We start from the raw sequence: 72,089 nt of genomic DNA, 5'->3' as shown, positions 1-72,089 counted from the left end.
TTTAGTGTATTTACAGGCTTGCATATGATTGAGGATATCATTTGTCATTAACTAACTTATCCCAAATAGCCTACCCTTTTATGTCACCCTTGTTAGCCACCTTGAGCCTCTTAATCCCCTTTTGTTCTATATCTTGCCACACCACTAGCCTTAAGCAGAAAAATAAATTAAATATCTCCAAATTGAATCTTTGGTTAGCTTAGATAGAGATTGTGTATCATCTAAGTGTGGGGAACCGTGGAAACTTAGATGACAAGATAATTGGAATTTGGGTACATACTCATGTGAACTTAGAAAAATTAAAAATTCATGTGCATTGACAATGTTATGTTTATTTTTATGCTACAAAAAAATAATAAAAAAATAATAATAAAAAATAATAACAAAATAACAAAAAAAGAGAAAAAAAGAAAAAAATTAAAAAAAAATTCAATAATTAAGTAAATAAATAAGGGGACAAAATTACCCCAATATTAAGTTTAATAAAAGATCAATGCATATCTGATAAAAATTAAAAGAAAGTTGATGCATGAGTATGTAATGCAAAAGTGGAAATTATGGGTAGCTAGGCTTGATTCTAGAGCTATATAGAATGTATGTATGTTAAGAGAGAGCTTAGGTTAGTCAAAGATTCAATTTATAGCTCACTTAGCCATATATATACCCTTACCCTTACCTTAGCCCTATTACAACCTTGAAAAGACCTCATGATGTTTGCATTGGTATACTAAATATTTATTGATTGGTTAGATGAAGAACAAAGTTTAGAAAGCATGACTAGAGAAGAGTAGAGAAATTAACCCTAGACACTTGAGAGTTAGAGTGATATACACCATCAGTGAGGGTTCAATGCTTGATTCTATGTTCCTTGCTTTCATGAGCTGTCTTCTTACAAGTTTACCTGTCCTTTATTGTATGATTTGAATTAGTGGAATTTGATTTATATTTGTCTTGGAGAACTTGTTTACTTTTAACTAAGTAGATAGAAACATCTTAGCATATATAGTTGCATTCATATACATAGGTTGCATTTCATACATTTTACCATTCATCTTCACTCCTTTATAGCTTCTCTTGAGCTTAGAATGAGGACATGCTAATGTTTAAGTGTGGGGAGGTTGATAAACCACTATTTTATGGTTTATCTTGTGCTCAATTGAGTGTTTTTTATCAATTCTTTGCACACTTATTCATACTAATCGCATGTTTTACATATTCCTTCCTGATTTTGTGCTATGATTGAAAACATGTTTCTTTGGTCTTAAATTTGCTATGTTATATCCTCTCTTATCACCATTAGATGTCTTGATATGTGTGTTAAGTGATTTCAGAGTTTATAGGGCAAGAATGACTTAGAGGATGGAAAAGAAGCATGCAAAAGTGGAAGGAATACAAGAAGTTGAAGAAGTTGCTAAGCTATCCAGCCTAACTTCTTCGCACTCAAACGGTCATAACATGAGCTACAGAGGTCCAAATGATACGGTTTCAGTTGCGTTGAAAAGCTAACGTCCGGGGCTTCAAAATTATATATAATTTGCTATAGTAACCATAGAGATAGGCGACACGAACGCGTGCTCCACACGGACACGTCGCAGTGACAAAAACCAGCGTGTTTGAATTTGCAACCAGCAAATTCTGGGCTATTTTTGACCCAATTCTCGGCCCAGAAAACACAGATTAGAGGCTATAAGGTGGGGGAATGCATCCATTCATGAACAGATCAATTGATACAACATACATTCATACATAATTTTATGATTAAATGTAGCTTTTGGAGAGAGGCTCTCTCCTCTCTCTTAGGATTAGGATTAGGATTTAGGATTTCTCTTAATTTTAGGATTGCTTCTCAATCCCAGGTTCAATGTTCCTCTACTTTAATTTCTCTTCTACTTTTATTTATTCTATTATTTTATTTTAGTTTGTTAATGTTGGTTTGTGAACTTTTCCATGTTAGAATTGATTTCTTTATTTAATATAAATTGAGGTATTTCAAACTTATGATTGCTTTCTTTTATTTATTATATAAATAATTTGGATTTTTCCCTTTTGGCTTTGGTTGAGTAATTGTTAACACTTGAGTTATCAAACTCAGCTGTTGTTTGAAATTGGAGTCGCTGATTGATTTGGATAGCTCTAAAGCTAGTTTTCCCATAGGAGTTGACTAGGACTTGAGGATAAAATTAATTAGTCCACTTGACTTTCCTTTGCTTTAGTAAGGGTTAACTAAGTGGGAGCAAAATCCAATTCTCATCACACCTGATAAGGATAACTGGGATAGGATTTCCAATTCTCATACCTTGCCAAGAGATTTTCTAATTATTAATTTATTTTTCTTGTCATTTAAATTAATTGTTCCTTATTTTAAAAAACCCAAAAACATATCTTTTTACGTAACCAATAATAAATCATACCTCCCTGCAATTCCTTGAGAAGACGACCCGAGGTTTAAATACTTCAGTTTATTATTTTTATTGGGTTTGCTTAAGTGACAACTGGTGCACGAAATTGTGATGTCACATTCATAATTTGTCACAACTTCGATACAACTAACCAGCAAGTGCACTGGGTCGTCCAAGTAATACCTTACGTGAGTAAGGGTCGAATCCCACGGAGATTGTTGGTATGAAGCAAGCTATGGTCACCTTGTAAATCTCAGTCAGGCAGATATAAAGTGATAATGGTGTTTTCGAATATTATCTAATAAAATAGGGATAGAGATATTTATGTAAATCATTGGTAGGAATTTCAGATAAGCGAATGGAGATGCTTTTCGTTCCTCTGAACCTCTGCTTTCCTGCTATCTTCATCCAATCAGTCTCACTCCTTTCCATGGCTGGCTTTATGTGATACATCACCACTGTCAATGGCTACTTTCGGTCATCTCTCGGGAAAATGATCCAATGCCCTGTCACGGCACGGCTAATCGTCTGGAGGCATCACCCTTGTCAATGGCTTCATCTTATCCTCTCAGTGAATAATATGCTCACGCACCCTGTCACGGCACGGCTATTCATCTGTCGGTTCTCGATCATGCTGGAATAGGATTTACTATCCTTTTGCGTCTGTCACTAACGCCCTGCAATCGCGAGTTAGGAGCTCGTCACAGTCATTCAATCATTGAATCCTACTCGGAATACCACGGACAAGGTTTAGACTTTCCGGATTCTCTTGAATGCCGCCATCATTCTAGCTTACGCCACGAAGATTCTGGTTAGGAGATCTAAGAGATATTCATTCTAGCTTATTTCATGTAGAACGGAAGTGTTTGTCAGGCACGTGTTCATAAGGGAGAAGGATGATGAGCGTCACACATAATCATCACCTTCATCACGTTCTTGGGTGCGAATGGATATCTTAGAAGAGAAATAAGAAGAATTGAATAGAAAACAGTAGTACTTTGCATTAATCTTTGAGGAACAGCAGAGCTCCACACCTTAATCTATGGAGTGTAGAAACTCTACCGTATGAAAATACATAAGTGAAGGTCCAGGCATGGCCGAGATGGCCAGCCCCCTAAACGAGATCAATAGTCTCCTAAGATGAACAATGGAATAAAACTGAGACCAAAGATGCCTAATACAATAGTAAAAGGTCCTATTTATAATAAACTAGTCACTAGGGTTTACATGAGTAAGTAATTGATGCATAAATCCACTTCCGGGGCCCACTTGGTGTGTGTTTGGGCTGAGCTTAAGTGTAGCACGTGCAGAGGCCATTTGTGGAGTTGAACGCCAGTTTCTGTGCCAGTTTGGGCGTTCAACTCTGGTTTTGGATCCTTTTCTGGCGCTGGACGCCAGATTTGGGCAGAAGGCTGGCGTTGAACGCCAGTTTACGTCATCAATTCTTGGCTAAAGTATGGACTATTATATATTGCCGGAAATACCTGAATGTCTACTTTCCAACGCAATTGGAAGCGCGCCATTTCGAGTTCCGTAGCTCCAGAAAATCCACTTTGAGTGCAGGGAGGTCAGAATCCAACAGCATCAGCAGTCCTTCTTCAACCTCTGAATCTGATTTCTGCTCAAGTCCCTCAATTTCAGCCAGAAAATACCTGAAATCACAGAAAAACACACGAACTCATAGTAAAGTCCAGAAATGTGAATTTAACATAAAAACTAATGAAAACATCCCTAAAAGTAACTAGATCCTACTAAAAACATACTAAAAACAATGCCAAAAGTTTGAGCTAAAGTTTGAGGCAAACTTTGGCTCAAACTTTTTGTTCTCTCTTGCTCCTAGCCATTCCTTCTTCCTTCAACCTTCTTCAAAACTCTTTTCACCTATCATCAATCAACCAAACACATCAAAGCTATGCTCAAAATCATGAGTTTGTTATTCTTTCATAATATATGACAATTATAGCATAAAATCTCATGAAATTGCATTAATTCATCCATGGTTGATTGAATCAAAGGAAACATGGAAATCTACCCAATTGGCTTGCTTATGGCTCAAGAAAGTGCATAAAACCTATTGAAAACAAAGGAAAAAACATAGAAAAATATGACATGGTGACATGTCATCAGAGTAATTAGTGACGCTTGAGTTATCTAATCCCTTTGTTGATGGATAATTAGAAGTTGCTAATTAATTTGGATACCACTAAAGCTAATCTTTCCCTTGGGAGTTGGCTAGGACTTGTGGAATCAAGTAGATTCATCCACTTGACTTTCCTCCATGGTTAGAGGTTAACTAAGTAGTAGTAATGGACAATTTGTGGTCACAATTGAGGAGGATGACTAGGATAGGACTTCTAGTTCTCATATCTTGTCAAGAGCTTTCTTAGTTGTTAGTTTATTTTCTTTGCTATTTACATTTCTTGTCTAAAATCTTAAAAACCCCAAACATACCTCATAACCAATAACAAGACACTTTATCGCAATTCTTAGGGAGAACGACCCGAGGTTCAATACTTCGGTTTATAAATTTAGGGGTTTGTTATAGTGACAAACAATCTTTTGCATGAAAGGATTATTTGTTGGCTTAGAAACTATACTTGCAACGATATTTCAATTGTGAAATTCTAAACCATCAAAAATCTAATCATCACTCAACCCCACCATCCTTGATGTGGTGAAGAAAGAGGTCACTAGGCTACTTGATGCGGGTACCATATATCCGATTTCTGACAGTGAGTGGGTGAACCCGGTCCAGGTTGTTCCCAAGAAATCGGGCATCACTGCAGTTAAGAAGGAAGATGGTGAAGTGCTCACCAAGAGAGTGCAAAACGCTTGGTGGGTGTGCATCGATTATAGAAGGTTGAATGCCGCTACAAGGAAGGACCACTACCCTTTGCCCTTTATTAACCAGATGTTGGACCGACTGGCGGGTAAATCCTATTATTGCTTTCTTGATGGTCTCACTGGTTACTTCTAGATTCACATTGCTCTTGAGGATCAGGAAAAGACCACATTCACTTGTCCCTTTGGCACCTTTGCTTACAAAAGGATGCCATTCGGGCTATGCAATGCACCTGCTACTTTTCAGCGGTGTATGACCAGTGTCTTTTCCGATCTGATGGAGAGTTGTCTGTAAGTCTTTATAGATGACTTCAGTGTTTATGGAACCCCATTTGATATTTGCTAAGAGAACCTGGTCAAAGTCTTAGCTTGATGTGTTGACACTAACCTTGTCATAAATTTTGAAAAATGTCACTTCATGGTGAGACAAGGTATAGTGTTAGGACATGTAGTATCTAATGAAGGCATTTCTGTAGACCCAGCCAAGGTCGATATTATCACCAATTTACCTCACCCCTCATCTGTGAGGGAGGTCCATTCCTTTCTGGGGCATGCAGGATTTTACAAGCGCTTTATCAAGGATTTCAGCAAGATTGCATCGCCATTGTCGCGCCTACTCCAGAAAGATGTGGACTTTGAGTTTGACAGTGCATGTGTTAGTGGTTTGAGCAGTTAAGGAAAGTGTAAATCATGTTGCTTGTATGCGACGTTTGTATTCGTAGGTTTTGATGAATGACATACCAACAAACGACATGAAAGACAAACCAACAAACAACTTGAATGAACAAGCATGTTGAAAAATCAACCAACATTCAACATTGAGGAATGAAGAGTTGAAAGCAACACAACAACAACAAGAAACTCAAGTCCACAACATTTGAAGACAAGTATAGTGTCTTAGGACTTAGGTAACTTCTTGTTAAGAACCAATTGCTAAATCTCTCAACACACACTCACAAAATGTTTTGATGCACATCTTGCAATTCGATGCTAGCCAAATGGTTTAAAAACTTGTTTTCAAAGGTACAAAGGCATAGGAATTAACTCCAACAAGTTTGAGATCAATCCTAAGTATTTTGAAGTGATTTTAAGCCATTCTTTAAGGTTTGCATCGATGCACACTCATCTTGCATCGATGCAAAGCATGCGACGACTTGTTGCATCGATGCAAAGATGTTTGCATCGATGCAACCTAGCTGAAAATTCAAATTTCAGCTTCAAAGACACATTTGCATCGATGCAAAGTGTTATGCATCGATGCAAATGATTCAAAAACATAAAAAATGGCTAGTTTTGACAAAACGGCTCCATCCCATTAACTCCCCAACGTTTCTAAGGTTTGGGAAGCTTATAAATAGATGGATTGAAGCCTTATTTCATATATGTGAGTATTTGCAAACTATCTTGTTCATATTCTTTCATTCTACACATTTTTAAGGTGTTATAATACATAATTTGAGAGAGCAATATCAATTGGTTCAATAGTGCTAAACTTGTAATCATACACTCTTCTAGAGAGTACTCATTTCATCTTAACAATTCTTTGAGAATTGTTTTCTTGTAACACTTTGTAAATTGGAGTGTGATCTCCAAGGTTGAGTCAAGAGTTATAAACACTATAGTCGGTGAGGATACCAAAGAAGTATACTAAGTACTCAAGGCAAATCTTAGAGAAGGAATCTCTAAGTGGAGTGGGTTAGTATACGAGTGGTGATCATATACCGTGAGGTGTTAGAAACTAAGGACTCGGATTGTAAAAGGTTTTGCGCGAGCACCTTGAAGCTTGGCAATAGTGGAACTTCTCAATAGCGATTGAGAAAGAAAGTGGACGTAGGACAAGGATTGTGCCGAACCACTCTAAATAGCGTTTGCATCTCTCCAAAGTCATCTCTTCTATATTATTGTCTTTTACCTTTGAGTAAATAAATTGTGATCGAAAAGTAGCTTCGTAAGTACTTAAGGAATAGCTTAAGTCCGATTGGTGAAAAGCTTGATCAATTTATTTGAGTTGGTGTCTATTGGAAAGTAAAAGCTCCTTATAAATGCTTAGCAATTGAGTTAAGCTCTTGGAAAAATACTAGTACAATAACACTTTTGTATATTGTCTTTAACTTTCACAAAAAGATTCATTGTTGTTGCAATACTCAATTCACCCCCCCTCTTGAGTAATTGTGCATAGGTTCTACAGAAAGTTCTTACCACGGCGCCGATTGTGTGAGGATCCAACTGGACGCAGCCATTCGAGATAATGTGCGATGCGTCAAACCATGCTGTAGGTGCCGCACTTGTACAGCGCGATGGTAAACTCCCTTATATCATTGCTTATTCTTCAAAAACATTGGACGCGGTACAATCCAACTATACCACTATAGAGAAAGAACTCCTAGCTATTGTTCATGCTTTAGATAAATTCAGATCTTATCTGCTAGGGTCCAAGATAGTGGTATACACGGATCATGCAGCTTTATAGTATTTATTGACAAAGAATGAGTTGAAAGCTAGGCTCATACGTTGGATCTTGCTCTTGCAAGAGTTCGACATTGAGATTAGGGATCGAAGTGGGTCTCAAAATTCGGTTGCGGATCATTTGAGCTGCCTTGAGAATCTTAAATATGACCCATTTCCGATTGATGACTCATTTCCCTTGGATAGTTTGCATGCTGTGTCGGATAGCTTTCATTGGTTTGCACCAATAGTGAACTACTTGGTTGCTAAGATCTTCCCTCCTAACTTTTCTAAACATCAAAGGGACAAGTTGATGAGTGATTCCAAATACTACATTTGGGATGCCCCTCACTTGTGGAAGAGGGGAGCAGACCAAGTAATTCGAAGATGTGTCCCGGAATCTAAAATCCAACCTATTCTTGAAGCTTGCCATTCATCCGAGTGTGGCGGCCATTTTGGCCCACAACGGACAGCTAAAAAGGTGTTGGATTGTGGATTCTAGTGGCCAACCTTATTCAAGGATGCTAACCGATTCTGTGTGTCGTGCCACCAATGTCAGAAGCTGGGAAATGCATCCCAAAGGGATGAAATGCCTCAACAACCGATGTTGTTCTGTGAGATCTTTGATGTATGGGGCATAGACTTCGTGGGGCCATTTCCCAACTCAAGTGGGTATCTTTACATTCTGTTGGCGGTTAACTACGTATCAAAGTGGGTAGAAGCGATACCTACCCGCCTTGATGACGCTAATACCGTGATTTCTTTCATTAGAAATAACATTGTATGCCGCTATGGGTTGCCACGAGCAATCGTGAGCAACCAAGGTTCCCACTTTTGCAACAAGAAAGTAGAGGCACTGCTCAAGCTCTATGGGGTATTGCACAAGGTTGCAACTGCTTATCACCCCCAACCCAACGGACAAGCGGAAGTGTCCAACCGGGAGATTAAGTGGATTTTGGAGAAAGTGGTGAATCCACAAAGGAAGGATTGGAGCTCTCAGTTGAAAGATGCACTATGGGCGTATAGGACGGCCTACAAGACCCCGTTGGGGATGAGTCCCTTCCGGATTGTCTATGGTAAGGCATGCCACCTTCCGGTGGAGATTGAGCATAGAGCCTATTAGCCAGAAAATTGCAACTAGAGGAGCGTGAGTGTCTTAGGAACGAGGCATATGAGAATGCTCGAATCTACATGGAAAAGACTAAGGCATTTCATGACCACTGTATCCGAAAGAAGGATTTTTATGAAGGTGACAAAGTTCTCTTCTACAACTCGAGGCTTAAATTCATGCCTGGCAAGCTCCGTACAAGATGGAAAGGACCCTTCAAGGTGACGAAGGTAAAGCCTTATGGAGTGGTGGAATTGTTTGACCCTAGAAGCGATGCAACTTTCAAAGTGAATGGACATAGAGTGAAGAAGTACCATGGCTACAAGTCTCCAAAGGAGCTAGAGGTGTTCCTGCTTGCAGATGCACCTAGACGTGGACAAGCTTAAGCGCTTGACTGTCCAACTTAAGGACGTTAAAGAAAAGTGCTTGGTGGGAGACACCCCACTGTGGTAAGATCTTCCCTGTGTATACCTTCTTGCTTCTAGCTTTAAATTCTTCTAAATTTTGTGATCTCTTGGTGTTGTTGAGTTGCTTAAGTATTCTAGCTTTTGTTGATTTTGTTGAATTGTTAGGATATTCATATAGATTTCATTACTATTGGTATGGATGAATTGATAAGGTTAGAGGAAATGCTTTATTTTGAGTAGTGCATGAATTTATGAGTGTTTTCTTGACTATCTAGCTTAAACACAAGCCAGGAATGTGTTAAAATACCTTTCTCTATGTTGTATGAAAAAAAAGGGAGGGGGGATGCATGCGTAAGCGTGAAGGACGCGTGCGCGTCGCTGGCATTTTTACAACTCTGGGTACATTTACCCGAGAGTTGTGCGAACAGTGCGCAAACAAAGCGCGAAACACGCATTGCCTACCCGCGCGTATGCGTGAGACCCGCCCACACGTCCCCTCTCTTATTTCCTTGTCCACTCGTATGCGTACAGGATGCGTACGCGTCGGTTGTTCTGCGTGCCATTCTTGGTACATTCGACCCGAGAGTTGCGTGAGCATTGCACAAGCATTGTTCCCATCGCGCAACTCCTCGTCACGTGTGCGCGCACTAGACGCTCACGCGTCGTTTTGTCTTCGTGCCTAGTCACACGTGTGCGCACATGACACGTACGCGTGGGTCGCCTTACATGCCTTCCCCCAGTACTTGGCACCAGAGACTTGCGCAAGCATTGCGCAAAACGCGAAGTTATTCCACGCTTGCGCGCGTTGTGACACATAAGCGTGCTTCGAGTGTTTCCCTACCCATGCGTACGCATGGGTGGCGCTCGCGCGTCTCTCTCTCCTTCTTCATTCCACGCGTACGCATGGCGTGCGCACGCGCATCGATCCTGGGACGCAAGTAATGAACTAGCGCGCTCTATTTCAAACTTTCCTTCTCTCCTTTCTTCTTCTTCCGCTTCCCCTCTCTTTTTCCCCTTTCCTCTTCTCCATCTCTCTCTCCCACCACCACCGGTGTTTTCAACCACTGGCGACCACCACCTCCGATGGTCTCATGTTCTCTCTCCTCTTTCTTTTCCTTTTTCTTACTTGCACCTTATCTTCTCTACTCCTCCCAAGGTCATATTCTTTTCCATTCTCTTTGTTTTTACTTTATGCCTTTCTTTCTTTCTTCATTGAATGTCTTTACTTTCTTTTAATTCTCTTAGTTGCACTTTGTTAAATTCTCTCTTGTTTATTTGCTTTTTCCTTTCTCTTTACCATTTTCTATAGATGTTGAATTTTGCTATTACCTCTTACTTTGATGGGTTGATTTGTTATCTTTTGAATCCTTTGTGATTATGTGATGTTGTTCTGATGTTGGGTATATCATTTTAAGGTATTGCACCTTTGCATTTCTTCAATGTGCTTATGGTTTGCATGTTGCACGCCAAGTGTTTGTTGAATTGCACCTATCACATTTTTAGCCAATTTTGACACTATGCTTTCAAATTGGTGCTCTTTTATCAATACACTCGCCTTCTCATTGCACATTGCACTCTTTGCACTTCATTTTTTACCACTCATAGGTGCATACCCATGACTTGCTTCCTTAGATCATATTGCAAGAATTGAATTTCACTCCTCTCCAACTCCACTTTATTCCTTTGGTGTGCCTTAATGTCTAGGAGCTAGATTGCGTATTTGAATTCTTCGCGCTTTTATCTTTCTTGCGTATGTTATTTGGGATTGTTAGCGATACATGAGTTTATTCTTCTCATGCCTTATTTGCATGCCTTTTTCACTCTTGCATCCCATGCTAGTGCATTGCTCTGTTCCAATGGCGATCTTGCTTACATGTTACAGCTGTCATGTTTGCATGATACCTTTTCTTTTGTGGCACTTTTTCTCGCTATCATGTTATAATATGGGTGTGGTCTCTTTGAGTTTAATATCTTTTTTTCCTCACCTTTTTCAGATGGCCATAAAAAAGGACAGGAAAAAGGCATAGAAGAAACCGCCTTCCAAAAGGGCACCTCAAAAAGCCACCGCCAAAGCGCAACATACGCTAAAGGCCAAGCCTCTCCCCAATAAGGTGTGAGGCATCATTAAGATTGATGAGCAGGAGAAGGACAACCCAGCGAGAGATCCCACTAGGTTTCCCAATCGCTATTGAGAGTCGATGTTCCCCATCGTGATTGCACGGAATTACCATGCTGAACCCCTTCTTAACCCTCCGGGTCATGTAGTTCAGTTTTTCATACCTCGCATTGAGCGACAGGGATGGGGCTTTCTCATGAGGAGACCACAAGAAGCCAATCTCGCATGGGTGGTAGAGTTCTACACCAATTACTTCTCATCTTCTCTTCAGACTGTCTTCATGCGCCAGAAGCAAGTTCTAGTTTCCAAGAAAGCTATTCAAAAGGTACTCTGAGTCCCACCCGTACCGGATGAGATAGATGGTTACCAAGAGGCCCTCTGACAGCGCGATGACTTCAATTATGTTTTTTATTGGGATGCTGTCCGCGGGGTTATTGCCAAACCGGATACATTTTGGACCCGAAGAAGGCTCAGGCCCCGACCCAAGGGCATTCTTGAGCGCTTTCTGACCATCGAGGCTCGAGCATAGACCCAGATCTTGTCTCATTACGTGTTTCCCAGCACTTATGAGACCGTGATCACTGCGGACCTTGCCTTGCTAGTTTGGTGTATACTCACAGAGCGGCCGGTTAACATTTCTTGCCTCATCCACCAACCCATAGGTCATGTTCATGCCAAGGGTAACCTACCCTTCCTAGCCTTGGTGACGGAGCTAGTTGCTAATGCTGGTGTTTCCCGGGAGGCTAAGGATCGAAAAGCGATGATTCCGGTAGAGGGCGACGTGGTCCCAACTGGAAAGTATCTCAAACCTCTGGCGGAACACAAGACCCTTGATATAGCTGCTCCCTCGATTATTCCTACCACTTCTTCTACATCACAAGGATCTTCTCGCCAACGGCTTGAAGACCTCCACAAGAAGATAGATAGATAGATATGAACGGCGGAACCAATGCCGGTATGCTTACATAAAGAAGCTTTTGAGTTGTGTGACTCTTTCTGTGGAGGAACCGGAGATCTCCACATCCACCTCTTACTTAAGTGAAAAAGACACTCGCGAACGAAATAGTGGAAGTTCCAAACCCGACCACCACTTGCATCTTGCTAGTAGCACGGAGGATCGTGCTAATTCTTAAGTGTGGGGAGGTCGTTCGACCGATCTTCGTGTGTAATAATCTCCTCTTTTCAACATTCATAGAATTTATTTCTCTTTTGTTTTGTTAATTAGGACACCTTGCATGTTTAGTTAATTTTTCTAGTTAGGACTATGATGAGCGGATAATTTATACGCTTTTTGGCATTATTTTTACATAGTTTTCAGTATGATTTAGTTAGTTTTTAGTATATTTTTATTAGTTTTTAAATAAAAATCACATTTCTGGACTTTACTATGAGTTTTTGTGTTTTTATATGATTTCAGATAATTTCTGGCTGAAATTAAGGGACCTGAGCAAATTCTGATGCAGAGGCTGAAAGAGGACTGCAGATGTTTTTGGATTCTGACCTCCCTACACTCGAAATGGATTTTCTGGAGCTACAGAAGTCCAAATGGCGCGGTCTCAATTGCATTGGAAAGTAGACATCCAGCGCTTTCCAGTAATATGTAATAGTCCATACTTTGCCCGAGTTTAGATGACACAAACTGGCGTTCAACGCCAGTTCTCTGCCCTTAACGCCAGAAACAGGTTACAAGTTGGAGTTAAACGCCCAAAACAGGTTACAACCTAGCGTTTAACTCTAGAAACAGCCTAGGCACGTGTAAAGCTAAAGTCTCAGGCCCAGCACACACCAAGTGGGCCCCAGAAGTGGATTTCTGCACTATCTATCATAGTTTACTCATTTTCTGTAAACCTATGTTCCTAGTTTAGTATTTAAACAACTTTTAGAGATTTATTTTTGAACCTCATGACATTTTTAGATCTGAACTTTGTACTCTTTGATGGCATGAGTCTCTAAACTCGATTGTTGGGGGTGAGGAGCTCCGCTGTGTCTCAATGAATTAATGCAATTATTTCTGTTTTCTATTCAAACACGCTTGTTTCTATCTAAGATGTTCATTCGTACTTCAATATGATGGATGTGATGATCCGTGACATTCATCACCATTCTCAACCTATGAACGCGTTCCTGACAACCACCTCCGTTCTACCTTCGATTGAATGATTATCTCTTGGATTCCTTAACCAGAATCTTCGTGGTATAAGCTAGAATCCATTGGCAGCATTCTTGAGAATCCGGAAAGTCTAAACCTTATCTATGGTATTCTGAGTTGGATTCAGGGATTGAATGACTGTGACGAGCTTCAAACTCACAAGGGTTGGGCGTAGTGACAGACGCAAAAGGATCAATGGATCCTATTCCAGCATGAGTGAGAACCGACAGATGATTAGCCGTGCGGTGATAGTGCACATGGACCATTTTCACTGAGAGGACGGATGGTAGCCATTGACAATGGTGATCCACCAACACACAGCTTGCCATAGGAGGAACCTTGCGTGCGTGAAGAAGAAGACAGTGGGAAAGCCGAGATTCAGAAGACAAAGCATCTCCAAAACTCCAACACATTCTCCATTACTGCATACAAGTACTATTTAATTTATGCTTTTTACTCTTCATAAATATAATCACTCTTATTACTGATCTCCTGACTAAGAATTACAAAATAACCATAGCTTGCTTCAAGCCGACAATCTCCGTGGGATCGACTCTCACTCACGTAAGGTATTACTTGGATGACCCAGTGCACTTGCTGGTTAGTTGTGCGGAATTGCAAGAGTGTGATTGTGATTTCGTGCACCAAATTTTTGGCGCCGTTGCCGGGGATTGTTCGAGTTTGGACAACTGACGGTTTATTTTGTTGCTTAGATTAGGAAAAATTTTTCTTTTTGGTTTAGAGTCTTCTATTATTATTTTTGGTTGAATTTTTTTTTTAAATCCTTATTTTCTCTTTTTAAATTTTTCGAAAATTTTATAAACTGATAATTGAGTTTTTCTGTTTGAATTTAGTTTCATATTTTAAGTTTGGTGTCAATTGCATGTTTTTTTATTTTCTTTTAAATTTTCGAATTTGTGTTCATTGTTCTTTCTTAATCTTCAAGTTGTTCTTGTTTATTTTCCTTGTTTGATCTTTAGTTTTTCTTGTTTTGTGATTTTTCTTATTTTTCTTGTGTATTTTCGAATTATTTGTATCCAAAAATAACCTTTATTAAAACACTTTAAATTTATAACTCAATTGGCTAGAGCGTTGTGTTTATGTTCTTGGTAACTGGGAATTTTCCTTTTAAAACTTTTTCAAAAAAAATAATTTTTCTTTGATTAAATCTCATGTCAAACTTTTAAGTTTGGTGTTCTCTTATTATTTTTTTTATTATTTTCGAAAACTTATTTTTATTTCTCTAAAAGTTTTAAGTTTGGTGTTCTTTTTATGTTCTTGTGAGTCTTCAAAGTGTTCTTGAGGCTTCTTTGTGTTTTGATCTTAAAATTTTTATGTTTGGTGTTCCTTGGTGTTTCTCCTCCAAATTTTCGAAAATAAGGAGCATTAGATCTAAAATTTTAAGTTCTGTGTCTTTTTATTGTTTTTCTCTTTCCTCATTAAATTCAAAAATATCTTTTTCCTTTATTTTAATTGATTTTTCGAAAAATACCTTTAAAAATTCAGATTTTTATTTTAAAAATAAAATCTTTTCAAAATTCAAAATCTTTTTCAAAATTCATATCCAAAGTTTTTCCAATCTTCTTAATTAAGCAATTACTTTCATTTTTAAATTTATTTTTCTCTTGGTTTTCAAAATTTACATTCTAATTTCTAATTATTTTATTTTATCTTATTATTTTTAATTATCTTAATAATTTGGTTTATTCTACTTAAATAAAATAAAAAAATAAAAATATATTTTTTCTTTGCAATTCATATCAATTCCATTTTATTCATCATGGATCTAAGTGGAAATGAACAGTCCAGAAGGACTCTGGGGTCATATGCTAATCCCACTGCTGCTGCATATGGGAGTAGTATCTGTATACCTCCCATCAAAGCAGGCAGTTTTGAGCTAAATTCTCAGCTCATTGTCATGGTGCAGCAAAACTGCCAGTATTCTGGTCTTCCACAAGAAGAACCTACTAAGTTTCTGGCACAATTCTTGCAAATTGCTGACACAGTACGTGACAAGGAGGTAGATCAGGATGTATACATACTGTTACTATTTCCATTTGCTGTAAAAGATCAAGCTAAAAGGTGGTTAAATAACCAACCCACAGCAAGCATAAGGACATGGAAACAGTTATCAGACAAATTCCTGAATCAATATTTCCCTCCAAAAAGGATGACACAGCTAAGGCTGAACATCCAAGGCTTTAAACAAGAGGATGATGAATCCCTTTTAATGCCTGGGAGAGATACAGAGGGATGCTAAGGAAAGGCCCCTCTGAAATGTTTTCAGAATGGGTGCAATTAGACATCTTCTACTATGGGATTACAGAAGGAGCTCAGATGTCCCTAGACCACTCAACTAGTGGATCTATACACATGAGGAAAACTATTGAAGAGGCTCAAGAGCTTATTGATATAGTTGCTAGAAACCAGCATCTGTACATAAGTAATGGGTCCTCCGTAAAAGAAGAAGCCAAAGCAGTGTGTGCTGAACTTGGTCCTCTAGAACAAGTTGCTGAACTCAATCAACAATTGTGCTTTCTAACAAAACAGCTAGCAAAATTCAAGGAGATGCTACAAGACACTAAAAACGCTAATAAAAATATGGAGGCATAATTGAATCAGACAAAACAGCAGTTATCAAAGCAGATAACAGAAGAGTGCCAGGCAGTTCAATTAAGAAGTGGGAAAACATTAAATACCTCACTTCAGAGCAGCAGAAAGCTAAGGAAAGAACAACTGACAGAGGATGAGCAAAATATTATCCAAAATCCCTCTGAGGATTGTAAAAGCCCAGAGAGGAACAATTCTGGCGTTCAAATGCCAGAAACAGGCAAGGAGCAGGCGTCAAACGCCCAATGGAAGCTCAGTTCTGGCGTTCAAACACCAGAAACAGGTAAGAAGCTGGCGTCCAACGCCAATCAAGCTTCTAACCCTGGCATCTAAATGCCAGTGAGGGATCAGATACACCCAAGTGCTGATAGCAATCCCTCTAAAAGGGCTTCTCCAACCACCTCTGTAGGAAATAAACCTGCAGCAACTAAGGTTGAGGAATACAAAGCCAAGATGCCTTATCCTCAAAAACTCTGCCAAGAGGAGCAGGAAAAGCAATTTGCCCACTTTGCAGACTATCTCAGGACTCTGAAATAAAGATTTCGTTTGCAGAGGTACTTGAGCAAATACCCTCTTATGCCAAGTTCATGAAAGAGATCTTGAGTCATAAGAAGGATTGGAGAGAAACTGAAAGAGTTCTCCTTACTGAAGAATGCAGTGCAGTCATTCTGAAAAGCTTCCCAGAAAAGCTTAAAGATCGCAGGAGCTTTATGATACCATGCATATTAGAGGATAATTGCACCAAGACAGATTTATGTGATCTTGGGGCAAGCATCAACCTAATACCTGCATCCACTATCAGAAAGCTTGGTTTAACTCAAGAAGTCAAACCAACCCGGATATGTCTCCAACTTGCTGATGGCTCCATTAAATACCCATCAGGCGTGATTGAAGACATGATTGTCAGGGTTAGGCCATTCGCCTTCCCCACTGACTTTGTAGTGCTGGAAATGGAGGAGCACAAGAGTGCTACTCTCATTCTAGGAAGACCTTTCCTAGCAACTGGACGAACTCTCAATGATGTCCAAAAGGGGGAAGTAACCCTGAATGTCAATGAGGATGAGTTTAAGTTGAATGCTGTCAAAGCCATGCAGCATCCAGACACACCAAAAGACTGCATGAAAGTTGATCTTATTGACTCTTTAGTATAGGAGATCAACATGACTGAGAGTCTCGAATCTGAGCTGAAAGACATCTTTAAAGATGTTCAGCCTGATCTGGAGGATTCAGAGGAATTGAAAGAGCCCCTGAAATTTCCTCAGGAAGAGGAAAAACCTACTAAACCTGAGCTCAAACCATTACCACCATCCCTGAAATATGCATTTCTGGGAGAAGGTGACACTTTTTCGGTGATCATAAGCTCTGCTTTAAATCCCCCGGAAGAGAAAGCGCTACTTCAAGTGCTAAGGACACACAAGACAGATCTTGGGTGGTCCATAAGTGATCTTAAGAGCATCAACCCAGCAAGATGCATGCAAAAGATCCTATTGGAGGACGATGCTAAGCCAGTGGTTCAACCACAGAGGCGGCTAAATCCAGCCATGAAGGAAGTGGTGCAGAAAGAAGTTACCAAGTTACTGGAGGTTGGGATTATTTATCCTATTTCTGATAGTCCCTGGGTGAGCCCTGTCCAAGTTGTCCCTAAAAAGGGAGGCATGACAGTGGTTCATAATGAAAAAAATGAACTGGTCCCTACAAGAACAGTTACAGGGTGGCGCATGTGTATTGACTATAGAAGGCTCAATACAGCCACCAGAAGGAATCATTTTCCTTTACCATTCATATACCAGATGCTAGAAAGACTAGCAGATCATGATTATTACTACTTTTTGGATGGCTATTCAGGCTACAACTAAATTGTAGTAGATCCCAGGATCAAGAGAAAACAACATTCACATGTCCATCTGGAGTATTTGCCTATAGAAGGATGCCATTTGGGCTATGTAATGCACCTGCAACCTTTCAGAGATGCATGCTCTCTATTTTCTCTGATATGGTGGAAAAATTTCTGGAAGTATTCATGGATGACCTCTCAGTATATGGAGACTCATCCAGCTCCTGTCTTGATCACCTGACACTGGTTCTGAAAAGATGCCAAGAGACTAACCTGGTTTTAAACTGGAAAAAATGTCACTTTATGGTGACTGAAGGGATTATCCTTGGGCACAAGATTTCGAATAAGGGAATAGAGGTGGATCAAGCTAAGGTAGAGATAATTGAAAAATTACCACCACCTGCCAATGTTAAGGCAATCAGAAGCTTTCTGGGGCATGCAGGATTCTATAGGAGGTTTATAAAGGATTTTTTTCAAAAATTGCAAAACCTTTGAGCAACCTGCTGGCTGCTGACACGCCATTTGTGTTTGACACAGAGTATCTACAGGCATTTAAAACTCTGAAAGCTAGGCTGGTCACAACACCAGTTATTTCTGCACCAGACTGGACATTACCATTCAAATTAATGTGTGATGCCAGTGACCATGCCATTGGTGCAGTATTGAGGCAGAGGCATGACAATCTTCTGCATGTCATTTATTATGCTAGCCGTGTTTTAAATGATACCCAGAAAAATTACACAACCACAGAAAAAGAATTTCTTGCAGTGGTTTATGCTATTGACAAGTTTAGATCATACTTAGTAGGATCAAAAGTGATTGTGTACACTGACCATGCTGCTCTTAAATATCTACTTACAAAGCAGGATTCAAAACCCAGGCTCATAAGATGGGTGTTACTTCTGCAAGAGTTTGATATTAAAATAAGAGACAGAAAAGGGACAGAAAACCAAGTGGCTGATCATCTGTCCCGGATAGAACCAGTAGAAGGGGCATCCTTTCCTTCTATTGAGATCTCTGAAACCTTTCCGGATGAGCATTTGTTTGCCATTCAGGAAACACTATAGTTTGCAGACATTGCAAACTATAAAGCTGCAAGGTTCATACCCAGGGAGTACAGCAGGCAACAAAAGAAAAAATTAATTACTGATGCAAAGTACTACTTGTGGGGTGAACCCTATCTCTTTAAGAGATGTGCAGACGGAATAATCAGTAGGTGTGTGCCTAGAAAAGAAGCACAGAAGATCTTATGTCATTGCCATGGATCACAATATGGAGGCCACTTCGGAGGTGAGCGAACAGCCACTAAGGTCCTCCAATGTGGCTTCTACTGGCCTACCCTCTATAGAGATTCCCGAGAGTTTGTACGTAATTGTGACAGTTGCCAGAGAGCTGGTAATCTGCCTCATGCTTACGCCATGCCTCAACAAGGAATCTTGGAGATTGAGTTGTTTGATGTATGGGGTATTGATTTCATGGGGCCTTTCCCACCATCATACTCAAACACTTATATTCTGGTGGCAGTCGACTATGTATCCAAATGGGTTGAGGCCATTGCCACACCCACTAATGATACTAGGACAATGCTGAAGTTCCTTCAAAAACATATCTTCAGTAGGTTTGGTGTCCCTAGAGCACTAATCAGTGATGGGAGCACTCACTTCTGCAATAAACAGCTTTACTCTGCTATGGTCCAGTACGAAATTAGCCACAAGGTGGCAACTCCATATCATCCATAGACAAACGGGCAAGCTGAAGTCTCTAATAGAGAACTAAAAAGAATCTTGGAATGGACTGTAAGTACCCGTAGACAGGATTGGGCGAGAAGCTTGGATGTTGCTCTGTGGGCTTACAGAACAGCATTCAAGACACCTATAGGGACCTCTCCATACCAGCTTGTGTATGGTAAGGCCTGTCATCTGCCCGTAGAACTGGAACATAAGGCCTACTGGGCAACCAGATTCCTAAACTTTGATGCCAAATTAGCTGGAGAAAAAAGATTACTCCAGCTAAATGAGCTAGAGGAATTCAGACTCACTACTTTCGAAAATGCCAAGCTTTACAAAGAGAAAGCAAAAAGGTGGCATGATAGAAAGCTGTCATCTAGAGTCTTTGAACCAGGACAGAAGGTTCTGCTGTTTAACTCTAGGCTCAGGCTATTCCCCGAGAAACTAAAATCCCGGTGGAGGGGACCATATGTGATTACAAGTGTGTCACCATATGGATATGTGGAGCTTCAAGACATTGATTCTAATAAGAAGTTCATTGTTAATGGACAGCGAATCAAGCATTATCTTGAAGGCAATGTTGAGCAAGAATGCTCAAGGTTGAAGCTAGATTAAAAGCTCAGCAAGGTCCAGCTAAAGACAATAAAGAAGCGCTTGCTGGGAGGCAACCAAGCCATTAGCAAAACTTTTTCTGTTATTTTATTTTATTCCATTCTTCATTTTATTTATTTTTTAAATTATACAAGTTCAATATTAATAATCTTCAAGGTAAAAAATCAATTGCATAAGTTCACAAGGTTACAGAAGGATTCAGAGCACAAAACAGGGAAAAGGAGCTCACTGGCAAGAAAACGCTAGTAAAAGGTACAATTGGGCGTTAAACGCCCAAAAGAAGCATCTACTGGGCGTTTAACGCCAGTAATGATACCTTTCTGGGCGTTAAACGCCAGAATGGGTACCAATCTGGGTGTTTAATGCCATACTTGCAGCGTCCTGGGCGTTCAGGAAAAACGCCCAGTGACAAAGGGATTCTGGCGTTTAACGCCAGCCAGAAGCAACAACTGGGCGTTAAACGCCCAAAAGAAGCTACAGAGGGGCGTTAAATGGCCAAAACATGCAGCAGTTGGGCGTTTAACGCCAGGATTGTGGAGGGCAGAAAGTTTTTGTTCCCAACATGATTTTTTTTTAAATTTTCATATTTCAAACCATTTTTCTTGCATAAACATGTTCCATACTTTCTTTTTTCAAACTTTTTTTTCAAAAATTTTTTAAAAAATATCTTACTCCTAAAATTAAATTTTTCTCAATTCTTCTCCAACCTCTTCTCAAATCTTTTTCAAAACAAATCCATCTTTTTGAAATTTTTTTTTTCAAACTCATCAAAATCTTTTCAAATCTTCACAAAATTTTTAGAACAAATCTATCTTTTTCAAATATCTTTCATATATTTTCAATTTCAAATTACATCTTTTCCTATCTTACTTATCTTTTCCAAATCACATTTTCTATCATATCTTTTTAAAAGATTTTCGAAAACCCATCCCCCTTCCCTTTAAATCCTCGTTCGGCCTCCCCCTCTCTTCCACAATTCAAACTTGGCTCTCACTCTATCCCTCTCCTTTCTTTTCTTTTACTTGAGGACAAGCAAACCTCTAAGTTTGGTGTGTCTATCCGTGATCACTAAGCCAATACCCACCAAGATCATGGCTTCTAAGGGAAAATAAACTAACTCAAGAGGCAAGAAAGAGAATATTCCAAAACCACTTTGGAATCAAGGGAAGTTCTTAACCAAAGAATATTTAGACCATTACTACAAAATAATGGGTCTAAGGTCAGTGATCCCGAAAGTTAAATTCGATCTGAAAGAAGACGAATATCTGGAGATCCAAGAGCAAATTCGAAACAGGAGCTGGGAGGTCCTAGCTAATCCTGAAATAAAGGTGGGAAGAAACATGGTTCAGGAATTCTACTCTAATCTGTGGCAAACAGACAGGCAGAGAATAGCTGGAACCGCATTCTATGACTATCGAACTCTGGTCAGAGGGAAGATTGTTCGCACCCATCCTGACAAAATAAGGGAGATCTTCAAGCTGCCTCAACTGCAAGATGACCCAGACTCCTTTAATAGGAGAATGATGAGACCAAATCAGAGCTTGGACAAAATCCTAGAGGACATATGCCTCCCTGGAGCCAAATGGATAACCAACACAAAGGGTGTCCCAAACCAACTCAAAAGAGGAGATCTCAAACCAGTCGCCAGAGGCTGGCTGGACTTTATTAGGCACTCTATACTGCCCACTAGCAACCGCTCTGAAGTCACCATCAAAAGAGCAGTGATGATCCATTGCATTATGCTGGAAAAAGAAGTGGAAGTTCATCAGCTGATTTCTTGTGAGCTTTACAAAATTACAAACAAGAACTCCAAAGATGCCAAATTGGCTTATCCAAGCTTGATCTCCCTGTTATGTAAAGATGCTGGAGTAAAGATGGGAGTAGATGAGTATATTTCAGTTGAGCAACCAATCACCAAAAATTCAATTGAAGGACAAGTGCAGGACGATCCCATCAAGAGGAGAGCACACAGGAGTTCCTCCCGAAAATTCCTCAATTTGAATACTGGGGGCGCCTAGAAGCATCTATCACCAAGTTGCAAGAAGCTATGGATCAACTGAAGGAAGAACAGCAAAATCAAAACAGCATGCTCTGCAAGCTGCTTAGGGAACAAGAAGAGCAAGGGCGTGAACTGAAAGAACTGAAGCGCCAGAAGCTATCTCTTGAAGGGCCAAGCACTCCACAGACTAAAGAGGCATCTACCTCCCAATGCAAAGGTTGTTGAGTCCTAACTCTGTGATAACCTTTTATCTATTTTAAGAGTATATGAGTATTAGAATTAGAGTCATTTGTCTTTATGTCTTTAATTTCTTTTCTTTTATTGCTAAGTGTCTGATTTTATGCCTAATTTATATTATCTCCATTAAATAATAAATAAAGATTAGAGTCTATGCCTTAAAGTTATGAACATCCTATGAATCCATCACCTTTCGTAAATGAAAAAATCTTTTAATTACAAAAGGACAAGAAGTACAGGGTTTCGAATTCATCCTTGAAACTAGTTTAATTATTTTGATGTGTGACAATACTTTTTGTTTTCTGAATGAATGCTTGAACAATGCATATGTCTTTTGATATTGTGGTTTATGAATGTTAAATATGTTGGCTCTTGAAAGAATGATGAAAAGGAGAAATGTTATTGATAATATGAAAAATCATAAAATTGATTCTTGAAGCAAGAAAAAGTAGTGAATACAAAAGCTTGCGAAAAAAATATGTGCAAAAAAAAACAAAAGGAAAGAAAAAAAAAGCAAGCAGAAAAAGCCAAAAGCTCTTTAAACCAAAAGGCAAGAGCAAAAAGCCAAGAGCCCTTAAAACCAAAAGGCAAGGGTAATAAAAAGGATCCAATGCTTTGAGTATCAGCGGATAGGAGGGCCTAAAGGAATAAAATCCTGGCCTAAGCGGCTAAACCAAGCTGTCCCTAACCATGTGCTTGTGGCGTGAAGGTGTCAAGTGAAAACTTGAGACTGAGCGGTTAAAGTCGAGGTCCAAAGCAAAGACAGAGTGTGCTTAAGAACCCTGGACACCTCTAATTGGGGACTCTAGCAAAGCTGAGTCACAATCTGAAAAGGTTCACCCAGTTATGTGTCTCTGGCATTTATGTATCCGGTGGTAATACTGGAAAACAAAGTGCTTAGGGCCACGGCCAAGACTCATAAAGTAGCTGTGTTCAAGAATCAACATACGGAACTAGGAGAATCAATAACACTATCTGAATTCTATGTTCCTATAGATGCCAATCATTCTGAACTTCAAAGGATAAAGTGAGATGCCAAAACTATTCAAGAGGCAAAAAGCTACAAGTCCCGCTCATCTGATTGGAGCTAAGTTTCATTGATATTTTGGAATTCATAGTATATTCTCTTATTTTTATCCTATTTGATTTTCAGTTGCTTGGGGACAAGCAACTGTTTAAGTTTGGTGTTGTGATGAGCGGATAATTTATGCGCTTTTTAGCATTGTTTATACATAGTTTTCAGTATGATTTAGTTAGTTTTTAGTATATTTTTATTAGTTTTTAAATAAAAATCACATTTCTAGACTTTACTATGAGTTTTTGTGTTTTTCTACGATTTCAAGTAATTTCTGGCTGAAATTAAGGGACCTGAGCAAATTCTGATTCAGAGGCTGAAAGAGGACTGCAGATGCTGTTGGATTCTGACCTCCCTGCACTCGAAATAGATTTTCTGGAGCTACAAGAGTCGAAATGGCGCGATCTCAATTGCATTAGAAATTAGACATCTAGGGCTTTCCATCAATATATAATAGTCCATACTTTATCCGAGTTTAGAGGACAAAAACTGGCGTTCAACGCTAGTTCTCTGCCCTATTCTGGCGTTAAACGCTAGAAACAGGTTACAAGTTGGAGTTAAATGCCCAAAACAGGTTACAACCTGGCTTTTAATTCCAGAAACAGCCTAGGCATGTGTAAAGCTCAAGTCTCAGCCCCATCACATACCAAGTGGGCCCCAGAAGTGGATTTCTGCACTATCTATCATAGATGACTCATTTTCTGTAAACCTAGGTTACTAGTTTAGTATTTAAACAACTTTTAGAGATTTAATTTTGAACTTCATGACATTTTTAGATCTGAACTTTGTACTCTTTGACGGCATGAGTCTCTAAACTCCATTGTTGGGGGTGAGGAGCTCTGCTGTGTCTCGATGAATTAATGCATTTATTTCTGTTTTCTATTCAAACACGCTTGTTTCTATCTAAGATGTTCATTCCCACTTTAGTATGATGGATGTGATGATCCGTGACATTCATCACCATTCTCAACCTATGAACGTGTGCCTGACAACCACCTCCGTTCTACCTTCGATTGAATGAGTATCTCTTGGATTCCTCAACCAGAATCTTCGTGGTATAAGCTAGAATCCATTGGTAGCATTCTTGAGAATCCAGAAAGTCTAAACCTTGTCTGTGGTATTCCGAGTAGGATTCAGGGATTGAATGACTGTGACGAGCTTCAAACTCACTAGGGTTGGGCGTAGTGACAGACGCAAAAGGATCAATGGATCCTATTCCAGCATGAGTGAGAATCGACAGATGATTAGCCGTGCGGTGACAGTGCACCTGGACCATTTTTACTGAGAGGACAGATGGTAGCCATTGACAACGGTGATCCACCAACACACAACTTGCCATAGGAGGAACCTTGCGTGCGTGAAGAAGAAGACAGTGGGAAGCAGAGATTCAGAAGACAAAGCATCTCCAACACTCCAACACATTCTCCATTACTGCATACAAGTACTATTTAATTTATGCTTTTTACTCTTCATAAATATAATCACTCTTATTATTGATCTTCTGACTAAGAATTACAAAATAACCATAGCTTGCTTCAAGCCGACAATCTCCGTGGGATCGATCCTTACTCACGTAAGGTATTACTTGGACGACCCAGTGCACTTGCTGGTTAGTTGTGCGAAATTGCAAGAGTGTGATTGTGATTTCGTGCACCAGACTACTTGGTTAGGGTGGTGACTTCTTTTCAAAGAAAATGTATTTTCAGGGTACCCTACCAATTTTGAAATGAAAATTTTTGCGATAAACTTGCTTGAAGAGTGTATTTTGGAACATAGTGATTGAGCTAAGAACACAAGCATGTGAGTTTTGAGCCTTATTGTGTGGTTATATCTTCTAACCACTTATCCCCATTCTTGTGTGCATTATTCTCTCTCTATGATTGCAATCCTTGCTTTGTCTGATTCTATATATCCATTACTTTGTGTATGAATGCATCTACATGATTGAGGCCATCATTTCAATAGTCACTTTTCCCAAACGGCAGTAACCATTTTATCTACCATTGCTAACCAATTTTGAGCCCATGTTAAACCCTTTTTGTTCTTAAATGGAGCACATCAACACCCCTAAGTGAAAAACAATGAATGTCCCTGGATTTGGATCCTTGATTAGCTTAGGTGAGTAAGGGTGTTTATTATTCAATTGGGAGGGTGTACTTGGGAACTCAGGTAGATGTAAAGGTGTGTCTTTGTATTTGTAATTGAAAATTTTGGGAATTGGGAACATACTCATGTATTGAATGATTGAACCCAATGCATTAACACTTTTGTACATGAAACCCCAAAAAGGGGACAACCAAAGAAAAAAAAATAAATAATAGAAAAAATAGTATGTGAGAATAAAGAAAAAGAAATAGAAAAATAAAAGAAACAAAAATATGGAAAAAGAAAGTAATAAAAAGGGGACGGAAATGCCCCAAGGTAAAGTAACAATAACAATGCATATGGAATGTGAACTAAAGAGAACGCATGAGTATATGAACAGTGAAACCCATGGGTAGCTACACATTTTATTAGAATTGTATAGGTTGTTTTATGTGTTTGGTGAGGTCTTAGGTTAATCAAGGATTCAAATTTCAAGCTCACTTGACCATATAACATCCCTACCTTTACCCTAGCTCCATTATAACCTATGAACAAGACCTTATGATACTTGTATGAATGCATTGAGTAATTATTGATTGTTAGATGAAAAATAAATCTTGGAAAGCATGATTAGGAGAGGATTGAGTGACAAACCCTATACACTCTAGCGAATAGAGCGGATACACTTCCGGTGAGGGTTCGATGCTCAACCCCTTGTTCCCAGCTTTCACAAGCGTTCATCTCGCAAGTTATGTGCACTTCATATTGATGTTCAAATTCGTAGGATTCATGGACTACATGTCACTTTAACCCTATAGCCTCATATGTGTTCTTGGAGGATAGATTTACCCTTGACTAAGTAGATAGATGCCTTTACATTAGTTGCATGCATTCATTTAGGTGATTTGCACTTCATGAACCCTTTCTTCCCATGGACTTTGGTCTTTTTATTTTTAGCATGAGGACATGCTTGGTTTAAGTGTGGGGAGGTTTGATAAACCCTAATTTTTTGGTTTATCTTGTGCTTATTTTGAGGGATTTTATCACCTTTTTCCACATTTATTCAATGAAATAGCATGGTTTTGTGTTCTCTTCCTAATATTGCCTCATGATGGAAAACATGCTTCTTTTGCCTTAAAATTGCCATATTTTGGTCCTCTTTTATTTACCATTCGATGCCGTGATATGTTTGTTGAGTCATTTCAGAATCTATAGGGCAAGAATGGCCTAGAAGAGAGAAAGGAAGCATGCACAAGTGGAAGGATGATGAGCGGATATTTTATACGATTTTTGAGGGTAATTTCATGTAGCTTTTAGTATATTTTTATTAGTTTCTAGGAAAAATTCATATTTCTAGACTTTATTATGAGTTTGTGTATTTTTTTGTGATTTCAAGTATTTTCTGGCTGAAATTGAGGGAGCTGAGCAAAAATCTGATTCAGGCTGAAAAAGGACTGCAGATGCTGTTAGATTCTGACCTCCCTACACTCAAAATGGATTTTTTGGAGCTACAGGAGTCCAAATGGCACGCTCTCAATTGCGTTGGAAAGTAGACATCCAGGGCTTTCCAGTAATATATAATAGTCCATACTTTTCTCAAGGATAAATGACGTAAACTGGCATTCAACGCTAGTTCCATGTTGTATTCTGGCGTTAAACGCCAGAAACAGGTTACAAGTTGGAGTTAAACGCCAGAAACAGGTTACAAGTTGGAGTTCCATGTTGCATTCTGGCATTAAATTCCATAAACAAGGGCATCACCATTGTCAATGGCTACTGTTGAGCGGATAATTTATACGCTTTTTGGCATTGTTTTTAGTATGTTTTTAGTAGGATCTAGTTACTTTTAAGGATGTTTTCATTAGTTTTTATGTTAAATTCACATTTCTGGACTTCACTTTGAGTTTGTGTGTTTTTCTGTGATTTCAGGTATTTTCTGGCTGAAATTGAAGGACTTGAGCAAAAATCAGATTCAGAGGTTGAAGAAGGAATGCTGATGCTGTTGGATTCTGACCTCCCTGCACACAAAGTGGATTTTTTGGAGCTACAGAACTCAAAATGGCGCGCTTCCAATTGCGTTGGAAAGTAGACATCCAGGGCTTTCCAGAAATATATAATAGTTTATACTTTCACCACGTTTAGATGACGTAAAAGGGCGTTGAACGTCAGTTCTACGCTGCAGCCTAGAGTTAAACGCCAGAAACACGTTACGAACCAGAGTTGAATGCCAGAAACATGTCACAACCTGGCGTTCAACTCCAGAAAGAGCCTCTACACGTGTAACATTCAAGCTCAGCCCAAGCACACACCAAGTGGGCCCCAGAAGTGGATTTATGCATCAATTACTTACTTCTGTAAACCCTAGTAACTAGTTTAGTATAAATAGGACTTTTTACTATTGTATTAGACATCCTGGATTGTATTTTTGATCCTGTGATCACATTTTGGGGGCTGGCCATTCGGCCATGCCTGGACCTTTCACTTATGTATTTTCAACGGTAGAGTTTCTACACTCCATAGATTAAGGTGTGGAGCTCTGCTGTTCCTCATGAATTAATGCAAAGTACTACTGTTTTTCTATTCAATTCAACTTATTCCGCTTCTAAGATATTCATTCGCACTTCAACATAAATGTGATGAATGTGACAATCATCATCATTCCCCTACGAACGCGTGCCTGACAACCACTTCTGTTCCACCTTAGATTGGATGATTATCTCTTGGATCTCTTAATCAGAATCTTCGTGGTGTAAGCTAGATTGATGGCAGCATTCATGAGAATCCGGAAAGTCTAAACCTTGTCTGTGGTATTCCGAGTAGGATTCTGGGATTAAATGACTGTGACAAACTTCAAACTCGCGAGTGCTGGGCGTAGTGACAGACGCAAAAGGAGGGTGAATCCTATTCCAGTATGATCGAGAACCTCAAATCATTAGCCGTGCTGTGACAGAGCATTTGGACCATTTTCACAAGAGGATAGGATGCAGCCATTGACCACGGTGATGCCTCTAGATGATTAGCCATGCAGTGACAGCGCATCGGACCATTTTCACAGAGAGGATGAAAAGTAGCCATTGACAATGGTGATGTCTTTACATAAAGCCAGCCATGGAAAGGAGTAGGATTGATTGGATAAAGACAGCAGGAAAGCAGAAGCTCAGAGGAACGAACACATCTCCATACACTTATCTGAAATTCTCACCAATGATATACATAAGTATTTCTATCTTTATTTTCTGTCTATTTATCATATATTTTCGAAAACTCCATAATCAATTATTATCCGCCTGACTGAGATTTACAAGATGACCATAGCTTGCTTCATACCAACAATCTCCGTGGGATAGACCCTTACTCACGTAAGGTTTTATTACTTGGACGACCCAGTGCACTTGCTGGTTAGTTGTATCGAAGTTGTGAATGAAAAACGATTTATTAAGACATACGTACAGAGTTTTTGGTGCCGTTGCCAGAGATTGTTCGAGTTTGGACAACTGACGGTTCATCTTGTTGCTGAGATTAGGTAATTTTCTTTTTGTTTTATTTTCAAAAAAAAAAAATTTTCAAAAAAAAAAAATTTTTCAAAAATCTTTCAAAAATTCTCATCTGTTTTCGAAAATTATTCTAAAATTCCTTAAGAATGAATTCTAGAGTTTCATGAAGCATGTGAAGCCTGGCTGGCTGTAAAGCCATGTCTAAATTTATCTGGATAGGGGCTTCCAACCATCATCACAAGAGCAAGCTAGCTGTTGCTAATCCACATGCTGCTGTTCCAGATCCAAAAGATTTACATGCTAAAGCTTGACTGGCTATTAAGCCATGTCTAACCCTCAGATTGGAGCTTTAGAATAAGAGTGCAAGATTCCTGGAATTCATATTAAAAATTTTGGAATCCTTATTTTTCTTTTTCACATTAATTTTCGAAAAATATAAAATAAAAATACAAAAAAATCACAAAATCATAAAAAATCAAAAATATTTTATGTTTTTTGTTTGAGTCTTGAGTCAATTTTTAAGTTTCAAAAATCACAAAATCATAAAAAATCAAAAATATCTTGCATTTTTCGAAAAATTCATGCATTCATAGTGTTCTTCATGATCTTCAAGTTGTTCTTGGTAAATCTTCTTGTTTGATCTTGATGTTTTCTTGTTTTGTGTATTTTATTGTTTCTCATGTGCATTTTTGCATCCATAGAGTCTAAGCATCAAAGATTTCTAAGTTTGGTATCTTGCATGTTTTCTTTGCATCAAAAATTTTTCAAAAATATGTTCTTGATGTTCATCATGATCTTCAAAGTGTTCTTAGTGTTCATCTTGACATTCATAGCATTCTTGCATGCATTCATCATTTTGATCTAAAAATTTTCATGCATTGAGTCTTTTTCATGTTTTTCTCTTTCATCATTGAAAATTAAAAAATAAAAAAAAATATCTTCCCCTTTTTCACTCATAAATTTCGAAAATTTGGATTGACTTTTTCAAAAATTTTTTAAAAAATCTAGTTTTTTTTATGAGTCAAATCAAATTTTCAATTTAAAAATCTTATCTTTTTCAAAATCTTTTTCAAAAATCAAATCTTTTTCATTTTTCTTAGTTATTTTCGAAAATTTTAAAAATATTTTTCAAAAATCTTTTTCTTATCTTTATCACATAATTTTCGAAAATAACATCATCAATTAATGTTTTGATTCAAAAATTTCAAGCTTGTTACTTGCCTGTTAAAAAAGATTCAAACTTTAAGTTCTAGAATCATATCTTGTGATTTCTTGTGAATCAAGTCATTAATTGTGATTTTAAAAATCAAATCTTTTTCAAAACTAATTTCAATCATATCTTTTCAAAAATATCTTTTTATCTTATCTATTTCAAAATGATATCTTTTTCAAAAAATTGATTTTAAAATATCTTATCTAACTTCTTATCTTCTTATCTTTTCAAAATTGATTTTCAAATTTGTTTCAACTAACAAACTAACTTTTTGTTTGTTTCTTATCTTTTTCAAAACTACCTAACTAACCCTCTCTCTCTAATTTTCGAAAATATCTCCCTCTTTTTCAAAAATTCTTTTTAATTAAATAGTTGTTTCAATTTTTAATTTTAATTTTAATTTTTTTCTAATTTTCGAAAATCACTAACCACTTTTCAAAATTTTATTTTCGAAAATCCTCTTTCTCTCTCATCTCCTTCTATTTATTTATTCATCTACTAACACTTCATCTCACCCAAATTCGAACCCCCTCTTCCATCTATGTTCGAATTTTCTCTTCTTCCTTTCTTTACATTACATTCTTTTCTTCTTCTACTTACATAAGGGAACCTCTATACTTGGGCAAAAAGGATCCCTATTATTATTATTTTTCTGTTCCCTCTTTTTCATATGAACAGGAGCAAGGACAAGAATATTCTTGCTGAAGCAGATCCAGAACCTAAAAGGACTCTGAAGAGGAAACTAAGAGAAGCTAAATTACAACAATCCAGCAAGCACCTTTCAGAAATTGTCGAACAAGAAGAGGAGATGGCAGCCGAAAATAATAATAATGCAAGGAGGATGCTTGGTGACTTTACTGCACCTAATTCCAATTTACATGGAAGAAGCATCTCCATCCTTACCATTGGAGCAAACAACTTTGAGCTGAAACCTCAATTAGTTTCTCTGATGCAGCAGAACTGCAAGTTTCATGGACTTCCATCTGAAGATCCTTTTTAGAGTGGATGTTCAAACCTTCAGACAGAAAGAAGGTGAATCCCTCTATGAAGCTTGGGAGAGATACAAGCAACTGACCAAAAAGTGTCCTTCTGACATGCTTTCAGAATGGACCATCCTGGATATATTCTATGATGGTCTGTCTGAATTAGCTAAGATGTCATTGGATACTTCTGCAGGTGGATCCATTCACCTAAAAAAATGCCCGCAGAAGCTCAAGAACTCATTGACATGGTTACTAATAACCAGTTCATGTACACTTCTGAGAGGAACCCTGTGAGTAATGGGACGCCTCAGAAGAAGGGAGTTCTTGAAATTGATACTCTGAATGCCATATTGGCTCAGAATAAAATATTGACTCAGCAAGTCAATATGATTTTTCAGAGTCTGAATGGAATGCAAGCTGCATCCAACAGTACTCAAGAGGCATCTTCTGAAGAAGAAGCTTATGATCCTGAGAACCCTGCAATAGCAGAGGTGAATTACATGGGTGAACCATATGAAAATACCTATAATCCATCATGGAGAAATCACCCAAATCTCTCATGGAAGGATCAACAAAAGCCTCAACAAGGCTTTAAAAATGGTGGAAGAAACAGGTTTAGCAATAGCAAGCCTTTTCCATCATCCACTCATCAATAGACAGAGAATTCTGAGCAGAATCTATCTAGCTTAGCAAATTTAGTCTCTGATCTATCTAAGGCCACTGTGAGTTTCATAAATGAAACAAGGTCCTCCATTAGAAATCTGGAAGCAAAAGTGGGCCAGCTGAGTAAAAGGATCACTGAAATCCCTCCTAGTACTCTCCCAAGTAATACAGAAGAAAATCCAAAAGGAGAGTGCAAGGCCATTGACATAACCACCATGGCCGAACCTGTAAGGGAGGTTGAGGACGTGAATCCCAGTGAGGAAGACCTCCTGGGACGTCCAGTGATCAACAAGGAGTTTGCTTCATAGGAACCAAAGGAATCTGAGGCTCATCTAGAGACCATAGAGATTCCATTGAACCTCCTTACGCCCTTCATGAGCTCTGATGAATATTCCTCTTCAAAAGAGAATGAGGAGGTTACTGCTAAAATCTCATTAGAGATGGCAGACAATTCCAGAAAATAGGCTTATGGACAAGTAGAGGACATATTAGTAAAGGTTAATAATGCAAGGAAGATGCTTGGTGACTTTACTGCACCTAATTCCAATTTAGATGGAAGAAGCATCTCCATCCCTACCATTGAAGCAAACAACTTTGAGCTAAAACCTCAATTAGCTTCTCTGATGCAGCAGAACTGCAAGTTTCACGGACTTCCATCTGAAGATCCTTTTTAGTTCTTAACTGAATTTTTGCTGATCTGTGATACTGTTAAGACTAATGGAGTAGATCCTGAAGTCTACAGGCTCATGCATTTCCCTTTTGCTGTAAGAGACAGAGCTAGAGTGTGGTTGGACTCTCAACCCAAAGATAATCTGAACTCTTGGAATAAGCCGGTCACGACTTTCTTAGCCAAGTTTTTTCCTCCTCAAAAGCTGAGCAAGCTTAGAGTGGATGTTCAAACCTTCAGACAGAAAGAAGGTGAATCCCTCTATAAAGCTTGGGAGAGATACAAGCAACTGACCAAAAAGTGTCCTTCTAACATGCTTTCAGAATGGACCATCCTGGATATATTCTATGATGGTCTGTCTGAAATAGCTAAGATGTCATTGGATACTTCTGCAGGTGGATCCATTCACCTAAAGAAAACGCCTGCAGAAGCTCAAGAACTCATTGTCATGGTTGCTAATAACCAGTTCATGTACACTTCTGAGAGGAACCCTGTGAGTAATGGGACGCCTCAAAATAAGAGAGTTCTTGAAATTGATACTCTGAATGCCATATTGGCTAAGAATAAAATATTGACTCAGCAAGTCAATATGATTTCTCAGAGTCTGAATGGAATCCAAGCTGCATCCAACAGTACTCAAGAGGCATCTTCTGAAGAAGAAGCTTATGATCCTGAGAACCCTGCAATAGCAGAGGTGAATTACATGGGTGAACCATATGGAAATACCTATAATCCCTCATGGAGAAATCACCCAAATCTCTCATGGAAGGATCAACAAAAGCCTCAACAAGGCTTTAATAATGGTGGAAGAAACAGGTTTAGCAATAGCAAGCCTTTTCCATCATCCACTCATCAACAGACAGAGAATTCTGAGCAGAATCCATCTAGCTTAGCAAATTTAGTCTCTGATCTATCTAAGGCAACTGTGAGTTTCATGAATGAAACAAGGTCCTCCATTAGAAATTTGGAAGCACAAGTGGGCCAGCTGAGTAAAAGGATCACTGAAATCCCTCCTAGTACTCTCCCAAGTAATACAGAAGAAAATCCAAGAGGAGAGTGCAAGGCCATTGATATAACCACCATGGCCGAACCTGTAAGGGAGGTTGAGGACGTGAATCCCAGTGAGGAAGACCTCCTGGGACGTCCAGTGATCAACAAGGAGTTTCCTTCATAGGAACCAAAGGAATCTGAGGCTCATCTAGAGACCATAGAGATTCCATTGAACCTCCTTACGCCCTTCATGAGCTCTGATGAATATTACTCTTCAAAAGAGAATGAGGAGGTTACTGAAGAGCAAGTTGCCAAGTTCCTTGGTGCAATCATGAAGCTGAATGCCAATTTATTTGGTAATGAGACTTGGGAGATGAACCTCCCCTGTTCACCAATGAACTAAATGCATTGGATCAACTGAGATTGCCTCAGAAGAAACAGGATCCTGGAAAATTCCTAATACCTTGTACCATAGGCACCATGACCTTTGAGAAGGCTCTGTGTGACCTTGGGTCAGGAATAAACCTCATGCCACTATCTGTAATGGAGAAACTAGGAATCTTTGAGGTAAAAACTGCTAAAATCTCATTAGAGATGGCAGACAATTCCAGAAAACAGGCTTATGGACAAGTAGAGGACATATTAGTAAAGGTTAATAATGCAAGGAAGATGCTTGGTGACTTTACTGCACCTAATTCCAATTTAGATGGAAGAAGCATCTCCATCCCTACCATTGGAGCAAACAACTTTGAGCTAAAACCTCAATTAGTTTCTCTGATGCAGCAGAACTGCAAGTTTCATTGACTTCCATCTGAAGATCCTTTTTAGTTCTTAACTGAATTTTTGCAGATCTGTGATACTGTTAAGACTAATGGAGTAGATCCTGAAGTCTACAGGCTCATGCATTTCCCTTTTGCTGTAAGAGACAGAGCTAGAGTGTGGTTGGACTCTCAACCCAAAGATAGCCTGAACTCTTGGAATAAGCCGGCCACGACATTCTTAGCCAAGTTTTTTCCTCCTCAAAAGCTGAGCAAGCTTAGAGTGGATGTTCAAACCTTCAGACAGAAAGAAGGTGAATCCCTCTATGAAGCTTGGGAGAGATACAAGCAACTGACCAAAAAGTGTCCTTCTAACATGCTTTCAGAATGGACCATCCTGGATATATTCTATGATGGTCTGTCTGAAATAGCTAAGATGTCATTGGATACTTCTGCAGGTGGATCCATTCACCTAAAGAAAACGCCTGCAGAAGCTCAAGAACTCATTGCCATGGTTGCTAATAATCAGTTCATGTACACTTCTGAGAGGAACCCTGTGAGTAATGGGACGCCTCAAAATAAGAGAGTTCTTGAAATTGATACTCTGAATGCCATATTGGCTAAGAATAAAATATTGACTCAGCAAGTCAATATGATTTCTCAGAGTCTGAATGGAATCCAAGCTGCATCCAACAGTACTCAAGAGGCATCTTCTGAAGAAGAAGCTTATGATCCTGAGAACCCTGCAATAGCAGAGGTGAATTACATGGGTGAACCATATGGAAATACCTATAATCCCTCATGGAGAAATCACCCAAATCTCTCATGGAAGGATCAACAAAAGCCTCAACAAGGCTTTAATAATGGTGGAAGAAACAGGTTTAGCAATAGCAAGCCTTTTCCATCATCCACTCATCAACAGACAGAGAATTCTGAGCAGAATCCATCTAGCTTAGCAAATTTAGTCTCTGATCTATCTAAGGCCACTGTGAGTTTCATGAATGAAACAAGGTCCTCCATTAGAAATCTGGAAGCACAAGTGGGCCAGCTGAGTAAAAGGATCACTGAAATCCCTCCTAGTACTCTCCCAAATAATACAGAAGAAAATCCAAGAGGAGAGTGCAAGGCCATTGATATAACCACCATGGCCGAACCTGTAAGGGAGGTTGAGGACGTGAATCCCAGTAAGGAAGACCTCCTGGGACGTCCAGTGATCAACAAGGAGTTTCCTTCATAGGAACCAAAGGAATCTGAGGCTCATCTAGAGACCATAGAGATTCCATTGAACCTCCTTACGCCCTTCATGAGCTCTGATGAATATTACTCTTCAAAAGAGAATGAGGAGGTTACTGAAGAGCAAGTTGCCAAGTTCCTTGGTGCAATCATGAAGCTGAATGCCAATTTATTTGGTAATGAGACTTGGGAGATGAACCTCCCCTGTTCACCAATGAACTAAATGCATTGGATCAACTGAGATTGCCTCAGAAGAAACAGGATCCTGGAAAATTTCTAATACCTTGTACCATAGGCACCATGACCTTTGAGAAGGCTCTATGTGACCTTGGGTCAGGAATAAACCTCATGCCACTATCTGTAATGGAGAAACTGGGAATCTTTGAGGTAAAAACTGCTAAAATCTCATTTGAGATGGCAGACAATTCCAGAAAACAGGCTTATGGACAAGTAGAGGACATATTAGTAAAGGTTAATAATGCAAGGAAGATGCTTGGTGACTTTACTGCACCTAATTCCAATTTAGATGGAAGAAGCATCTCCATCCCTACCATTGGAGCAAACAACTTTGAGCTAAAACCTCAATTAGTTTCTCTGATGCAGCAGAACTGCAAGTTTCATGGACTTCCATCTGAAGATCCTTTTTAGTTCTTAACTGAATTTTTGCAGATCTGTGATACTGTTAAGACTAATGGAGTAGATCCTGAAGTCTACAGGCTCATGCATTTCCCTTTTGCTGTAAGAGACAGAGCTAGAGTGTGGTTGGACTCTCAACCCAAAGATAGCCTGAACTCTTGGAATAAGCCGGTCACGACTTTCTTAGCCAAGTTTTTTCCTCCTCAAAAGCTGAGCAAGCTTAGAGTGGATGTTCAAACCTTCAGACAGAAAGAAGGTGAATCCCTCTATGAAGCTTGGGAGAGATACAAGCAACTGACCAAAAAGTGTCCTTCTAACATGCTTTCAGAATGGACCATCCTGGATATATTCTATGCTGGTCTGTCTGAAATAGCTAAGATGTCATTGGATACTTCTGCAGGTGGATCCATTCACCTAAAGAAAATGCCTGCAGAAGCTCAAGAACTCATTGTCATGGTTGCTAATAACCAGTTCATGTACACTTCTGAGAGGAACCCTGTGAGTAATGGGACGCCTCAAAATAAGAGAGTTCTTGAAATTGATACTCTGAATGCCATATTGGCTAAGAATAAAATATTGACTCAGCAAGTCAATATGATTTCTCAGAGTCTGAATGGAATCCAAGCTGCATCCAACAGTACTCAAGAGGCATCTTCTGAAGAAGAAGCTTATGATCCTGAGAACCCTGCAATAGCAGAGGTGAATTACATGGGTGAACCATATGGAAATACCTATAATCCCTCATGGAGAAATCACCCAAATCTCTTATGGAAGGATCAACAAAAGCCTCAACAAGGCTTTAATAATGGTGGAAGAAACAGGTTTAGCAATAGCAAGCCTTTTCCATCATCCACTCATCAACAGACAGAGAATTCTGAGTAGAATCCATCTAGCTTAGCAAATTTAGTCTCTGATCTATCTAAGGCCACTGTGAGTTTCATGAATGAAACAGGGTCCTCCATTAGAAATCTGGAAGCACAAGTGGGCCAGCTGAGTAAAAGGATCACTGAAATCCCTCCTAGTACTCTCCCAAGTAATACAGAAGAAAATCCAAGAGGAGAGTGCAAGGCCATTGATATAACCACCATGGCAGAACCTGTAAGGGAGGTTGAGGACGTGAATCCCAGTGAGGAAGACCTCCTGGGACGTCCAGTGATCAACAAGGAGTTTCCTTCATAGGAACCAAAGGAATCTGAGGCTCATCTAGAGACCATAGAGATTCCATTGAACCTCCTTACGCCCTTCATGAGCTCTGATGAATATTACTCTTCAAAAGAGAATGAGGAGGTTACTGAAGAGCAAGTTGCCAAGTTCCTTGGTGCAATCATGAAGCTGAATGCCAATTTATTTGGTAATGAGACTTGGGAGATGAACCTCCCCTGTTCACCAATGAACTAAATGCATTGGATCAACTGAGATTGCCTCAGAAGAAACAGGATCCTGGAAAATTCCTAATACCTTGTACCATAGGCACCATGACCTTTGAGAAGGCTCTATGTGACCTTGGGTCAGGAATAAACCTCATGCCACTATCTGTAATGGAGAAACTGGGAATCTTTGAGTTAAAAACTGCTAAAATCTCATTAGAGATGGCAGACAATTCCAGAAAACAGGCTTATGGACAAGTAGAGGACATATTAGTAAAGGTTAATAATGCAAGGAAGATGCTTGGTGACTTTACTGCACCTAATTCCAATTTAGATGGAAGAAGCATCTCCATCCCTACCATTGGAGCAAACAACTTTGAGCTAAAACCTCAATTAGTTTCTCTGATGCAGCAGAACTGCAAGTTTCATGGACTTCCATCTGAAGATCCTTTTTAGTTCTTAACTGAATTTTTGCAGATCTGTGATACTGTTAAGACTAATGGAGTAGATCCTGAAGTCTACAGGCTCATGCATTTCCCTTTTGCTGTAAGAGACAGAGCTAGAGTGTGGTTAGACTCTCAACCCAAAGATAGCCTGAACTCTTGGAATAAGCCAGTCACGACTTTCTTAGCCAAGTTTTTTCCTCCTCAAAAGCTGAGCAAGCTTAGAGTGGATGTTCAAACCTTCAGACAGAAAGAAGGTGAATCCCTCTATGAAGCTTGGGAGAGATACAAGCAACTGACCAAAAAGTGTGCTTCTAACATGCTTTCAGAATGGACCATCCTGGATATATTCTATGATGGTCTGTCTGAAATAGCTAAGATGTCATTGGATACTTCTGCAGGTGGATCCTTTCACCTAAAGAAAATGCCTGCAGAAGCTCAAGAACTCATTGTCATGGTTGCTAATAACCAGTTCATGTACACTTCTGAGAGGAACCCTGTGAGTAATGGGACGCCTCAAAATAAGAGAGTTCTTGAAATTGATACTCTGAATGCCATATTGGCTAAGAATAAAATATTGACTCAGCAAGTCAATATGATTTCTCAGAGTCTGAATGGAATCCAAGCTGCATCCAACAATACTCAAGAGGCATCTTCTGAAGAAGAAGCTTATGATCCTGAGAACCCTGCAATAGCAGAGGTGAATTACATGGGTGAACCATATGGAAATACCTATAATCCCTCATGGAGAAATCACCCAAATCTCTCATGGAAGGATCAACAAAAGCCTCAACAAGGCTTTAATAATGGTGGAAGAAACAGGTTTAGCAATAGCAAGCCTTTTCCATCATCCACTCATCAACAGACAGAGAATTCTGAGCAGAATCCATCTAGCTTAGCAAATTTAGTCTCTGATCTATCTAACGCCACTGTGAGTTTCATGAATGAAACAAGGTCCTCCATTAGAAATCTGGAAGCACAAGTGGGCCAGCTGAGTAAAAGGATCACTGAAATCCCTCCTAGTACTCTCCCATGTAATACAGAAGAAAATCCAAGAGGAGAGTGCAAGGCCATTGATATAACCACCATGGCCGAACATGTAAGGGAGGTTGAGGACGTGAATCCCAGTGAGGAAGACCTCCTGGGACGTCCAGTGATCAACAAGGAGTTTCCTTCATAGGAACCAAAGGAATCTGAGGCTCATCTAGAGACCATAGAGATTCCATTGAACCTCCTTACGCCCTTCATGAGCTCTGATGAATATTACTCTTCAAAAGAGAATGAGGAGGTTACTGAAGAGCAAGTTGCCAAGTTCCTTGGTGCAATCATGAAGCTGAATGCCAATTTATTTGGTAATGAGACTTGGGAGATGAACCTCCCCTGTTCACCAATGAACTAAATGCATTGGATCAACTGAGATTTCCTCAGAAGAATCAGGATCCTGGAAAATTCCTAATACCTTGTACCATAGGCACCATGACCTTTGAGAAGGCTCTATGTGACCTTGGGTCAGGAATAAACCTCATTCCACTATCTGTAATGGAGAAACTGGGAATCTTTGAGGTAAAAACTGCTAAAATCTCATTAGAGATGGCAGACAATTCCAGAAAACAGGCTTATGGACAAGTAGAGGACATATTAGTAAAGGTTAATAATGCAAGGAAGATGCTTGGTGACTTTACTGCACCTAATTCCAATTTACATGGAAGAAGCATCTCCATCCCTACCATTGGAGCAAACAACTTTGAGCTAAAACCTCAATTAGTTTCTCTGATGCAGCAGAACTGCAAGTTTCATGGACTTCCATATAAAGATCCTTTTTAGTTCTTAACTGAATTTTTGCAGATCTGTGATACTGTTAAGACTAATGGAGTAGATCCTGAAGTCTACAGGCTCATGCATTTCCCTTTTGCTGTAAGAGACAGAGCTAGAGTGTGGTTGGACTCTCAACCCAAAGATAGCCTGGACTCTTGGAATAAGCTGGTCACGACTTTCTTAGCCAAGTTTTTTCCTCCTCAAAAGCTGAGCAAGCTTAGAGTGGATGTTCAAACCTTCAGACAGAAAGAAGGTGAATCCCTCTATGAAGCTTGGGAGAGATACAAGCAACTGACCAAAAAGTGTCCTTCTAACATGCTTTCAGAATGGACCATCCTGGATATATTCTATGATGGTCTGTCTGAATTAGCTAAGATGTCATTGGATACTTCTGCAGGTGGATCCATTCACCTAAAGAAAACGCCTGCAGAACCTCAAGAACTCATTGTCATGGTTGCTAATAACCAGCTCATGTACACTTCTGAGAGGAACCCTGTGAGTAATGGGACGCCTCAAAATAAGGGAGTTCTTGAAATTGATACTCTGAATGCCATATTGGCTAAGAATAAAATATTGACTTAGCAAGTCAATATGATTTCTCAGAGTCTGAATGGAATCCAAGCTGCATCCAACAGTACTCAAGAGGCATCTTCTGAAGAAGAAGCTTATGATCCTGAGAACCCTGCAATACCAGAGGTGAATTACATGGGTGAACCATATGGAAACACCTATAATCCCTCATGGAGAAATCACCCAAATCTCTCATGGAAGGATCAACAAAAGCCTCAACAACGCTTTAATAATGGTGGAAGAAACAGGTTTAGCAATAGCAAGCCTTTTCCATCATCCACTCATCAACAGACAGAGAATTCTGAGCAGAATCCATCTAGCTTAGCAAATTTAGTCTCTGATCTATCTAAGGCCACTGTGAGTTTCATGAATGAAACAAGGTCCTCCATTAGAAATCTGGAAGCACAAGTGGGCCAGCTGAGTAAAAGGATCACTGAAATCCCTCATAGTACTCTCCCAAGTAATACAGAAGAAAATCCAAAAGGAGAGTGCAAGGCCATTGACATAACCACCATGGCCGAACCTGTAAGGGAGGTTGAGGACGTGAATCCCAGTGAGGAAGACCTCCTGGGACGTCCAGTGATCAACAAGGAGTTTCCTTCTGAGGAACCAAAGGAATCTGAGGCTCATCCAGAGACCATAGAGATTCCATTGAACCTCTTTATGCCCTTCATGAGCTTTGATGAATATTCCTCTTCAAAAGAGAATGAGGAGGTTACTGAAGAGCAAGTTTCCAAGTTCCTTGGTGCAATCATGAAGCTGAATGTCAATTTATTTGGTAATGAGACTTGGGGAGATGAACCTCCCCTGTTCACCAATGAACTAAATGCATTGGATCAACTGAGATTGCCTCAGAAGAAACAGGATCCTGGAAAGTTCCTAATACCTTGTACCATAGGCACCATGACCTTTGAGAAGGCTCTATGTGACCTTGGGTCAGGAATAAACCTCATGCCACTATCTGTAATAGAGAAACTGGGAATCTTTGAGGTAAAAACTGCTAAAATCTCATTAGAGATGGCAGACAATTCCAGAAAACAGGCTTATGGACAAGTAGAGGACATATTAGTAAAGGTTGAAGGCCTTTACATCCCTGCTGATATCATAATCTTAGATACTGGGAAGGATGAGGATGAATCCATCATCCTTGGAAGACCCTTCCTAGCCACAGCAAGAGCTGTGATTGATGTTAACAGAGGTGAACTAGTCCTTCAATTGAATGAGGACTTCCTTGAGTTTAAAACTCAAGGACATCCTTCTGTAAACATGGAAAAGAGGCACAGTAAGCTTCTCTCAAAACAGAGTCAACCAGAGCCCCCACAGTCAAACTCTAGGTTTGGTGTTGGGAGGCCACAACCAAACTCTAAGTTTGGTGTTGAACTCCCATATCCAAACTCTAAGTTCGGTGTTGGGGAGTCTCAACAATGCTCTGAACATATGTGAGGCTCCATGAGAGCCCACTGTCAAGCTATTGACATTAAAGAAGCGCTTGTTGGGAGGCAACCCAACCTTTATTTAATTATATTTTTTTATTAGTTATATGTCTTCATAGGTTCATGATCATGTGGAGCCACAAAAACAACTGGAAAAATTGAAGAAAAATAAAAAACAGCATTAAAAATAGCACACCCTGGAGGAGGACTTCACTGGCGTTCAAATGCCAGTAAAGAGCATCTGGCTGGCGTTCAACGCCAGAACAAAGCATGGAGCTGGCGCTGAACGCCAGAAACAAGCATGAAGTTGGCGTTCAATGCCAGAAATATGCTGCATCTGGGCGTTGAACGCCCAGAACAAGCATCAGTTCGGCGTTTAAACGCCAGAATTGCATGCAAAGGCATTTTACATGCCTAATTGGTGCAGGGATGTAAATCCTTGACACCTCAAGATTTGTGGACCTCACAGGATCATCTTTGGATCTGTGAACCCCACAGGATCCCCACCTTACCTCCTCATAATCCTAGTTTTTTTCCACATCTTCTTCTTCATCTATTCCTTCTTCTTTTGCTCGAGGGCGAGCAACATTCTAAGTTTGGTGTGGTAAAAGCATTGCTTATTTTGCTTTTCCATAACCATTGATGGCACCTAAGGCCAGAGAAACCTCAAAAAAAAAAAAGAGAGAGAAGAGAAAAGGGAAGACAAAAGCTTCCACCTCCAAGTCATGGAGATGGAGAGATTCATGTAAAGGATCTATAGCTCAGTGGTAGAACATTTGACTGCAAATCAAGAGATCCCTGAGATACCTCAAGGGATACATTTTCCCCCACACAAATATATGGGACAATTAAGGGTGGAACATCAAGAGCACTCTATCATCCTTCATGAAATTAGAGAAGATCAAAAAGCAATAAAGGAGGAGCAACAAAGACAAGGAAGAGACATAGAAGAGCTCAAGGACATCATTGGTTCCTCAAGAAGGAAACGCCACCATCACTAAGGTGGACTCATTCCTTGTTCTTACATTCTCTGTTTTTCGTTTTCTATGTTAAGTGCTTATCTAAGTTTGTGTCTTATTACATGATCATTAGTATTTGGTAACATTGTCTTAAAGTTATGAATGTCCTATGAATCCATCACCTCTCTTAAATGAAAAATTTTTTAATTCAAAAGAACAATAAGTACATGAGTTTCGAATTTATCCTTGAACTTAGTTAAATTATATTGACGTGGTGACAATGCTTATTGTCTTCTGAATGAATGCTTGAACAGTGCATATGTCTTTTGAAGTTGTTGTTTAAGAATGTTAAATATGTTGGCTCTTGAAAGAATGATGACAAGGAGACATGTTATTTGATAATCTAAAAAATCATAAAAATGATTCTTGAAGCAAGAAAAAGCAGCAAAGAACAAAGCTTGTAGAAAAAAAATAGCGAAAAAAAAAGTAGAAAAAAAAAGAGAGAAAAAGCAAGCAGAAAAAGCCAAAAGCTCTTAAAACCAAGAGGCAAGAGCAAAAAGCCAGTAACCCTTAAAACCAAAAGGCAAGGGTAATAAAAAGGATCCCAAGGCTTTGAGCATCAGTGGATAGGAGGGCCTAAAGGAATAAAATCCTGGCCTAAGCGGCTAAACCAAGCTGTCCCTAACCATGTGCTTGTGGCGTGAAGGTGTCAAGTGAAAACTTGAGACTGAGCGGTTAAAGTCAAGGTCCAAAGCAAAAAAAAAAAAAAGAGTGTGCTTAAGAACCCTGGACACCTCTAATTGGGGACTTTAGCAAAGCTGAGTCACAATCTGAAAAGGTTCACCCAATTATGTGTCTGTGGCATTTATGTATCCGGTGGTAATACTGGAAAACAAAGTGCTTAGGGCCACGGCCAATACTCATAAAGTAGCTGTGTTCAAGAATCAACATACTGAACTAGGAGAATCAATAACACTATCTGAACTCTAAGTTCCTATAGATGCCAATCATTCTGAACTTCAATGGATAAAGTGAGATGCCAAAACTATTCAAGAGGCAAAAAGCTACAAGTCCCGCTCATCTGATTGGAGCTATGTTTCATTGATAGTTTGGAATTTATAGTATATTCTCTTCTTTTTATCCAATTTGATTTTCAATTGCTTGGGGACAAGCAAAATTTTAAGTTTGGTGTTGTGATGAGCGGATAATTTATACGCTTTTTGACATTGTTTTCAGTATGTTTTTAGTAGAATCTAGTTACTTTTAGGGATGTTTTCATTAGTTTTTATGTTAAATTCACATTTCTGGACTTTACTATGAGTTTGTGTGTTTTTCTGTGATTTCAGGTATTTTCTGGCTGAAATTGAGGGACTTGAGTAAAAATCAGATTCAGAGGTTGAAGAAGGACTGCTGATGCTGTTGGATTCTGACCTCCCTGCACTCAAAGTGGATTTTCTGGAGCTACAGAACTCAAAATGGCGCGCTTCTAGTTGCGTTGGAAAGCAGACATCCAGGGCTTTCCAGCAAGATATAATAGTCTACACTTTGGCCGAGTTTAGATGACGTAAAAGGGCGTTGAACACCAGTTCTACGCTGCTGTTTGGAGTTAAACGCCAGAAACACGTCACAAGCCAGAGTTGAACGCCAGAAATACGTTACAAACTAGCGTTCAACTCCAAGATTGAACTCTACACGTGTAACATTCAAGCTCAGCCCAAGCACACACCAAGTGGGCCCCAGAAGTGGATTTATGCATCAATTACTTACTTCTGTAAACCCTAGTAACTAGTTTAGTATAAATAGGACTTTTTGCTATTGTATTAGACATCCTGGATCAGTTTTATGCTATCTTATGTTCATATTTTGATCTATTGATCATGTTTGGGGGGCTGGCCATTCGGTCATGCCTGGACCTCTCACTTATGTATTTTCAAACGGTAGAGTTTCTACACTCCATAGATTAAGGTGTGGAGCTCTGCTGTTCCTCAAAGATTAATGCAAAGTACTACTGTTTTTCTATTCAATTCAACTTATTCTGCTTCTAAGATATCCATTCGCACTTCAACATGAATGTGATGAACGTGACAATCATCATCATTCCCTATGAACGCGTGCCTGACAAGCACTTCCGTTCTACCTTAGATTGAATGAGTATCTCTTGGATCTCTTAATCAGAATCTTCGTGGTATAAGCTAGATTGATGGCGGCATTCATGAGAGTCCGGAAAGTCTAAACCTTGTCTGTGGTATTCCGAGTAGGACTCTGGGATTGAATGACTGTGACGAACTTCAAACTCGCGAGTGCTGGGCGTAGTGACAGACGCAAAAGGAGGGTGAATCCTATTCCAGTATGATCGAGAACCTCAGATGATTAGCCGTGCCGTGACAGGGCATTTGGACCATTTTCACAAGAGGATGGGATGCAGCCATTGACAACGGTGATGCCTCTAGACGATTAGCCATGCAGTGACAGCGCATCGGACCATTTTCCAGAGAGGATCAAAAGTAGCCATTGCCAATGGTGATGTCCTTACATAAAGCCAGCCATGGAAAGGAGTAGGATTGATTGGATGAAGACAGCAGGAAAGCAGAGGTTCAGAGGAACGAAAGCATCTCTATGCGCTTATCTGAAATTCTCACCAATGATATACATAAGTGTTTCTATCCTTATTTTCTATCTATTTATTATTTATGTTCGAAAACACCATAACTATTTCATATCCGCCTGACTGAGATCTACAAGGTGACCATAGCTTGCTTCATACCAACAATCTCCGTGGGATCGACCCTTACTCACGTAAGGTTTATTACTTGGACGACCCAGTGCACTTGCTGGTTAGTTGTATCAAAGTTGTGAATGAAAAACAATTTATTAAGACGTGCGTACAGAGTTTTTGACGCCGTTGCCTGAGATCACAATTTCGTGACCAAGTTTTTGGCGCCGTTGCCGGGGATTGTTCGAGTTTGGACAACTGACGGTTCATCTTGTTGCTCAGATTAGGTAAGTTTCTTTTTGTTTTATTTTCAAAAAATTTTCAAAAATCTTTCAAAAATTTCTCATCTGTTTTTTAAAAAAAAAATTTTAAATTATTCTATGTCTTCAAAACTTTCAAGAATGAATTCTAGAGTTTCATGGTAACATCTTGAATCCTATCTAGCTGTAAAGCCATACCCAAACTGCTTTGGGATTGGTCTTCAACTAATCACCACAATGCATGTAATTCCATCCTAAAGCTGACTGGCGATTAAGCCATGTCCAACCCTTTGATTGGAGCTTTGGGCTAATATTGAAGGATTCCTGGAATTCTTCTTAAAGATTTTGGAATCCTTATTTTTTCTTTTTCATATAATTTTTGAAAAAAACCAAAAAAATTAGAAAATCATAAAAATCAAAAATATTTTGTGTTTCTTGTTTGAGTCTTGAGTCAATTTTTAAGTTTGGTGTCAATTGCATATTCATCTTGCATTTTTCGAAAATTCATGCATTCATAGTGTTCTTCATAATCTTCAAGTTGTTCTTGGTAAGTCTTCTTGTTTGATCTTGATGTTTTCTTGTTTTGTGTCTTTCCTTGTTTTTCATATGCATTCTTGCATTCATAGTGTCTGAACATGACAGATTTCTAAGTTTGGTGTCTTGCATGTTTTCTTTGCATCAAAAAATTTTAAAAAATATGTTCTTGATGTTCATCATGATCTTCAAAGTGTTCTTGGTGTTCATCTTGACATTCATAGCATTCTTGCATGCATTAATTGTTTTGATCCAAAATTTTCATGCATTGAGTCTTTTTCATGTTTTTCTCTCTCATCATAAAAATTCAAAAAATCAAAAAAATATCTTTCCCTTTTTCTCTCATAAAATTTGAAAATTTGGATTGACTTTTTCAAAAATTTTCAAAATTCAGTTGTTTCTTATGAGTCAAATCAAATTTTCAATTTAAAAATCTTATCTTTTTCAAAATCTTTTTCAAAATTCAAATCTTTTTCATTTTTCTTAGTTATTTTTTAAAATTTTTAAATATTTTTCAAAAATATTTTTCTTAATTTTATCACATAATTTTCGAAAATATCATCATCAATTAATGTTTTGATTCAAAAATTTCAAGTTTGTTACTTGCTTGTTAAGAAAGATTCAAACTTTAAGTTCTAGAATCATATCTTGTGATTTCTTGTGAATCAAGTCATTAATTGTGATTTTAAAAAATCAAATATTTTTCAAAACGAATTTCAACCATATCTTTTCAAAATTTGTTTCAACTAACTAACTAACTTTTTGTTTGTTTCTTATCTTTTTCAAAACTACATAACTAACTCTCTCTCTCTCTCTCTAATTTTCGAAAATATCTCCCTCTTTTTCAAAAATTCTTTTTAAATTAACTAATTATTTTAATTTTTGATTTTAATTTTATTCTTAATTTTCGAAAATTACTAACCTTTTTCAAAAACTATTTTCGAAAATCACTAACTCTTTTTCAAAAATTATTTTTGAAATTTCTCTCTCTCTCTCTCTCTCTCATTTCCTTCTATTTATTTATTCATCTACAAACACTTTTCTTCTACTCACATAAGGGAACCTCTATACTTGGGCAAAAAGGATCCCTATTATTATTATTCTTCTGTTCCCTCTTTTTCATATGAGCAGGAGCAAAGACAAGAATATTCTTGTTGAAGCAGATCCAGAACCTGAAAGGACTCTGAAGAGGAAACTAAGAGAAGCTAAATTACAACAAGCCAGCATGCACCTTTCAGAAATTTTCGAACAAGAAGAGGACATGGCAGCCCAAAATAATAATAATGCAAGGCGGATGCTTGGTGACTTTACTGTACCTAATTCTAATTTACATGGAAGAAGCATCTCCATCCCTACCATTGAAGCAAACAATTTTGAGCTGAAACCTCAGCTAGTTTCTCTAATGCAACAAAACTGCAAGTTTCATGGACTTCCATCTGAAGATCCTTTTCAGTTCTTAACTGAATTCTTGCAGATCTGTGATACTGTTAAGACTAATGGAGTAGATCCTGAAGTCTACAGGCTCATGCTTTTCCCTTTTGCTGTGAGAGACAGAGCTAGAATATGGTTAAACTCTCAACCTAAGGATAGCCTGAACTCTTGGGATAAGCTGGTCAAGGCTTTCTTAGCCAAGTTCTTTCCTCCTCAAAAGCTTAGTAAGCTTAGAGTGGATGTCCTAACCTTCAGACAGAAAGAAGGTGAATCCCTCTATGAAGCTTGGGAGAGATACAAAGGACTGACCAAAAAGTGTCCTTCTGACATGCTTTCAGAATGGACCATCCTGGATATATTCTATGATGGTCTATCTGAACTAGCTAAGATGTCATTGGATACTTCTGCAGGTGGATCCATTCACCTAAAGAAAATGCCTGCAGAACCTCAAGAACTCATTGTCATGGTTGCTAATAACCAGTTCATGTACACTTCTGAGAGGAACCCTGTGAGTAATGGGACGTCTCAAAATAAGGGAGTTCTTGAAATTGATACTCTGAATGCCATATTGGCTAAGAATAAAATATTGACTCAGCAAGTCAATATGATTTCTCAGAGTCTGAATGGAATCCAAGCTGCATCCAACAGTACTCAAGAGGCATCTTCTGAAGAAGAAGCTTATGATCCTGAGAACCCTGCAATAGCAGAGGTGAATTACATGGGTGAACCATATGGAAACACCTATAATCCATCATGGAGAAATCATCCAAATCTCTCATGGAAGCATCAACAAAAGCCTCAACAAGGCTTTAATAATGGTAGAAGATACAGGTTTAGCAACAACAAGCCTTTTCCATCATCCACTCAGCAACAGAAAGAGAACTCTGAATAAAATGCCTCTAATTTAGCAAACTTAGTCTCTGATCTATCTAAGGCCACTGTAAGTTTCATGAATGAAACAAGGTCCTCCGTTAGAAATTTGGAAGCACAAGTGGGCGAGCTGAGTAAAAGGATCACTGAAATCCCTCCTAGTACTCTCCCAAGCAATACAGAAGAAAATCCAAAAGGAGAGTGCAAGGCCACTGATATAACCATCATGGCCGAATCCAAAGAGGAAGGGGAGGACGTAAATCCCAGTGAGGAAGACCTCCTGGGACGTCCAGTGATCAATAAGGAGTTTCCCTCTGAGGAACCAAAGGAATCTGAGGCTCATCTAGAGACCATAGAGATTCCATTGAACCTCCTTATGCCATTCATGAGCTCTGATGAGTATTCCTCTTCTAAAGAGAATGAGGATGTTACCGAAGAGAAAGCTACCAAGTACCTTGGTGCAATCATGAAGCTGAATGCCAAATTATTTGGTATTGAGACTTGGGAATATGAACCTCCCTTGTTTACCAATGAACTGAGTGATCTGGATCAACTGACATTGCCTCAGAAGAAACAGGATCCTGGAAAGTTTATAATACCTTGTGCCATAGGCACCATGATCTTTGAAAAAGCTCTATGTGACCTTGGTTCAGGGATAAACCTCATGCCCCTCTCTGTAATAGAGAAACTGGGAATCTTTGGGGTGCAAGCTACTAAAATCTCATTAGAGATGGCAGACAAATCAAGAAAACAGGCTTATGGACAAGTAGAGGACGTGTTAGTAAAGGTTGAAGGCCTTTACATCCCTGCTGATTTCATAGTCCTAGATACTGGGAAGGACGAGGATGAATTCATCATCCTTGGAAGACCCTTCCTAGCCACAGCAAGAGCTGTAATTGATGTTGACAGAGGTGAACTAGTCCTTCAATTGAATGAGGACTCCCTTGAGTTTAAAACTCAAGGACATCCATCTGTAAACATGGAGAGGAAGCATGAAAAGCTTCTCTCAAAACAGAGTCAACCAGAGCCCCCACAGTCAAACTCTAAGTTTGGTATTGGAAAGTCTCAACAATGCTCTGAACATCTGTGAGGCTCTATGAGAGCCCACTGTCAAGCTATTGACATTAAAGAAGCGCTTGTTGGGAGGCAACCCAATTTTTATTTAATTATATTTTTATTAGTTATATGTCTTTGTAGGTACATGATCATGTGGAGTCACAAAATAAATATAAAAATTGAAAACGGAATCAAAAACAGCAGAAAAAAATCACACCCTGGAGGAAGACCTTACTGGCGTTTAAACGCCAGTAAGAAGCATCTTTTGGGCGTTCAACGCCAAAATAGAGCATGGTTCTGGCGCTGAACGCCAGAAATGGGCAGCATCTGTGCGTTTGAACGCCAGAAATGCACCCTGGAGAAGAGCTGGCGCTGAACGCCCAGAACAAGCATGGTTCTGGCGTTCAACGCCAAAAATGGGCAATAAATGGGCGTTCAATGCCCAGAACAAGCACCAATCAGGTGCTGAACGCCCAGAGTTGTGAGGAAGGGCATTTTGCATACCGAATTTGGTGCAAGGTTGTAAATCCTTGAACACCTCAGGATCTGTGGACCCCACAGGATCCCCACCTACCTCCACTGACTTCTTCTCACCCCTCTTTCATACAATCCCATAAACACTCTTCCCCAAAACTCTTCACCAATCACCTCAATCTCTCTTCCCTATCACCACTTTACGACTCACATCCATACACCCACCTACCTTCAAAATTCAATATCTCTTTCCCACCCAATCCCACCCATATGGCCGAATACACACAATCCTCCATCTCCTCCATATCTTCTTCTTCTTCTTCTATTCTTTCTTCTTTTGCTCGAGGACGAGCAACATTCTAAGTTTGGTGTGGTAAAAGCATAGCTTTTTTGTTTTTCTATAACCATTAATGGCACCTAAGGCCAGAGAAACCTCAAGAAAGAGGAAAGGGAAGACAATTGCTTCCACCTCTGAGCCAAGGGAGATGGAAAGATTCATCTCACAAGCCCATCACTAAGAAAAGGATGGAGCAAACAAGAGAGCACATTCATGGATCTCAACAGGCACATGAAGAAGCTCATCATCAAGAAATCCCTGAGATACTTCAAGGGATGCACTTTCCTCCACAGAATTTTTGGGAGCAAACCAACACCTCCGTAGGAGAATTAAGTTCCAACATGGGGCAATTAAGGGTGGAACATCAAGAGCGCTCCATCATCCTTCATGAAATTAGAGAAGATCAAAAAGCAATGAGGGATGAGCAACAAAGACAAGGAAGAGACATAGAAGAGCTCAAGGACATCATTGGTTCCTCAAGGAGGAAACGCCACCATCACTAAGGTGGACTCATTCCTTGTTCTTACATTCTCTGTTTTTCGTTTTCTATGTTAAGTGCTTATCCATGTTTGTGTCTTCATTACATGATCATTAGTAGTTAGTAACTTTGTCCTAAAGTTATGAATGTCCTATGAATCCATCACCTCTCTTAAATGAAAAATGTTTTAATTCAAAAGAACAAGAAGTACATGAGTTTCAAATTTATCCTTGAACTTAGTTTAATTATTTTGATGTGGAGACAATGCTACTTGTTTCTAGCATTAAACGCCACTTCCATACTCTGTTCTGGCGTTTAACACCAGCTTGGTGCCTGTTTCTGGCGTTAAACGCCAGACAGATGCTTGTTTCTGGCGTTTAAACGCCAGACTGCTCTCCTCCAGGGTGTGCTATTTTTTCTGCTGTTTTTCATTTCGTTTTTGATTTTTCAGTAGTTTTTTTGACTCCACATGATCATCAACCTAATAAAACACGAAATAACAATAGAAGATAACATTGGATTGCCTCCCAACAAGCACTTCTTTAATGTCAATAGATTAACAGTGAGCTCTCACAGAGCCTCACAGATGTTGGAACCTTCCAACACCAAACTTAGAGTTTGAATGTGGGGGTTCAACACCAAACTTAGAGTTTGGTTGTGGCCTCCCAACATCAAACTTAGAGTTTGACTTTGGGGGCTTTGGTTGACTCTGTAGTGAGAGAAGCTTTTCATGCTTCCTCTCCATGGTTACAGAAGGAGATCCTTGAGTTTTAAACACAAGGCTATCTTCATTCAGTTGAAGGATCAATTCTCCTTGGTCCACATCAATCACAGCTCTTGCTGTGGCTAGGAAGGGTCTTCCAAGGATGATGGATTCATCCTCATCCTTTCCAGTGTCTAGGATTATGAAATCAGCAGGGATGTAAAGGCCTTTAACCTTTACTAGCACGTCCTCTACTTGTCCATAAGCCTGTTTTCTTGAGTTGTCTGCCATCTCTAATGAGATTCTGACAGTTTGCACCTCAAAGATTCCCAGTTCTCCATTACAGAGAGTGGCATGAGGTTTATCCCTGACCCAAGGTCACATAGAGCCTTCTCAAAGGTCATGGTGCCTATGGTATAAGGTATTAAGAACTTTCCAGGATCCTGTTTCTTCTGAGGCAATGTCAGTTGATCCAGATCACTCAGTTCATTGATGAGCAAGGGAGGTTCATCTTCCCAAGTCTCATTACCAAATAATTTGGCATTCAGCTTCATGATTGCACCAAGGTACTTGGCAACTTCCTCTTCAATGACATCTTCATTCTCTTCAGAAGAAGAATACCCATCATAGCTCATGAATGGCATAACGAGGTTCAATGGAATCTCTATGGTCTCTAGATGAGCCTCAGATTCCTTTGGTTCCTTAGAGGGAAACTCCTTATTGGTCACTGGATATCCCAGGAGGTCTTCCTCACTAGGATTCACATCCTTCTCCTCCCTTGTAGGTTCGGCCATGATGGTTAAATCAATGGCCTTGCACTCTCTCTTTGGATTTTCTTTTGTATTGCTTGGGAGAGTACTAGGAGGAGTTTCAGTGACTCTTTTACTCAGCTGGCCCACTTGTGCCTCCAAATTCCTAATGGAGGACTATGTTTCATTCTTGAAACTTACAGTGGCCTTAGATAGATCAGAGACTATATTTGCTAAGCTAGATGGATTCTGCTCAGAACTCTCTGTCTGTTGCTGAGTGGATGATGGAAAAGGCTTGCTATTGCTAAACCTGTTTCTTCCACCATTATTAAAGCCTTGTTGAGGCTTTTGTTGATCCTTCCATGAGAAATTTGGATGATTTCTCCATGAGGGATTATAGGTGTCTCCATAGGGTTCACCCATGTAATTCACCTCTGCTATTGCAGGGTTCTCAGGATTATATTGACTTGCTGAGTCAATATTTTATTTTGAGCCGATATGGCATTCAGAGTATCAATTTCAAGAACTCCCTTCCTCATAGGCGTCCCATTATTCACAGGATTCCTTTCAGAAGTGTACATGAACTGGTTATTTGCAACCATGTCAATGAGTTCTTGAGCTTTTGCAGGCGTTTTCTTTAGGTGAATGGATCCACCTGCAGAATGGTCCAGTGATATCTTTGATAGCTCAGATAGACCATCATAGAATATATCCAGGATGGTCCATTCTGAAAGCATGTCAGAACGACACTTTTTGGTCAGTTCCTTGTATCTCTTCCAAGCTTCATAGAAGGATTCACCTTCTTTCTGTTTGAAGGTTTAAACATCCACTCTGAGCTTACTAAGCTTTTGAGGAGGAAAGAACTTGGCTAAGAAAGCCATGACCAGCTTATCCCAAGAGTTCAGGCTATCCTTAGGTTGAGAGTCCAACCATATTCTAGCTCTGTCTCTTACAGCAAATGGGAAAAGCATAAGCATGTAGACCTCGGGATCAACCCCATTGGTCTTAACAGTATCACAGATTTACAAGAATTTAGTTAAGAACTGAAAAGGATCTTCAGATGGAAGTCCATGAAACTTGCAGTTCTGTTGCATCAGAGAAACTAATTGAGGTTTAAGCTCAAAGTTGTTTGCTCCAATGGCAGGAATTGAGATGCTTCTTCCATGTAAATTGGAATTTGGTGCAGTAAAGTCACCAAGCATCTTTCTTGCATTGTTATTATTTTCGGCCATGTCACCTTCTTTTTCGAAAATTTCTGTCAGATTTTCTCCAGAGAGTTGTGCTTTAGCTTCCCTTAGCTTCCTCTTCAGAGTCCTTTCAGGTTCAGGATCAGCCTCAACAAGAATGTTCTTATCCTTGTTCCTGCTCATATGAAAAAGAAGAAAACAGAAAAGAAAATATGGAATCCTCTATGTCAAAGTATAGAGATTCCTTATGCAAGTATAAGAAGAGAATAATGTAAGAAGGAGAAGAGGTAAAATTCGAACACGGAGAGGAAGATGTGGTTTGAATCTTGGGTGGAAGAGAAGTGTTAGTAGATGAATAAATAAATAGAAGGAGATGAGAGAGAGGGAATTTCGAAAATTAATTAAATTAAAAAATAAAATTTAAAGTTAAATTTTGAAAATTAAAATTGAAATCAAATTAAATTAAAAATGAAAATAATTATTTAAAAAAAGGGAATTTTGAAAAAGAGGGAAGGGATTTTCGAAAATTACGCAGTTTTGAAAAAGATAAGAATCAATCAAAAAGTTAAGTGGTTAATTGAAAAAGATTTGAAATTCAAATTTGAAAAGATAAGAAGTTAGAAAAGATTTTGAAATTGATTTTGAAAAAGATGTGATTGAAATTTATTTTGAAAAAGACTTGAAAAATAAATTTAAAAAGATTTGATTTTGAAAATTAAAGTTGATTACTTGACTAACAAGAAACAAAAAGATTTGATTTTAAAATTTAAAGATTGAATCTTTCTTATTAGGCAATGATGGGATATTTTCGCAGAGAAACGAATTTCTCCAAGACACCCAAATCTAACCGGCAAGTGCACCGGGTCGCATCAAGTAATAATAACTCACGGGAGTGAGGTCGATCCCACAGGGATTGAAGGATTGAGCAATTTTAGTTTAGTGGTTGATTTAGTCAAGCGAATCAAGATTTGGTTGAGAGATTTGTGATTTGCAGAATTTAAATTGCATAGAAAGTAAAGGGAATGGGTAATTGGCATGAAATTTAAAGTGCTGAATCTTAAAGAATAAGAAATTAAATGGCAGAAACTTAGAACGCAAGAAATGTAAATTGCAGAATCTTAAAGTGCAAGAAATGTAAATGGCTTGAATTGTAAAGGGAATTGGGAGTTGGATTTGTAGGAATTAAACAAGGGAAATTAAAATTTAACAAGCAGAGGAATAGAAGAACACTTGGATTGAATCAGATCTAGAAACAGATTTGTAAATGAGCATGAAAACAGTAAACAGGGAATGGGAAATGGGAAATCCGGATCTCAGGACCCAAGAGACTAGAAAACCAAGTCTAGATCTCAATGCCTTCCTAGATCCAACAAGAACAATTGCCAAGGAAATTGTAAATTGCAAAGAAAGTAGATGAAGAACAATTAACCGAAACTGAAATTCAATTAAGCAGAAAATTAAACAAGATTCCAAGGTGAGATTGAAACAGAATTTCTTCAATTCTCCACCCAAAATCCAAGACAAGAAAAGTAAAGAGTGCTGGGCAAGAACAAGGAAGAAGAGAGATCAATTCTCCTCCCAAATTCTCTTGAATTAAAACAACAATGCTAAGAAATGTAAAAGTGAGCTCTCAATCAAACCAGAAAAGAAAGCTCTCTGAAAACTCAAAGGGAAGCTCCCTTAAAACTTAAATTCTAATCTATTTATACACTTTCTTCAAATGGTCTTCAAGCCTTCAATTGGACCTTTGCTCTTGGTGGAATTGGGTTGAGAGAGGCCTTGGTTGATTGCTCCTGGAGTTTGGAGAAGAACCGAATTGAACCGGGTTGGAATCATGAAAGCTTGAGTAAAAGTTGGAGTAAAAGTTAGGGTCTAACTTTTGCTCCAACTTTTCACATCAGCACCATTGTTTTGCTGATACCAACGTTGGGGCAAAAGTTAGGGGTCTAACTTTTGCTCCAACGTTGGCTTCCCCTTGGTTATTCATGGCGCCAACGTTAGCCAAAAAGTTAGGGGCTAACGTTGGCGCAAACTTTTGCTAGCCCAGGGAGAGTTTTTCAGGCGCCAACGTTAGCCAAAAAGTTAGGGGCTAACGTTGGCGCAAACTTTTGGTGCATCTAGGGAGTGTTTTTCATGCCAAAAGTTAGCCAAAAAGTTAGGGGGTAACTTTTGGTCCAGCTTTTGCCCAAAAGTTAGCCAAAAAGTTAGGGGCTAACTTTTGCTCCAGCTTTTGCCCAAAAGTTAGCCAAAAAGTTAGGGGCTAACTTTTGCTCCAGCTTTTACCCAAAAGTTAGCCAAAAAGTTAGGGGCTAACTTTTGCTCCAGCTTTTGCTTCTTGGTTCATAATTAATCCAAGACTCAAGTCATTCCTCCTAGCCATTCCTTCTTGCATCAACCTTTCTCCAAGCTTTCTTCACCTATCATTAATCAACCAAACACATCAAAGCTATGCTCAAAATCATGAGATATTCATTCTTTCATAATATATGACAATTATAGCATAAAACCTCATGAAATAGCATGAATTCATACATGGTTGATTAAATTAAAGGAAACATGAAAATCTACCCAATTGGCTTGCTTTTGGCTCAAGAAAGTGCATAATTCAATTGAAAACAAAAGAAAAAGGCTAGTGAAACTAGGCTAAGATGACTTGTCATCACAACACCAAACTTAAAGCTTGCTTGTCCCCAAGCAAGAAATGATTTATTGAGAAAAAAGAATGAAATGGGAGAGGATGTTCATGCTAGTAGAGTGTTATTGATAGTTCATGGGGTTTTATGTGGATATGTACACACTCACCTCTTATTGACTCTTAAGCCTAGAAAGCCTCCTTCAAGCTTCAAGTAACATACTGCTATGACCTCTCATTATTCCTTTATCCTTGGCTATTGTCTTGTTCATGAGCTTTATTTGAGTGTCATGTGTAGCAAGTTCATTTTCTTTTCTTTATACTTGACACATTATTCACTATAGACACTTGGCTCACATTCCTTCTTAAAACATTGATGCCCAGCACCTCTTTGGGCTACTAAATGCCTTGTAGTTAGGTTGCTCTTGACAGTGGACTTTCAGCTGATGATCCCGGGTTAGTTAACCCAAGTCACCGAGTGTTGATGCACTCCAAAGAGCTTAGTAGTCCAAGCAAATCCTAATACAAAGACACCACAGGCATATATTCTAAGGTTCAAGCTATTGGTGTCCAGCTTTGTTTCTTTTTGTTTTCTTTTGTTCTGCCACTCTTTGGCTGTTTCTTTTTCTCCCCTTTTTTCTTTCTTTTTGTTTTTCTTTCTAACCAAGGATTTTTATTTGATTGAGATTCATAGACAGTAGGCCACTTTATACTTAGAAGGGGGCATCCTAGTTCTTTTATTCACTAAAAGTGAGCTATTATACAATCACACATACATACCACCACTTACTTTTATTGTACTTCAATCTAACAGAGAACTATCTCACTTCACATTCAAACATTTCTTTTATTGAATTGAAATTGCAGGGGACAAAGCATGCATTTTTTTAAGTGAAAGTAAACACACAAGCACACACTTAGACTAGCTTACTTATTTTAAGAAAATTGATTCTACTTGTACTAGATGAACACTTTAGCAAGATATAAATCATAGCATCTCTCAACAGCTGAAGTTAAGTATAGATACAACCTATTGGTTTGTAGTTCTTTTGTCCTTCTTTTTGTTGATCCCCTTTTGAGTCATGGTGCATTATGTCTTCAATTGGTGGTTAGTTCCCTGCACAATTCTCAAAAGTTGCTTGCTTCTCAAGCCCTTAGGTGACTGGTTAGTATGCATGAATTGAGTGTGGCTTTTGGATTTAATTTGGTGTGGGAACACCAAACTTAATTCCTTGCCACTGTCTCTAATGCAACAGGTTGTCTACTTATGACTACTTTTGGCCTTGCTAAAGGTTATGGAACCAAAACTAAAAGCAATTAAATGGTTGAATAATTTGTCTGATTGCTTGGAGCTAGCATTATGCAGGAGGTGAGAGTATACTTTTAAATGAGATTTTGGTGGAACACCAAACTTAGAATCCTTCATTCTTCCTTAAATTGTTTTGGTGTGCAACACCAAACTTAGCTCCTTGCAATGCATACCAATTATTCAACATTTTTATTGAAAAGGCTATGAAAAAAAAACTATCTCAGGTTGGGTTGCCTCCCAACAAGCGCTCTTTTAATGTCACTAGCTTGACATCTTGTTCTTTGATCATGGAGGTTGAAAATCATAGTGCCTCAGCTTTTCTCCTCTTACTGTGAACTTTCTTCCGGTATCCTCTTTGATGATCTCTAAGTGTTCAAGTGAAAGTACCCGGTTCACAGTGTAATATTCAAATAATTGTGGAGACATCTTCATTGGTTGTGTGTTTAACACTACTTTATCCCCTGGTGAAAAGCCTTCAGTGGGGATTTTCTTATTTTTCCACCCTTTTGGCCTCTTCTTCTTCTCTTCTTTCTTAAGAGATGATTCATGCCTTGGTGGTTCTTTATCTGGAATGTTGAGGTTCTCATCTGGGGGTTTTGGATCTAGTTCCTCCTTGATTTCTTTGGTCTGTTGCACCATCTTTACTTCTTTCAAGCATGGATGTAGAAGTCTTGGAGTTAACTCATTGAATGCCTCCTTCAAGCTTTGATCCTTGGCCTTATCCTTCATACAATCTTCTTCTTGAGTAGGCTCATGCAGGATTTTAAAAACATGGAATGCTAGGTGCTCATCATGCACTCTTAACAACAATTCTCCTTTTTCAACATCTATCAATGCTCTGCCCGTAGCCAGGAAAGGCCTCCCCAGGATGATGGGAGTGTTAGGGTCTTCATCCATATCCAGGATGACAAAATCAGCTGGGAGAAAGAATTTTCCCACTTTTACCAACACATTCTCCACAACTCCCAGTGCTTGCTTAATGGATTTGTCAGCCATTTGGAGAACTATTCGTGTGGACTTCAGCTCAGAAATTTGAAGTTTCCTCATTAGAGACAAAGGCATCAAGTTTATACCTGCACCGAGGTCACAAAATGACTTCTCAATTGTTATGTTTCCTATGGTGCAAGGTATGTAAAAACTCCCAGGATCATCTTTCTTCTTTGGCAACTCTCTTTGGAGGATAGCACTACATTCCTTTGTCATCTCAACAATCTGTCCTTCCTTCAGGGATCTTCTCTTTGTGAGTACTTCTTTCATAAATTTGGCATATAATGGCATTTGTTCAAGTGCTTCTAAGAAAGGAATATTGAGGCTGAGAGTCTTGAATATATCCAGGAATTTTGAGTATTGCTTATCCTCGTTTTCTTTTTTTAACCTCTGAGGGTACGGAAGTTTGGGGACATCTGGCTTCACCCCTTCCTTCTTCTCTTGTAGCTGTGTTTCAAGGATGTCCACATCTTTCTTTGAGCTTTTTGCATTCTTGGTTTTTCTCTCCTCTTCACTTCTCTCTTCTGTCTCTTCTTGTGGAACTTCTCTGTTGTGTTCTTCTTGCTTGATGGCTTCCTTCTCCCTAGTCTTTTCACTTCCCACTATGATTGCTTTGCACTCCTCCCACTTTGTAGCTTTTCCTTTGTCCTTTGGATTGGAGATTGTATCACTTGGGATAACATTGGTTGGCCGTTCAGCTTGTTTGGCCAATTGTCCCACTTGTCGTTCAAGGCTCTTCATGGTAGCTTCATTTCTCTCTTGCATTTTGACCAAGCTTTGAGTGGACTGAGCAATTGCTTGTATGGCTGCCTCAAGACATGAAATTCTACTTTCATGATGGTCTATTGGTGGTATGATGGGGGTGGAATGTGGTTGCTGGAAGTTATTTGTAGGGGTAGTGTGGTAGTTTTGGGGGTTAGATGTTGGTGCGGAAATGCTATTTTGATGAGTTTGTGGATTGTGGTGGGGTGGTTGATATGTATTTTGTGGTTTCTTGTATTGATTATTATTAGCGTTTTGCTGGTCGTGGTTTGAGTAAGTTGTGTTCCTTGAGTTGTTTTGGTTTGAGTTTTTCTGCCACGATTGCTGGCTGTGGGTGTGGTTATCTCCCCATCTGAGATTTGGATGGTTCTTCCAGAATGGATTGTAGGTGTCACCATAAACCTCATTTTGGCATGAGCCTTGGTTGTGCACATATTGAGGTTGTTCCTGCTGCTGATTTTCTTGGTTTTCTTCATTTTGTCCCCATGTGGTTGATGGTTGGCTTGTATTCACTGCTACAACTTGTAAACTATCAATCTTTTTATCCATCTGCTCAAATTGTTCTTGAATCTGCTGCTGCATTATCTTGTTTTGAGCTAGGAGGTTGTCAACCCCTTCCATTTCTAACACTCCTTTCCTTAGTGATGGTTGGTGTTGTCTCTGATGGCCAAAGAAATATTGGTTGTTAGCCACCATGTCAATGTGGTTCTGAGCTTCTTCAGCTGTCTTCATGATATTCTTCATCTGATTCTTCCTCTCCAGCAACATTTTTTTCTCTTGCTTCTCTTCTTAGCCTTCGGAGGATTCTTTCGTCAGTTTCATGAAAGGTAGGGATCTCTCTTCTTGTATCTGACATACAAACAAAACATAAGAATCACACAACACCAGAAAGGCAATAACACTTCAATCCAAGGCTGAAGTGAAATATTAGTTAGCTTAAGCAAAAATTCAAACAGTTAGCGGGTTAGCAACGAAAATAAAGAAACAGAAAAGAAAAAGTGCTTGATCTAGATCACCACCTCACTTAATCATTGTCAACCTAATCAATCCCCGGCAACGGTGCCAAAAACTTGATGGGATATTTTCATAGAGAAACGAATTTCTCCAAGACACCCAAATCTAACCGGCAAGTGCACCGGGTCGCATCAAGTAATAATAACTCACGGGAGTGAGGTCGATCCCACAGGGATTGAAGGATTGAGCAATTTTAGTTTAGTGGTTGATTTAGTCAAGCGAATCAAGATTTGGTTGAGAGATTTGTGATTTGCAGAATTTAAATTGCATAGAAAGTAAAGGGAATGGGTAATTGGCATGAAATTAAAGAGAGCTGAAATTTAAAGTGCTGAATCTTAAAGAACAAGAAATTAAATGGCAAAAACTTAGAACGCAAGAAATGTAAATTGCAGAATCTTAAAGTGCAAGAAATGTAAATGGCTTGAATTGTAAAGGGAATTGGGAGTTGGATTTGCAGGAATTAAACAAGGGAAATTAAAATTTAACAAGCAGAGGAATAGAAGAACACTTGGATTGAATCAGATCTAGAAACAGAATTGTAAATGAGCATGAAAACAGTAAACAGGGAATGGGAAATGGAAAATCCGGATCTCAGGACCCAAGAGACTAGAAAACCAAGTCTAGATCTCAATGCCTTCCTAGATCCAACAAGAACAATTGCCAAGGAAATTGTAAATTGCAAAGAAAGTAGATGAAGAACAATTAACCGAAACTGAAATTCAATTAAGCAGAAAATTAAACAAGATTCCAAGGTGAGATTGAAACAGAATTTCTTCAATTCTCCACCCAAAATCCAAGACAAGAAAAGTAAAGAGTGCTGGGCAAGAACAAGGAAGAAGAGAGATCAATTCTCCTCCCAAATTCTCTTGAATTAAAACAACAATGCTAAGAAATGTAAAAGTGAGCTCTCAATCAAACCAGAAAAGAAAGCTCTCTGAAAACTCAAAGGGAAGCTTCCTTAAAACTTAAATTCTAATCTATTTATACACTTTCTTCAAATGGTCTTCAAGCTTTCAATTGGGCCTTTGCTTTTGGTGGAATTGGGTTGAGAGAGGCCTTGGTTGATTGCTCTTGGAGTTTGGAGAAGAACCGAATTGAACCGGGTTGGAATCATGAAAGCTTGAGTAAAAGTTGGAGTAAAAGTTAGGGTCTAACTTTTGCTCCAACTTTTCACATCAGCACCCTTGTTTTGCTGATACCAACGTTGGGGCAAAAGTTAGGGGTCTAACTTTTGCTCCAACGTTGGCCTCCCCTTGGTTATTCATGGCGCCAACGTTAGCCAGAAAGTTAGGGGCTAACGTTGGCGCAAACTTTTGCTAGCCCAGGGAGAGTTTTTCAGGCACCAACGTTAGCCAAAAAGTTAGGGGCTAACGTTGGCGCAAACTTTTGGTGCATCCAGGGAGTGTTTTTCATGCCAAAAGTTAGCCAAAAAGTTAGGGGCTAACTTTTGGTCCAGCTTTTTCCCAAAAGTTAGACAAAAAGTTAGCCAAAAAGTTAGGGGCTAACTTTTGCTCCAGCTTTTGCTTCCTGGTTCATAATTAATCCAAGACTCAAGTCATTCCTCCTAGCCATTCCTTCTTGCATCAACCTTTCTCCAAGCTTTCTTCACCTATCATTAATCAACCAAACACATCAAAGCTATGCTCAAAATCATGAGATATTCATTCTTTCATAATATATGACAATTATAGCATAAAACCTCATGAAATAGCATGAATTCATACATGGTTGATTAAATTAAAGGAAACATGAAAATCTACCCAATTGGCTTGCTTTTGGCTCAAGAAAGTGCATAATTCAATTGAAAACAAAAGAAAAAGGCTAGTGAAACTAGGCTAAGATGACTTGTCATCAGGCAAGTAACAAACTTAATATTTTTGAATTAATCACATTAATTGTTAGCATTGAATTCAAAAATATAGAATAAAAATAAGAAAGAGATTTTGAAAATTAATTTGAAATTTTCCAAAATATGAAAGAAAAATTGAAAAAGATTTGATTTTTGAAAAATATTTGAAAAAGATAGAATTTTTAAATTGAAAATTTGATTTGACTCATAAGAAACAACTAAATTTTAAAAGTTTTGAAAAAGTCAACTCAAATTTTCGAAAATTTATGAATGAAAAAGGGAAAGATATTTTTTTTATTTTTGAATTTTTAATGATGAAAGAGAAAAACATCAAAAAGACTCAATGCATGAAAATTTTGGATCAAAACATGTGATGCATGCAAGAACACTATGAATGTCAAGATGAATACCAAGAACACTTTGAATGTCAAGATGAACACCAAGAACTTATTTTTGAAAAGTTTTCAAGAAAAGAAAACATACAAGACACAAAACAAGAAAATATGAAGATCAAACAACAAGACTGGCCAAGAACAACTTGAAGATCATGAAGAATGCAATGTATGAAATTTTCGAAAATAATTTTTTTTTAGAAAATTAAAAAGATGCAATTGACACCAAACTTAAAACTTGACTCTAGACTCAAACAGGAAACACAAAAATATTTTTGATTTTAGGATTTTATAAATTTTTTTGGTTTTTTCAAAAATTATTTTGGGAAAAACGAAAAAGAAGAAATATTATTTTTTTTTAAGTTTTCGAAAATAAAAAAAATAAAAACAAAGACTTAAAATTAGAATAAAATTACCTAATCTAAGCAACAAGATGAACCGTCAGTTGTCCAAACTCGAACAATCCCTGGCAACGGCGCCAAAAACTTGGTGCACGAAATCGTGATCGTTCATTCCTTGGTAACGGCGCTAAAAACTTAATACGCACGTTCATAATTTTATTTCTTTTTCACAATTTCGATACAACTAACTAGCAAGTGCACTGGGTCGTCCAAGTAATAAACCTTACGTGAGTAAGGGTCGATCCCACAGAGATTGTCGGCTTGAAGCAAGCTATGGTCACCTTGTAAATCTCAGTCAGGCGGATTCAAAAGGTTATAGAGTTTTAATAATTAAAAGAAAAATAAAACATAAACTAGGATAGAGATACTTATGTAATTCATTGGTGAGAATTTCAGATAAGCGTATAGAGATGCTTTCGTTCCTCTGAACCTCTGCTTTCCTGCTGTCTTCTTCCAATCATTCCTACTCCCTTCCATGGCAAGCTTTATGTAGGGCATCACCGTTGTCAATGGCTACATCCCATCCGCTCTGTGAAAATGGTCCAATGTGCTGTCACTGCATGGCTAATCATCTGTCGGTTCTCGATCATACTGGAATAGGATTTACTATCCTTTTGCGTCTGTCACTACACCCAGCACTCGCGAGTTTGAAGCTCGTCACAGCCATCCCTTCCTAGATCCTACTCGGAATACCACAGACAAGGTTTAGACTTTCTAGATCTCAAGAATGGCCATCCATGGGTTCTAACTTATACCACGAAGATTCTAATATCTCGGACTCGGTCCTCTGTATTAGATATCTAAGAGATACTCAATCCAGCTTGTTTGCGTGTAGAATGGAAGTGTTTGTCAGGCACGCATTCATAGGTGAGAATGATGATGAGCATCACATAATCATCACATTCATCATGTTCTTGGGTGCGAATGGATATCTTAGAATAGGAATAAGCTTGAATTGAATAGAAAAATAATAGTACTTCGTATTAATTCATGAGGAACAGCAGAGCTCCACACATTAATCTATGGTGTGTAGAAACTCTACCGTTGAAAATACATAAGCGATGAAGGTCCAGGCATGGCCGACTGGTCAGCCCCCATAAAGGTCTAAGATAGCATAAAACTGATCAAAGATCTGATCCCCAGATCTAAATACAATAGTAAAAAGTCCTATTTATACTAAACTAGTTACTAGGGTTTACAGAAATGAGTAAATGATGCAGAAATCCACTTCTGGGGCCCACTTGGTGTGTGCCTGGGCTGAGCATTGAGCTTTACACGTGTAGAGGCTTCTCTTGGAGTTGAACGCCAGTTTGTAACCTATTTCTGGCGTTTAACTCCACTTTGCAACCTGTTTCTGGCGTTTAACTCCAGAATGCAGCATGGAACTAGCGTTCAACGCCAGTTTGTTCCTCTAAAGTCGGGCAAAGTATGGACTACTATATATTGCTGAGAAGCCCAGGATATCTACTTTCCAACACAATTGAAAGCGCGCCATTTGGTATTCTGTAGCTCCAGAAAATTCACTTTGAGTGCAGGGAGGTTAGAATCCAACAGCATCTGCAGTCCTTCTTCAACCTCTGAATCTGATTTTTGCTCAGGTCCCTCAATTTCAGCCAGAAAATACCTGAAATCACAAAAAAAATACAAAAACACATAGTAAAGTCCAGAAATGTGAATTTTAATTAAAAACTAATAAAAATATACTAAAAACTAACTAAATCATACTAAAAACTATGTAAAAACAATGCCAAAAAGCATATAAATTATCCGCTCATCAGTAGCCATTGACAACGGTGATCCACCAACACACAGCTTGCCATAGGAGGAACCTTGCGTGCGTGAAGAAGAAGACAGGGGGAAAGCAGACATTCATAAGACAAAGCATCTCCAAAACTCCAACATATACTCCATTACTGTTTCATGCTCTTTTATTTTTCGCAATTCAGACTGATAATCATAATTAATCTCCTGACTAAGATTTACAAGATAACCATAGATTGCTTCAAACCAACAATCTCTGTAGGATCGACCCTTACTCACGTAAGGTATTACTTGGACGACCCAGTGCACTTGCTGGTTAGTGGTACAGAGTTGTGAAAAGTGTGAATCACATTTTTGTGCACCAAGTTTTTGGCGCCGTTGCCGGGGATTGTTTGAGTTTGGACAACTGACGGTTTATTTTGTTTCTTAGATTAGGAAAAATTTTTCTTTTTGGTTTAGAGTCTTCTATCATTATTTTTGGTTGAATTTTTTTAATTTCTTATTTTCTCTTTTTTAAATTTTTTTCGAAAATTTTTACAAACTAATAATTGAGTTTTCCTGTTTGAGCTTAGTTTCATATTTTAAGTTTGGTGTCAATTGCATGTTTTTATTTTCTTTTAAATTTTCGAATTTATGTTCATTATTCTTTCTTAATCTTCAAGTTGTTCTTGTTTATTTTCCTTGTTTGATCTTTAGTTTTTCTTGTTTTGTGATTTTTCTTGTTTTTCTTGTGCTTTTTCAAAATATCAGTTTTCAAAAAAAAAAAAATTATACATTAAATACCTTATTAAAACACTTTAAATTTATAACTCAATTGGCTAGAGCGTTGTGTTTATGTTCCTGGTAATTAGGAATTTTCCTTTTAAAACTTTTCAAAAATAATTTTTCTTTGATTAAATCTTGTGTCAAACTTTTAAGTTTGGTGTTCTCTTATTATTTTTCTTTAATTTTCGAAAAGTTATTTTTAGTTTTCTAAAAGTTTTAAGTTTGGTGTTCTTTTTATGCTCTTGAATCTTTGAATTTTGTTCTTGTTGTTCTTGTGAGTCTTCAAGGTGTTCTTGAGTCTTCTCTATATTTTGATCTTAAAATTTTTAAGTTTGGTGTTCCTTGGTGTTTTCCCTCCAAAATTTTCGAAAATAAGGAGCATTGGATCTAAAAATTTTAAGTTTTGTGTCTTTTTATTGTTTTTATCTTTCCTCTTTGAATTCAAAAATATCTTTTTTCCTTTATTTTAATTGATTTTTCGAAAATTACATTTAAAAATTCAGATTTTTATTTTAAAAATCAAATCTTTTCAAAATTCAAAATCTTATTCAAAAATCATATTCAAAAATTTTTCAAATCTTTTCAATTAATTAGTCAATTCAACATTCAAATTTCTTTTAATTTTCGAAATCTATATTTTATTTTCTAATTACTTTACTTTATTTTATTTCATTTTTTTTCGGTTATTTTTAATTAAATAAAACAAAAAAATAAAAATATATTTTACTTGCAATTCACATCATCTCCCTTTCTCCATCACGGATCTAAATGGAAATGAACAGTCCAGAAGGACTCTGGGGTCATATGCTAACCCCACTACTGCTGCATATAGGAGTAGTATCTGTATACCCTCCATCAAAGCAGGCAGTTTTGAGTTAAATCCTCAGCTCATTGTCATAGTGTAGCAAAATTGCCAGTATTCTGGTCTTCCACAGGAAGAACCTACTGAGTTTCTGGCACAATTCTTGCAAATTGCTGACACAATACGTGACAAGGAGGTAGATTAGGATGTATACATACTGTTACTGTTTCCGTTTGCTGTAAAAGATCAAGCTAAAAGGTGGTTAAATAACCAACCCACAGCAAGCATAAGGACATGGAAACAGTTATCAGACAAATTCCTGAATCAATATTTTCCTCCAAAAAGGATGACACAACTAAGGCTGGACATCCAAGGCTTTAAACAAGAGGATGATGAATCCCTTTATAATGCCTGGGAGAGGTACGGAGGGATGCTAAGGAAATGTCCCTCTGAAATGTTTTCAGAGTGGGTGCAATTAGACATCTTCTACTATGGGCTTACAGAAGGTGCTCAAATGTCCCTAGACCACTCAGCTGGTGGATCTATACACATGAGAAAAACTATTGAAGAGTTGCTGAACTCAATCAACAAAGTAGTGTCTGCTGAACTTGGTCCTCCAGAACAAGTTGCTGAACTCAATCAACAATTGTGCTTTCTAACAAAACAGCTAGCAGAATTCAAGGAGATGCTACAAGACACTAAAAATGTTAATAAAAATATGGAGGCACAATTGAATCAGACAAAACAACAGTTATCAAAGCAGATAACAGAAGAGTGCCAGGCAGTTCAATTAAGAAGTGGGAAAACATTAAATACCTCGCTTCAGAACAGCAGAAAGCCAAGGAAAGAACAACTGATAGAGGATGAGTAAAATATCATCCAAAATCCCTCTGAGGACAGTAAGAGCCCAAAGAGGAATGATTCTGGCGCTCAAACGCCAGAAAAGGATGGAGAGCTGGCATTAAACGTCCAACCCATACTCAGTTCTGGCGTTCAAACGCCACAAACAAGTAAGGAGTTGGCGTTAAATGCCCAAAGGAAGCTCAGTTCTGGCGTTCAAACGCCAGGAACAGGTAAGGAGTTGGCGTCCAATGCCAATCCAGCTTCTACCCCTGGCATTCAAACGCCAGTGAGGGATCACACACACACAAGTGCTGATGACAACCCCTCTAAAAAGGCTTCCCCAACCACTTATGTAGGAAATAAACCTGCAGCAACCAAGGTTGAGGAATACAAAGCCAAGATGCCTTATCCTCAAAAACTCCGCTAAGAGGAGCAGGGTAAGTAATTTGCTCGCTTTGCAGACTATCTCAGGACTCTTGAAATAAAGATTCCGTTTGCAGAGGCACTTGAGCAAATACCTTCTTATGACAAGTTCATGAAAGAGATCTTGAGTCATAAGAAGGATTGGAGAGAAACTGAAAGAGTTCTTCTCACTAAAGAATGCAGTGCAGTCATTCTGAAAAGCTTTCCAGAAAAGCTTAAAGATCCCGGGAGCTTCATGATACCATGCACATTAGAGGGTAATTGCACCAAGACAGCTTTATGTGATCTTGGGGCAAGTATCAATCTAATTCCTGCATCCACTATCAGAAAGCTTGGTTTAACTGAAGAAGTCAAACCAACCCGGATATGTCTCCAACTTTCTGATGGCTCCATTAAATACCCATAAGCATGATTGAAGACATGATTGTCAGGGTTGGGCCATTCGCCTTCCCCACTGACTTTGTAGTGCTGGAAATGGAGGAGCACAAGAGTGCTACTCTCATTCTAGGAAGACCTTTCCTAGCAACTGGACGAACTCTCATTGATGTCCAAAAGGGGGAAGTAACCCTGAGAGTCAATGAGGATGAGTTTAAGTTGAATGCTGTCAAAGCCATGCAGCATCCAGACACACCAAAAGACTGCATGAAAGTTGATCTTATTGACTCTTTAGTAGAGGAGATCAACATGGCTGAGAGCCTCGAATCAGATCTGGAAGACATCTTTGAATCAACAGGAAGAGGAAGCACTACTTCAAGTGCTAAGGACACACAAGACAGCTCTTGGATGGTCCATAAGTGACCTTAAGGGCATAAGCCCAGCTAGATGCATGCACAAGATCCTATTGGAGGATGATGCTAAGCCAGTGGTTCAACCACAGAGGCGGCTAAATCCAGCCATGAAGGAAGTGGTGCAGAAAGTGGTCACCAAGTTATTAGAGGCTGGGATTATTTATCCTATTTCTGATAGCCCCTGGGTGAGCCCTGTCTAAGTTGTCCCCAAAAAGGGAGGCATGACAGTGGTTCATAATGAAAAAAATGAACTAGTTCCTACAAGAACAGTTACAGGGTGGCGCATGTGTATTGACAATAGAAGGCTCAATACAGCCACCAGAAAGGATCATTTTCCTTTACCATTCATAGACCAGATGCTAGAGAGACTAGCAGGTCATGATTATTACTGCTTTTTGGATGGCTATTCAGGGTACAACCAAATTGTAGTAGATCCCCAGGATCAAGAGAAAACTGTATTTACATGTCCATCTGGAGTATTTGCCTATAGAAGGATGCCATTTGGGCTGTGTAATGCACCTGCAACCTTTAAGAGATGCATGCTCTCTATTTTCTCTGATATGGTGGAAAAATTTCTGGAAGTCTTCTTGGATGACTTCTCAGTATATGGAGACTCATTTAGCTCCTGTCTTGATCACCTGACACTAGTTCTGAAAAGATGCCAAGAGACTAACCTGGTTTTAAATTAGGAAAAATGTCACTTTATGGTGACTGAAGGGATTGTCCTTGGGCATAAAATTTCAAACAAGGGGATAGAGGTGGATCAAGCTAAAGTGTAAGTAATTGAAAAATTACCACCACCTGCCAATGTTAAGGCAATTAGAAGCTTTCTGGGGCATGCAAGATTCTACAGGAGGTTTATAAAGGATTTTTCAAAAATCGCAAAACCTCTAAGCAATCTGCTAGCTGCTGACACACCATTTGTGTTTGACACAGAGTGTCTGCAGGCGTTTGAAACTCTGAAAGCTAAGCTGGTCACAGCACCAGTTATTTCTGCACCAGACTGCATATTACCATTCGAATTGATGTGTGATGCCAGTGATCATGCCATTGGTGCAGTATTGGGGCAGAAGCATGACAAGCTTCTGCATGTCATTTATTATGCTAGCCATGTTTTAAATGACGCCCAAAAAAATTACACAACCACAGAAAAAGAATTGCTTGCAGTGGTTTATGCCATTGACAAGTTTAGATCATACTTAGTAGTATCAAAAGTGATTGTGTACACTGACCATGCTTCTCTTAAATATCTACTCACAAAGCAGGATTCAAAACCCAGGCTCATAAGATGGGTGTTGCTTCTGCAAGAGTTTGATATAGAAATAAGAGAAAGAAAAGGGACGAAAAACCAAGTGGCTGATCACCTGTCCCGAATAGAACCAGTAGAAGGGGCGTTCTTCCCCTCTATTGAGATCTCTGAAACCTTTCCGGATGAGCATTTGTTTGCCACTCAGGAAACACTATGGTTTGCAGACATTGCAAACTATAAAGCTGCAAGGTTCATAACCAAGGAGTACAGCAGGCAACAAAAGAAAAAATTAATTACTGATGCAAAGTACAACTTGTGGGATGAACTCTATCTCTTTAAGAGATGTGCAGACAGAATAATCAGAAGGTGTGTGCCTAGAGAAGAAGCACAGAAGATCTTATGGCATTGCCATGGGTTACAATATGGAGGACATTTCGGAGGTGAGCGAACAGCCACCAAGGTCCTCCAATGTGGCTTCTACTGGCCTACCCTCTATAGAAATTTCCAAGAGTTTGTACATAACTGTGACAGTTGCCAGAGAGCTGGTAATCTGCCTCATGGTTATGCCATGCCTCAACAAGGAATCTTGGAGATAGAGTTGTTTGATGTATGGGGTATTGACTTCATGGGGCCTTTCCCACCATCATACTCAAACACTTATATTCTGGTTGCAGTTGACTATGTATCTAAATGGGTAGAGGCCATTGCCACACCCACTAATGATACTAAGACAGTGCTGAAGTTCCTCCAGAAATATATCTTCAGCAGGTTTGGTGTCCCTAGAGTACTAATCAGTGATGGGGGACACTCACTTCTGCAACAAACAGCTTTACTCTGCCATGGTCCGGTATGAAATTAGCCACAAAGTGGCAACTCCATATCATCCACAAACAAATGGGCAAGCTGAAGTCTCTAACAGAGAACTAAAAAGAATCCTGGAACGGACTGTAAGTACCCATAGAAAGGATTGGGCAAGACTCCTATAGGGACCTCTCCATACAAGCTTGTGTATGGTAAGGCCTTTCATCTGCCCGTGGAACTGGAATAAAAAGCCTATTGGGCAACCAGATTCCTGAACTTTGATGCCAAATTAGCTGGAGAAAAAAGATTGCTCCAGCTGAAGGAGCTAGAGGAATTTAGACTCACTGCTTTCGAAAATGCCAAGCTTTACAAAGAGAAAGCAAAAAGATGGCATGACAGAAAGCTATCATCTAGAGTCTTTGAACCAGGACAGAAGGTTCTGCTGTTTAACTCTAGGCTCAGGCTATTCCCCGGGAAACTGAAATCCCGATGGAGGGGACCAGATGTGATTACAAGTGTGTCACCATATGGCTATATGGAGCTTCAAGACATTGATTCTAACAAGAAGTTCATTGTTAATATACAGAGAATCAAACATTATCTTGAAGGCAATGTTGAGCAAGAATACTCAAGGCTGAGGCTAGATTAAAAAGCTTAGCAAGGTCCAGCTAAAGACAATAAAGAAGCACTTGCTGGGAGGCAACCCAGCCATTAGCAAACCTCTTTTTGTTATTTTATTTTATTCTATTCTTCATTTTATTTATTTTAAAAGCATATAAGTTCAATATTAATAAGGTAAAGAATCAATTGCATAAGTTCACAGGGTTACAGAAGGACTCAGAGCACAAAACAGGAAAAAGGAGCTCACTGGCAAGAAAACGCTAGTAAGAGGCACAATTGGGCGTTAAACGCCCAAAAGAAGCATCTACTGGGCGTTTAACGCCAGTAGAGATAGCCATCTGGGCGTTTAATGCCAGATTTACAGCATCCTGGGTGTTCAAAAAAATGCCTAGTGACAAAGGAGTTTCTGGCGTTTAACGCCAGCTAGAAGCAACAGCTGGGCATTAAACGCCCAGACCAAGCATCAGTTGGGCATTAAACGCCCAAAACATGCAGCAGTTGGGCGTTTAACGCCAGGATTGTGGGGAGTAGGTTATTTCGTTTTCATTTCAAATTTTTTCCATTTTTCATGTTTCAATTCATGATTTCTTGCATAAACATGTTACAAATCCTAATTTTTCAAATCCTTTTTCAAAAGATATCAAATGTATCTTAATTCATAAACCCTTTTCTTTTAATCCTCTTCAAATTATTTTCAAATCCTTTTTAAAACAAATCTATCTCTTTTCCTTCTAAAATCTTTTCAACTTATCAATATCTTTCATATCTTTTCAATTTTAAATTACAACTTTTCCTATCATACATATCTTTTCCAAATCACTTTTTCTATCATATCTTTTTCAAACAATTTTCGAAACCCACCCCCTTCCCTTTAAATGTTGGTTCGGCCTCTCCCCCTCTCCTCCACAATTCGAACTTGGTTCTCCCTATATCCCTCTCCTTTCTTTTCTTTTGCTTGAGGACAAGCAAACCTCTAAGTTTGGTGTGTTTATCCGTGATCACTAAGCGAATACCCACTAAGATCATGGCT

General features: G+C 38.8%; 6 non-coding genes across 6 annotated transcripts; 1 reads left to right on the top strand and 5 right to left on the bottom strand.

Moving 5' to 3' along the window:
- Nucleotides 1–32,875: 32,875 nt before the first annotated feature.
- LOC112781448 (small nucleolar RNA R71) lies at nt 32,876–32,983 on the bottom strand. The gene has a single exon (XR_003192224.1). It is a non-coding gene; the product is annotated as a small nucleolar RNA R71 (small nucleolar RNA).
- A 1,703-nt stretch (nt 32,984–34,686) lies between these two features.
- LOC112780431 (small nucleolar RNA R71) lies at nt 34,687–34,794 on the bottom strand. Its single transcript, XR_003191269.1, has one exon. It is a non-coding gene; the product is annotated as a small nucleolar RNA R71 (small nucleolar RNA).
- A 1,703-nt stretch (nt 34,795–36,497) lies between these two features.
- Nucleotides 36,498–36,605, bottom strand: LOC112780429 (small nucleolar RNA R71). The gene has a single exon (XR_003191267.1). It is a non-coding gene; the product is annotated as a small nucleolar RNA R71 (small nucleolar RNA).
- A 3,514-nt stretch (nt 36,606–40,119) lies between these two features.
- Nucleotides 40,120–40,227, bottom strand: LOC112780428 (small nucleolar RNA R71). The gene has a single exon (XR_003191266.1). It is a non-coding gene; the product is annotated as a small nucleolar RNA R71 (small nucleolar RNA).
- A 7,805-nt stretch (nt 40,228–48,032) lies between these two features.
- LOC112781993 (small nucleolar RNA R71) lies at nt 48,033–48,140 on the bottom strand. The gene has a single exon (XR_003192738.1). It is a non-coding gene; the product is annotated as a small nucleolar RNA R71 (small nucleolar RNA).
- Nucleotides 48,141–53,208: 5,068 nt separating this feature from the next.
- On the top strand, nt 53,209–53,312 carry LOC112780406 (small nucleolar RNA R71). Its single transcript, XR_003191246.1, has one exon. It is a non-coding gene; the product is annotated as a small nucleolar RNA R71 (small nucleolar RNA).
- The last annotated feature ends 18,777 nt before the right edge of the window (nt 53,313–72,089 follow it).

Source organism: Arachis hypogaea, chromosome 19, assembly GCF_003086295.3.
Source record: "Arachis hypogaea cultivar Tifrunner chromosome 19, arahy.Tifrunner.gnm2.J5K5, whole genome shotgun sequence".
Taxonomy (NCBI): Eukaryota; Viridiplantae; Streptophyta; class Magnoliopsida; order Fabales; family Fabaceae; genus Arachis; species Arachis hypogaea.
The sequence above is the reverse complement of the archived record's forward strand: the minus strand, read 5'-3'. Positions and strand labels throughout refer to the sequence as shown.